The sequence below is a fragment of the Lactuca saligna genome, chromosome 8 (genome assembly GCF_052625555.1).
Source record: "Lactuca saligna cultivar CGN05327 chromosome 8, ASM5262555v1, whole genome shotgun sequence".
In the NCBI taxonomy this organism is placed as follows: Eukaryota; Viridiplantae; Streptophyta; class Magnoliopsida; order Asterales; family Asteraceae; genus Lactuca; species Lactuca saligna.
Genome location: NC_136424.1, coordinates 59,108,271 through 59,180,359, shown reverse-complemented (window position 1 = coordinate 59,180,359; position 72,089 = coordinate 59,108,271). Strand labels below are relative to the sequence as shown.

The 72,089-nt window shown below is 34.7% G+C and overlaps 1 protein-coding gene and 3 pseudogenes across 2 annotated transcripts; 1 reads left to right on the top strand and 3 right to left on the bottom strand.

Moving 5' to 3' along the window:
- Positions 1-24,829: 24,829 nt before the first annotated feature.
- Positions 24,830-25,486, bottom strand: LOC145009659 (cis-prenyltransferase 4, chloroplastic pseudogene; annotated as a pseudogene).
- A 7,449-nt stretch (positions 25,487-32,935) lies between these two features.
- On the top strand, positions 32,936-35,179 carry LOC145009658 (uncharacterized). Its single transcript, XM_078968306.1, has 6 exons — positions 32,936-33,022; positions 33,123-33,922; positions 34,037-34,279; positions 34,353-34,464; positions 34,561-34,675; positions 35,045-35,179. Exons 3-6 carry the CDS (start codon positions 34,225-34,227, stop codon positions 35,177-35,179), a joined length of 417 nt encoding a protein of 138 aa, XP_078824432.1. The 5' UTR covers positions 32,936-33,022; positions 33,123-33,922; positions 34,037-34,224.
- An 11,128-nt stretch (positions 35,180-46,307) lies between these two features.
- Positions 46,308-46,679, bottom strand: LOC145009657 (putative mitochondrial protein AtMg00820 pseudogene; annotated as a pseudogene).
- Positions 46,680-60,479: 13,800 nt separating this feature from the next.
- On the bottom strand, positions 60,480-62,386 carry LOC145009656 (hyoscyamine 6-dioxygenase-like; annotated as a pseudogene). Its single transcript, XR_013663846.1, has 4 exons — positions 62,190-62,386; positions 61,840-62,082; positions 61,429-61,739; positions 60,480-60,832 (listed from the first exon to the last, which is right to left on the bottom strand). The product of XR_013663846.1 is annotated as a hyoscyamine 6-dioxygenase-like (transcript).
- Between the last annotated feature and the right edge of the window lie 9,703 nt (positions 62,387-72,089).

Genomic DNA, 72,089 nt, shown 5'->3' with positions numbered 1-72,089 from the left:
GAAGCTATTTGAGGAAGTTTGGTAGGATTCTTTTGCAACTTTTGCACATCCGATTTTGGGGCAATTCTCTGGAGATTTTGAAGAACTTTGAAGGCCAAGAACCCTAAAAAACTTCATCATTTTTTATCTTAACCTTGTTCAATGTTTGGTACAATCTCTTATAACTTTGTTTTCTTGAGTTAGCCATGCTTGGCTAGACAAATCTTGGTTGACTTTGGTGAAATCCTTTGACTACTTTTTGAATGTTGAAGACTCCATGAACTTGTGTTTGAATCTTTATGAGAATGTTTTGTGTTTTAACATTTTATCACTACCTGTATGTTTTTATCCATGAGTTTAAATGTGTTTGTGGTGATTAGTTGGCTAATTTCTTGATTAATTAAAGGATCTTCAAATTAGCAAGCAATAAGTGATTTTTGTGTTAGTTTTACTTCACACAATCATAAAAACACTTTCTCCAACATGGTAGTGTATGCTTATGACTCCTCTTAGATTTGGTGACTTTTTAGCTCTTAATGCTAGTTGACTTTCACTAATTACATTCTTAATGGAAATTTTGATTTTGACTAAGAAAATTGTTATGAGCTTCCCTAAACATTTCAACAACTAAGAAAAGTCTAGGTAATCTCAAGCTTCTTGGATTACTATAGCCAAATTAATGATTTAAAACAAGTATTGCACCATTGTATTCTAATGATATGTTCATCAAAAGTCAAAGTGATGAAAGTTTAAGTCAACCATCTTTCCCTTATTGATTTTACATCAAATTCTAGTTTTTATTGAAATTGTCTATTTATATCTTAGTTTAGTTTTAGTTTATTTCAAGTATTTCAAAAGACCAAACCCCTATTTTTGTTTTTATTGTTATTTAATAAGTATTTTTACAAAGAGATTTTCATTGAGTAACAAATTAAGCCAGTCTCCGTGGATTCGACCCATTTACCGCTATACACTATTTTAGTGTAAAAGATTTAGGGTTATTAATTTGTTGGCCTCGACAACCACCAAATTTTTTGTGACGTTGTCAGGGATTGGTTTATTTTTAATCAATTTGTTTCTCTATGCCCAGATCTCAGCATACAGGTGACTTGATTTACAACCTGAAAATTGTAAAAGAAGCAAGGTGTTTGGTGAAGGTAAAGAGAATAGAACGTGGTTAAACTTCTACTCCTCAATAGGATCCGGAGTTTGAACCCGCTTCATCAAGTGATACAGAACCCGATTCTAGTCCGGACCCTCGCCAAGAAATTCCTGAAAGACCACCTTTACAACAAAATCCACCCATTATTGCGGACGGAGGAGAAGTTCCTGAGAGAACTTTGAGGCAAATGATGGAAACCGATGTTACACAAACTCCAACCGGTATCAATTACCTGGTTTTAGAAGGAGGTTCGGAATTGAAGTAAAGTTTAGTTCATCACCTTCCAAATTTTCATGGATTAGACAATAAAGATCCTCATAAACACTTGAAGATGTTCCACATTATTTGCACTATTATGAAGCCACAAGGGTCAACCGATGACCAAATCAAGCTAAGGGCATCCCCTTTTCATTGGCTGACATGGAAAGTGCTTTTCTTGACAAGTTCTATCCCGCTTCAAGAGTCTCAAGTCTTAGAAATGAGATTTGTGGAATCTGTTAAAGTCAAAATGAGACTTTTCATGATTATTGGGAGAGGTTCAACAACTTGTGCTATAGTTGCCCACAACACCAAATTACGGAACAACTCCTCATTCAACACTTCTATGAGGGATTGTTTTCAATGGAGAGAATACTTGTTGATGCCTCAAGTGGTGGAGATGTCTTTAGTAAAACTCCACAACAAACAAGACAACTTTTCAACACCATAGTTGCGAATTCCCAACATTTTGGCCCGCATCAAGATATGAAAAAAGACACACAACACAAAGTCAATGAAGTGGGAAGATTAAATCTCGAGTCTCAAATAAAAGATTTAACCTCCGTTGTCCAAAAGTTAGCCATAGGACAAACTCCAAAAGTGATGGTTTGTGGAATATGTGAAACAATGGGATATCCTACACGGATATGTGTCCCATTCTCCAAGAAGATGCGGAACATGTAAATGCCACGGGAGAGTTCCAAAATTACCACAAAAAAACATTCAGTTACCAAAATGCTTACAATTCAAGCGGGAAGCCAAATCCCAACATAAGCTACAACCCAAGACCATTGCCTCAAAATGCATTGGTTATACCTTCCTTTCCACCACCACAACCTCATTACCAACATCCACACTATTAAACCCAAACAATAACCTCCACATCATCATCAACAACCTCCTCAATCCCAACCAAGTAGTTCCGGAATGTCTCATGAAGACATTGTCAAATCCTTAGCCACGAGTACCCAACAATTCAAAAAAGAGACAAGAACTAGTATCTCCAACCTTGAAGCACAAATAGGAGATATAGTTACATATATAAGTAAGTTGGATTCCCATGGGAAATTGCCTTCTTAAAGCGAAAAGAACCCAAATGTTAATGTGGTGACCTTGATAAGTGACAAACAAACCGAAGAGAGTATTTCAAAGAAGAGCCAAGGGATGAAGAGGAAGAAATAGAAGTCATTCCCATTGAATAACATATAGTCAAGAACGATGCACAAGTCGAAGTTCCAAAGAAGACTATTCCTCTCGTAACACCCATAGCCACTCAACCGCCATTCCCCTCCCGACTTGCGATTTCAAAGAAGAATATAGAGGAGAAAAATATTTTGGACACCTTCCGAAAGGTGGAAGTAAACATTCCTTTACTTGATGCAATCAAGCAAATCCTTACATATGCAAAGTTCTTGAAAGAGATTTGTACCAACAAGAGGAAGTTGAAGGGAAACGAGAAAATCCTAATGAACGAAAACGCATCCGCGGTTGTACAAAGGAAACTTCCACCCAAATGCAAAGATCCCAGAATGTTTACGGTTCCTTGCCAGATTGGAGATGTCACTTTTAGTAGTTTCATGCTTGACCTTGGTTCTTATATCAATGTCATTCCCTATTAGGTGTATGAAGCACTGAATGTGGGGTCTTTAAGTGAAACCGGTGTCATAATCTCTCTTGTGGATAAGTCAAGTGTCTTTCCTAGAGGTATTCTAGAAGATGTTTTGGTGCAAGTGAACAATTTGGTCTTTCCGGTGGATTTCTATGTGATTGATCTAGATGAGCAAGTGTACTCCAAATTGGCTCTAATCTTACTTGGGAGATTGTTTTTGAAGACGGCTAGGACAAAGATCGATGTGTATGCAGGAATTTTGACAATGGAGTTTGATGGTGAAACAATAAGTTTTAATATCTATGATGCTATGAGATATCCTAGTGATGTTTTACCTTTATACTTTGTTGATGTTGTTGGGCTACTAACCCAAGAAGTGTTTGAGTTGTCTAAAGGTGATATGTTGGAAATGATCTTAAGCAAAGGATTCGATTGTGGGAAGCTCACCGAGAAATTAAAGCTTTATTCTTTGGATTTGGAAGTTGAGAGGTTGGTCAATAATTTATAGGTGAAGAAATCTACAAGATTTGATGTCAAGCAAATTGAGTTTCCCCCAACCCACACGAACTTGTCGCCATCCCTTATTCAACCATCCGAATTGGAATTGGAAGTCCTACCTCAACACTTAAAGTATGCTTATTTAGGAAAGAATAAAACCCTTCCAGTTATTATTTCAACTCATTTAACTGAATTAGAAGAAGAGAAACTCCTCGAGGTGTTGAAGGAACATAAGGAAGCCATGGGTTGGACAATCAAGGATATCAAGGGATTGAGCCCCTCCACTTGTACGCACAAGATCTTAATTTAGGATGAATGCATGCCAATCCTGGACGCACAAAGGAGATTGAACCCGCTTATGATGGAAGTTGTGAAGAAAGAGATATTGAAGCTCCTTGATGCAGGACTGATCTATCCAATCTCGGATAGCAAGTGCGTAATCCCGGTGCAAGTCGTTCCATAGAAGACGGGAATCACGGTGGTCGAGAACAGCAAAGGTATGATGGTCCCCACCCTTATGAAAAACGGGTGGAAAGTATGTATTGACTACCGCAAACTCAATGCAAGCATAAGAAAATATCATTTTTCATTGTCTTTCATTGACCAAATGTTAGAAAGGTTGGTCGTAAAATCTCACTATTGTTGTCTCGAAGGGTACCGGTGGCACCGGAGGACCAAGAAAAGACAACATTTACATGTCCATTTGGCACTTCTGCATACCGGAGAATGTCATTCGGATTGTGTAACGCCCCATCCACTTTCTAACGCTCCATGGTTAGTATCTTTTTGGAATATGTTGAAAACAAAATTGAAGTTTTTATGGATGATTTTATGGTATACGGGAACTCGTTTCAAGAATGTTTGACCAATCTCACCAAAAATTTAAAAAGATGCACTGAAACGAATTTAGTTTTAAAGTTTGAGAAATGTCACTTCATGGTGATTCAAGGTCTCATTTTGGGTCACATTGTGTCTGAAAAAGGAATTGAGGTAGATAAGGCCAAAATTGATGTTATTCAAAGCTTACCTTACCCGACTTGTGTTCAGGAAGTTCGTTCCTTTTTGGGCCATGCAGGTTTCTACCGACGATTCATCAAGGACTTTTCAAAGATAACACGACCAGTGTGCCAACTCTTGGCAAAAGAGGTTGATTTTGAGTTCAATGAGGCGTGCAAAGAAGCTTTTGACAAGCTCAAAGAATTGCTTACATCTGCCACATCATACAAGCACCAAATTGGGATCTCCCCTTCGAGGTCATGTGTGATGCAAGCAATTATGCTATTGGCACCGTTTTGGTCCAAAAGAATGGAAGAGCCGCCCACGTGATCTACTACGCATCAAGGACACTAGAAAATTCTCAAAGAAACTACTCTACCACAGAGAATGAGCTATTGGCCATAATGTTCGCTTTGGAGAAGTTTCAGCAATATCTAGATGGCACCAAAGTTATAGTGTATTCGGAACATGCGGCTCTCAAGTACTTGATGCCAAAGAAAGATGCAAAGCGAAGAATCATCCGGTGGATCTTATTGTTACAAGAATTTGATTTGGAAATTCGGGACAAGAGTGGATGCGAGAACCATGTTGCTGACCACCTAAACCGGATCACTTCAAATGAAACTCCTCTCCCGTTGTGGGACGAGTTTCCGGAAGAGCATCCCTTTTCCCTTACTCAATATACTCCTTGGTATGCCGATATCATTAACTTTTTGGTCACAAAAAGGTATCTCGACACATTCTCACGTGATCAAAAAGACAAATTAAAAAGTGATGCAAAATACTATGTGTGGGATGAACCTTATTTGTGGAAACATTTTCCCATCAAATCATTAGGCGATGTCTGCCCCAACAAGAGAATCAATCAATTTTGCAATTTTGTCATGAATTTGCTTGTGGGGGACACTTCGGACCTAGCTGAACCTTTATAAAGCTCCTTGAGCGTGGACTATTTTGGCCAACCATGCCACACGAGTGTTACTTGTTTTGCAATAGTTGTGAACGGTGCCAAAGGACGGGGAACATTTCACAAAAGAACCAAATGCCACAAAATCCCATCCTTGTTTGTGAAGTTTTTGACGTATGGGAGATTAATTTCATGGGCCCATTTCCCGTTTCGTTTGGAAACATTTACATCTTGCTCGTGGTTAACTACGTTTCTAAGTGGGTTGAAGCCAAAGCCACACGATAAGATGATGCCAAAACAGTTATCGACTTTTTAAAATCTAATGTCTTTGTGAGGTTTGGTGTGCCTAGGTCATTGATCAGTGATCGAGGGACACATTTCTGCAACAACATGATGGAGGCTTTATTGAAGAAGTACAGCGTGACCCATCGTGTCTCAACCACCTATCACCCCCAAACGAACGGTCAAGCGAATGTCTCAAATCATAAGGTGAAGAGTATTTTATAGAAAACAGTGAATCTGATGAGGAAGGATTGGAGTTTGAGGCTTGATGATGCCTTATGGACCTATCGGACTGCTTACAAGACCGCGATAGGAATGTCGCCCTTTAGGTTGGTTTTCAGAAAACCATCTCAACTACCCGTAGAGTTAGAGCACCATGCATTTTTGGCGGTCAAACAATGTAATTACAATATTGATGAGGCGGGAAGATATAGGAAGCTTCAACTCCAAGAGCTAGAAGAATTGAGGAATGATTCCTATGAAAACTCGAGGATTTATAAGGAGAAGACGAAGCTCTTCTTTTCCCCTTTTTATTTTTGCATGGCATTTAGCTTAGGGCATAAACATTCATGCACTTTTGTTATCTGTTTATTCTCATCTCCGATCATTTTTACTTGAAAAACATGACGCGCCTTAAATACAATTCTTTTGGAAACTCACATAACAAATAAGAATCACTCTTACGGACTTTCTGTTGTTGCTTCTTCTCTTAATGTATATGTGGGGAGAGAGTGCAAGTAGTTATGCATATGAACTGACATATGTCAAGTGTGGCATAAGTAGGGGGACAACTTAGCCTCGTGCTGACTAGTCCCTCACTTGAATTTTCTACACAAGTTGCAATCAAACCCCAAAGAAAGGAATAAAAGCTAGATTTTGCTATTTTGAGATCTTTAGTTTCTAACTGCTATAATTCAAATCATACCTCGTTACTTTATGATTTAGACACATTTTTCCCACTTGATTCGAAATAGCCTTAGTGTAGTTGTGCTCATTTGGCCTCTTGTTTGGATTAGACTTGGATTCCGCTTATAATTGTATATAGTTATGTTTTGTATTTTTATTTTCAGACTATTCTTGTAAAACTCTTGTGGTAAACCAAAAAAGTGAACCCCCCCCCCCCCAAAAAAAAAAAAAAGAGAGACAACTGCCCCTTTTCTAGTTTTGTTTTCTAAATCAAAATTAAATTGTTTTAAAGTGTCGCTCGAAAATTTTTGCATCAAGTTACAAAAAAAATTCAATAAAGTCTAGTGTTTAGTTTGTGTGCGTGAAATTTCCTATATATCCAAGCTGTTTGGAGAAGTCAAATTTTGGATCTTTCGTGAAAGTTGAACCTTATGTTTGTTGGTTCTAGTCTTTAGAAGTCTAGTTAAAAATAAAAAAATTAAAAAAAAAAAAAAATAAAAAAAAAAAAAAAAAAAAAAGAGGTTTTGAAAGCCAGATATTATCGCAATCATAAGATGCGAATGTAGTTACATATTTTTAGTGTTTTCCTCATTGTGTCTTAAGTATTTGTTTTTGTAACAGTGTCCTTAGGGTTTTGTTGTTCAAAAAAAGAAGAAGAAGAAAAGGTCGGGCCATGGAGTTATATCCATTTGTTTGCTTTTGTAGATGTTTAGCCCTTGTCCGGGTTTTAGTTCATGTAATTTTTTTCTAGTTGGATTTCAACTTTTGTTGGCAACTACGATGGCGGCCTCTACTCACCGCGTGCTCAACTCTTCGCTCTACATGGATCTTATTTTGGTGGAAGCACTTACTCTTCTAGATGATTGTAGTTTGCCAACTTTTTTACATAGCTCGTTCCTTGCCATTTTTGTCCTGAGTTATCTTTTTCTAGGTTTTATTTCTTGGCGTGGGGTTGAAGTTGTGAGGAGTGAGGAACATTCTAACCGAGGGACACTTTCTTATGGCTAGTGGGCTAGATCGGACCACAAAACAATGTCACATAAACAATACTAGTGAAATATGCATGCTCGTTTTGCATCTTGATCAACATGTACCCCTTGATAGAAAGGTAACAAAGGCTCGTCCCTCAAAGTGATTCTTGCCCCTAAAAATGGATTATATGTTTTTATTTTGAGGGAGTGTTATGAATTTCCACCTAAGATGTTCATTCCTTTTTCTTTTTTAGGATAGTTCATCCCAATTTCATTTTAGTCTTGTCTTACTTGAGGACAAGTAAGGTTTAAGCTTGGGGTGATTTGATAGCGTCATTTTATTTACTTCTTTTTATAGTTATTTTTAGCACATTTCATTCGCATTTTAGTTAATTTTCATACATATTTCCCTTTTTGTTATTTTATGACCATTTTGGGTACTTTCTAGTTTCTTGAGCATTATTGCATTTTTTTTGGAGACTAGCAGTGCGGAATATTTTGGAGGCGATTGGACTTGAAGGGCAATGGAAATTTCGAGCTTGATGGATATGGAGGCGATTCATGGAGTGGGCTTGTCAATTGCTTGAAGGCTTGGAAGATTTGAACTTTAAATTACAAGGCGCGGGAGAATTTTCAAGTGTGCGGAGATCGATGACCGGGAGTTTGCAGAAGCTTTGGGTGATTTGGAGAGGCAAATTGGGTCCAAATTAAAGAGAACTTGAAGAAAAATGGCAAAAAAGTTGATTGGGCCAAAGCTGGGCAAATAGGCTAAGCTGTGAAAGCCCAAGATTTGAACAATGCCAAAATCCGTCACACTCACGCGACCCGCATAAGAAAAGCATGCGGCCCGCATGGATTCCTGAAGGGGCAAATTCATGATTTTACATTTGGCTGCTATTTGAGGAAGTTTGGTAGGATTCTTTTGCAACTTTTGCACATCTGATTTTGGAGCAATTCTCTGGAGATTTTGAAGCACTTTGAATGCCAATAACCCTCAAAAACTTCATCATTTTTGTTCTTAATCTTGTTCAATGTTTGGTACAATCTCTTCTAACTTTGTTTTCTTGTGCTAGCCATGCTTGGCTAGACAAATCTTGGTTGACTTTGGTGAAATATTTTGACTATTTTTTGAATGTTGAAGACTCCATGAACTTGTGTTTGAGTCTTTATCAGAATGTTTTGTGTTTTAACATTTTATCACTACTTGTATGTTTTTATTCATGAGTTTAAATGTGTTTGTGGTGATTAGTTGGCTAATTTCTTGAATAAGTAAAGGATCTTCAAATTAGCAAGCAACAAGTGATTTTTGTGTTAGTTTTAGTTCGCACAATCATAAAAACATTTTTAGTTCTTAATGCTAGTTGACTTTCACTAATTACATGCTTAACGGAAATTGTGACTTTGACTAAGAAAATTGTTATGAGCTTCCCTAACCATTTCAACAACTAAGAAAGGTCTAGGTAATCTCAAGCTTCTTGGATTACTATAGCCAAATTAATGATTTAAAACAAGTATTGCACTATTGTATTCTAATGATATGTTCATCAAAAGTCAAAGTGAGGAAAGTTTAAGTCAACCATCTTTCTCTTATTGATTTTACATCAAATTCTTGTTTTTATTGAAATTGTCTATTTAAATCTTAGTTTAGTTTTAGTTTATTTCAAGTATTTCAAAAGACCAAACCCCCCATTTTTATTTTTATTGTTATTTAACAAGTATTTTTACAAAAATATTTTCATCAAGTAACAAATTGAGCCAGTCTCCATAGATTCGACCCCTTTACCGATATACACTATTTTAGTGTAAAAGATTTAGGGTTATTAATTTGTAGGCCTCGACAATCACCACACTTCCTACCAATAAAAGAGACCGACAAGATGGAGAAGCTAACCAGGACGTACATTAAAGAGATCGTATGATTACATAATGTGCCAATATCCATTATCTCCGACAGAGATAGTAGATTTACCTCACAGTTTTGGCAATCACTACAAAAGTCCTCAGGAACCAAACTCGACATGAGTACAGCGTACCATCCCCAAACTGCCGGGAAAAGCGAGAGAAACATTCAAACACTGGAAGACATGTTGAGAGCTTGTGTGATAGACTTTGGTAAAGCTTGGGATACTCATTTACCACTCATCGAATTCTCATACAATAACAACTATCACACTAGCATCAAAGTCGCGCCATTCAAAGCCCTCTACGGACGCAAGTGCAAATCACCTCTGTCCTGGGCGGAGGTGGGTGACACACAACTAGCAAGGGGTAAAGTTCCTAACAACACTCTCACTAGCCCCGAAATCATACGAGAAACTATGGAGAAGTTTGTTCAGATCCGTGAACGATTAAAGGCATCCCGGGATCGGAAAAAGAGCTATGCAGATAAGCGACGTAAACACTTGGAATTCCAGGTTGGTGACCATGTTCTATTGAAGGTCTCACCCTAGAAGGGAATGATAAGTTTTGGAAAACGTGGGAAAATAAATCCAAGGCACGTTGGGCCATTCAAGATTCTTGCTAGAATCGGCCCGGTAGCTTACAAACTTCGATTACCCCAAGAACTTAGTAACGTAAACCCCACCTTCCACGTGTCTAATCTGAAGAAGTGTCTGTCTGACGAGACTCTTGCAATTCCACTCGGTGAAATCGAGGTAAATGAGAGTCTACACTTTGTAGAGGAACCTGTGGAAATCATGGACAGGGAGATCAAGAGAACGAAACAAAGTCGTATACCAATAGTGAAGGTCCACTGGAATGCCAAGCGAGGGTCTGACTTCACTTGGGAACGAGAAGACCAGATGAAAAAAAGTACCAACATATCTTCCCTAGCTCATGAGTTCGCACTCTAGAACTAATTTTGGGACAAAATTCCCTCTAACGGGGGATAATGTGACAACCGGCTATTTTGGGTCAACAAAAGTCAAACAAGTCAATAAAAGTCAAATAATTAGGACATAAAGCATGAATTTATGCCTTACTTTTAAGGTTCTTTGTTTTGGGATCCAAGAACCTTGAGATTTCAGTTGTGAAGAACCAAAATCACATGCCATGGCCGAAATCATCACTAGACCGAATTCATACCTAGACCGAAATCACATTTGATTTTGGTGGTGAACAAGGTAATTTCGGTGGTGCCTAAGACGAAATCACCAATTCGATTTCATGGTGTTGCATTTTGATTGGTAGATCCTTTTCCCAATGGGATATATTACACATATCAATGCAAACATCACATCACCTTCACACCTTATCTATATATTAGGCCGAAATCACCCTTCATAATCTTCATTTCCATCTTCAAACTCTTACATTTTCTCTCAAAGACACGAGTTCACCTTAATACATCTTCAAATCTTCATACACTTTCCCCACAATAATCTTCAAATATCCCCAGGAAACCATTTCTTCAAGGTTGATTCTAGGAATTGTTGTAAGTTTCCCTGTTAAATCTAGTATTTATACAGCACTTCCATGTTACTTCATATAATTTACACACACTATTATGTGTTAAAAACTATTAGATTACGACCATCTTCAAGTGTTCTAACTTGAAGATAATCACCAACACTTTGTTATCTAGCCAAGAACACACTCAAGGAGAGTCATACCCCTACAATTTTCAAGATTTTTCTATGTTTTAGGGGGGGGGGATACAAGTAAAACACAAGAAAACTTGTGTTAAAAATACAAAATGTTCAATATATTTTCTTATTGTTTATACAAAGGTGTTAAGTTCATAAATAGTTTTGCGTCAAAACTCGTGAACTTTTCATACAACGTTTTGCTAAAAACACAAAGCCACGAAAAACGATCACAAATACGCTAGTTTATTCTTACACACACACACACACACACACATATATATATATATGTATATATATATATACACACACACACACACACACAAAGGGTTCATCATTTCGGCGAATCAATTTTTATAAACTATAATAGGTATAGTTTACGAGGCATTCTCACTATTTTTACCCTTTAGGGACAAAAAAATTATTATTTAAAAGTATAATTATTTTTACGCTATGTAAACACTATGGAAGTGTAATACATACATTTACAAGAAAAAAAGGTTTTTCATTACACTAGACGTAAACCAGTTAATACAATTTTGTGAGACATTTGGCTTCATCGTACCCACCAGAGCACACACTAAAGTCCTATATTATAACTAGAGTCTCTTGTAGAAAGAGTGTGACACTTGTGTATAGATCTATACGGGACTGACAATCCCGCACCTAAATTGTTAGCTACAGTTAGACCGGTAGGTATGGGGTGACAAATGTCGTAACATTCTGACACCTGAAGAACGTCGTAGCAGACCAACTAGTCGTTAGCATGGTTATAATAACTCACATGGGGTATTAACTAATACATTTGGTTTACGGGGCTAACTTACATTCAACCAGTTTTATTTAATAATAAAACTACACTACACAATTTTACAGTATAACTGATAGTTCCAGAAACACACTTTCAAAGGGTTTTACATAGATACAACTACAGTACATTATTTTCCAATGTACAACTTACATTTCTGGAAACATACATTCAAATAGTTTTATATAATGATAAAACTACATTATAGTATTCTCCAGTGCATCACTACTTATCATTTTGGTCTTAGGATTAAGACCTACAGTTCATTTTACAATATTATATTGGGTTTTCTGGAATCACACTCTTTCATTTTACAAGGAAAAATGGAAGATTTTCTCATACAAACTCTTATGAACTCACCAACTTAATTGTTTACATTTTTCAAAACTACTTGTATTGTCAGGAAATCAGAAAATAGGTACTCATAAGGGTTTGATTCTGAAGATGAGGCATAGCAGCGTAACATCATATATTTTGGTCACATGTATTTGGCAATCAAACAAAGATCGATTCGAATACAATGTAAAAACTTATACTTTTATCAATATGATGGTTATAATGCTTTGATCTCTATTACTCAAATGTTATGATACTGTACATGACGTCATCGACCCCCAGACGTTTCCGCAGTTCCGGTTCGAAGGTATGACAATATGTTTTTTTTAAATATAATAATTACTTTGTTGTTAAATTTGATATAATAATTTTATACTAAATTGATAGAATATATTGATTATTTTGAATTATATGATAATATATATATATATATATATATATATATATATATATATATATATATATATATATTACAACTGCATAATCTTAATCGTTTGAATGACTTCTACCTACGAGTTACTCATGAATAAAATTAAATATAATATATGGTTTAATGTTATTTATAGTTGTTGTTGTTATTGTTAATTATTTTTTTTTTTAATTTATTTGCTTAACATTTTAATTTCTATCATTATAATTATTTAAAACATCAAACATTGTTTTTTGATTTTAAAGGTAACAATATAATCATTTATATAGAGTTATTTTTAACTATTGTTATTATAAGTTTTTTAAGCTACTTATTTGAAAATTTTTAACATTTATAAAAATATCTTTTGGAAATATTTTAGTTAAATTGAGATTACAAATTAGTTTTTCCATTTAGCACAACAATTTATCACTTTTAATTATTCACAAAATATTCATTGTGTTTTTAAGTGGAATTGAAAATTATATTTAAATTGGCACTGTAATGTTATATTTACGTTAACAATTTAAGTATTTTGTCCAAACTGTTCAAAAGTTGTAGCTTTAAACTGATAATGGTTTATATACAACAACATATTAAATTTAATAAAATAAGTATAATATGTTAAAAGTTAAAGTCATAGTTTTATAAGTAGAAGTATATATATTATTTTAATATTAAAATTTATCTTATTTATGGTTACACTTTAGGTTAGATATTTATTTAAGCTTATTAACCAAATCATAATCATTATTAGAAAGACACTACAACTTATCACTTTTAACTATTTACAAAATATTTTTTGGGTTGTTTAAGTTAAACTAAATTTTATATTTAAGTTGACCCTGTAATATTATATTTAAATTTATAATTTAAGTATTTTATACAAATTGTTCAAAAGTTATAGCTTTAAAATGATAATGATTAATCCAACAATATATTAAAATTAATAAATTAAGTATAATATGTTAAAAGTTAAAAAACATAACTTTATATGTAAAAGTAAATGTATTTTTTAATATTGAATTTTAGTTTATATATGATTACACTTTAGGTTTGATATTTATTTAATATTATTAACCAACCTATAATCATTATTATAAAGAAATTGAAAAGTCATTGGAGTTTCAAATGAATGTAGTGAAAGGAAAAATGAATGGCAGATTCAAATTAATGTGGTGAAAGGAAAAATGTTTCCTTTATAAGTATACTAGACGAATTATCGCGTGTTGCGCAACGCTTGTTAAAAATATATTGTTAAAATATTGAAAAATATATGTTTAAAATGGTTTTGTTATTAACATTAACTTTTAGATAATATTTGTACACTAATATATATATATATATATATATATATATATATATATATATATATATATATATATATTCTGTTAATGTATATTAGTGATCAAAATAATTGAGTTTATATATATATATATATATATATATATATATATATATATATATATATATATATATATATATATATATATATATACTCAATTATTTTGATCACTAATATACATTAACATCAACCCACCTTCCTCATTAATAGAATTAAATATAATTATCTATTTAATGTTATTTTTAACAATTATTATGATTGATTAATTATATTTTTACTTATACGATCATTTTCTAATTTTAATAATAATGTTCATTTAAAATACAATTTATTTGTAGCTAAATGTAATTTATAATTTGATGTTATTATCATTTAAAATTATTATTCATTAATTTTAAACCACTTATAATTAACAATAAGTTAAAGAAGACGTTTTAGCAACACTTAATATTATTATTTAAGTGTGAAACACACACTAAATAATAAAGTGATAAGATAGACAATTTGCATTTCAAAAGAGACTTGCATGGATAATACGACATATCCATGATTTTTATAATTTGATTTTATTATTTATAATTATTGTTCATTAATTTTAAAATCACTTATTATTATTAATAAGTTAAAGAAATTTTTAAAAAGCCCTTATTATTATAATAAAAATGTTAAACATATACTAAAATATAAAGTGATAAGATATATAATTTGCATTTTAAAAGAGACTTACATGGATAATATTGATAATATGACATATCCATGATTTTTAATTAATTATTGCTTTAAAGCAACACGAACATACAAACATGTATACAATAGTTAATTAAATACTATATATATATATATATATATATATATATATATATATATATATATATATATATATATATATATATATATATATATATAGCACCTTCCATAAGATCAATAACATGAATTTAATATAATTTATATTAAAACTTCAACCACAACATACTATGATATTCTTAAAAGAATACTTAAACCAAGAAAATATAAAAAAGAATTAGTATATAACAAACTTACAAATTAAGAACTTCAACATAATAACATGGTCTGAAAAAGTTACAAAGCCCTCAAAAAAAAAAAAAAAAAAAAAAAAAAAAAAAAAAAAAAAAACCTTTAAACTTGTTTTCTTTGTGAAAAGTTTAAGTGATTTGTATTTGTGGGTCTACTAAAAGAGATTGACCTTTCTATAGTAGACTATCCATTAATTGTTTATTAAATATATTATATAACTTATAAAACCTTTGAATTGCTAATCATTATTAAGAGATTTTTGAGTGGTATTCATTAAAATATGTGGTTTCAAAAACATAAGGTGTTTGCAAATTTTTGTGGGGGTTTCAAATGCATGAGTTTCAAACAAAAATATCTCCTTTATAAGTATAATATGACTAGACGAATGCATGTACATTGCACAGAAACACCTATATAGTTGAAATTTTTACAAATATGTTCCTTTTTTTAAATATAACAATAATTTTGTTGTTAAATTTGATATAATAATTCGTATACTAAATTAATATAATATATTGATTATTCTGAATTATATGATTATACATATATATATATATTATAATAATAATAATAATAATAATAATAATAATAATAATAATAATAATAATAATTGTATAATAATAATAATAATAATAATAATAATAATAATAATAATAATAACTGTATAATTTCAATCGTTTGAATGACTTCTACTCGCGAGTTATTCATGAATTAACAATAACCTTGTTGTTAAATTTGATATAATAATTTGTATACTAAATTGATATAATATATTTATTCATCTGAACTATATGATAATATATACATCTAGTATAATTGCATAATCTCAATCGTTTGAATGATTCTACATGTGAGTTACTCATGAATAAAATTAAATATAATATAAGGTTTAATGTTACTTATAGTTGTTGGTATTGTTAATTAATTTTTTTAAAATTTATTTGCTTAATGTTTTAATTTCAACCATTATATTTATTTAAAACATCAAACATTGTTTTTTGATTTTAAAGGTAACAATCTAATCATTTATATAGAGTTATTTTTAACTATTGTTATTGTAAGTTATTTTAAGCTACTTATTGAAAACTTTTAATCAATATAAAAATATCTGTAGGATATATTTTAGTTAAATTGAGATTAAAATTTTGTTTTTGCATTTAGCACTACAATTTATCACTTTTAACTATTCACAAACCATTCTTTGGCTTTTTTAAGTGGAATTGAAATTTACATTTAAGTTGACATTGTAATGTTATATTTAAATTAACAATTTAAGTATTTTGTCCAAACTTTTCAAAAGTTGTAGTTTTAAAATGATAATGGTTTATACACAACAATATATTAAATTTAATAAATTAAGTATAATATATTAAAATTTAGAAACATAACTTTGTAAGTAAAAGTAAAATATATTATTTTAATATTGAATTTTAGTTTATTTACGATTACACTTTAGGTTTGATATTTATTCAACCTTATTAATCAACTTATAATTATTATTAAAAACACACTACAATTTATCACTATTAACTATTTACAAAATATTATTTGTATTGTTTAAGTTAAACTAAAATTTATATTTTGTTTGACCATTTAATGTTATATTTAAATTAATAATTTAATTATTTTATACAAATTGTTCGAAAGTTGTAGTTTTAAAATGATAATGGTTTACATCAAACAATATATTAAAACTAATAAATTGAGTATAGTATGTTGAAAGTTAAAAAAACATAATTTTATAAATATAAGTAAATATATATTTTTAATATTAAAATTTACTTTTTATATGATTACACTTTAGATTGATATTTATTTAACTTTTTTTTTGAAACAGCAAATCTAGCTCACTTCTAAATCACACCTTAAATCCACCTATGTCCACAACATGACTTGAACCCTTAACCTCAAGAAGGGAGGGCAGCACTGGATATTGCTAGGCTATAAGCCATTTGGTTATTTAACCTTATTAAGTAATTTATAATCATTATTAGAAAGAAATTGAAAAGCCATGTGAGTTTCAAATGAATGTAGTGAAAGAAAAAAAATGCATGTGAGTTTCAAATGAATGTGGTGAAAGGAAAAATGCTTCCTTTATAAGTATACTAGACGAATTCTAGCACGTTGCGGCGCATGTTAAAAATATATTGTTAGAATATTGAAATATATATATATATATATATATATATATATATATATATATATATATATATATATGTAACAGCTCAAATTTTCAAATAAATTTTTCATTTAAAATAAAACATCATTATTCGACAAAAGAGTTTATTCCAAGTTTATTGCAAAAATATAAATAATAAATCCTCAAGATCTTCAACAATGGCAGTGTGTACGTGTCACGCCGGCGCCTTCCCACGGTCATCGCTAGTGCCTGAAAAACATAAACACAACTAGTAAGCATAAATGCTTAGTGAGTTCCCCAGTATACAACTTACCCACATACGCCTTCCGGCCCGGACCTTTCGGTCCACATAACATTGCCTTCCGGCCCGTAACATAATCGCCTTCCGGCCCATAACATATCGCCTTCCGGCCCGTATTACATTGCCTTCCGGCCCATAGTATTTTGCCTTCCGGCCCATAATAGTATAAAACAAAACACATATAACATATCACACATAACACATAAGTCATACATCATACCGTTCTTTCTATCACATAAAGTCACGCCTTCCGGCCCGTATAAGCATACATCACATATAAGCATACATCACATATAAAGCATCTACCTCTCTAGACATAGCATAAATATAACATGTACAACCTTCCGGTCACGCAGTCAAACCCTTACGGTTGAAGTATAGTGAGGAGACTCACCTCGTAGTATGCAAGCTATAAACCCTTCGAGCTACTCGCACTCGATCCGCTAATCTGCAGGCTCCCTATAATACCACATACCTTTATTAATGATCTTATCAAACAAGACAACCGACCCTACTAAATTACATACAGGTCAACGGTCAACTTGACCGGACTCGTCGAGTGCAAAGGCAACTCGGCGAGTCTAGACACCCCGACTCCACTCGCCGAGTCTGAAGAACAACTCGGCAAGTCCTAGTGAATCTTCAAGCTACTCGCCGAGTCTGATCATTGGACTCGGCGAGTCCTCGCCATGCAGTCAATTCGCTGCCTCCTGTAACTCGCATGATTCCGTAATATATAGATATGGGGCTTCCTGGACCTTCACATATACTATTACAGGGGTTTAACCACTTGTAACAACACTATAATCTATCAATTCCTTAAATGGGTTTCCTAAACCCTAAATTCGCATACAACGTAAAAGCTACAGATATGATCCGAAGATTACCTGGAAACGTGTTCCCTGTGTCCCCAACCTTTAGAACTCGACCCCTTGAACCTCCTTTGATCACCACCTTGCCTCTCCTTGTCTAACAACCTCTTCAAGCTTCCACTAGCCCTCACCCTTGCTCCAGATGCCCACAGACTCCTAAGATATCTTCAATCGGCCAAAAGACGAGACATGACGGCCCTAAAGACATTATATACGATTCAGAATCAAAACGGCTAGGGTTTCAGCTGAACAGCGTCGACTCGCCGAGTCCCTATTGGACTCGTCGAGTCCAGTCGCGTATCTGTGACCAAGACCGTGGTCCTACTCGGCGAGTCAGGCACTAACTCGCCGAGTCCCCTCCTAAATGTGCCCCAAAAATAATTTAAAGAAATACCTGAAATTCCGGGCTGTTACAATATATATATATATATATATATATATATATATATATATATATAATCTCTACTATTTTGAACAATAATATTTATTGACATCAACCCACCTTTCTTATTAATAGAATTAAATATAATTATCTATTTAGTATTATTTTTAACAATTGTTATGATTTATTAATTTAAATTTTTACTTATGCAATTATTTTCCAATTTCATTAATGATGTTTATTTAAAATACAATTTATTTGTAGCTAACGTTTTTGTAATTTATAATTTGATGTTATCACAATTTAAAATAATTATTCATTATTTTAAACAATTATTATTATTATTATTATTATTATTATTAAATGTTATAATATTTCGTCGCCTAAAGAACGATGTAACATGCCATCTATGTCGTTTAGCACGGTTATAATAACTCACATAGGGAAACGACGATACATATAGTTTACGGGGATACTTTCATAGTTTTTACATAACTTAAAATTGCATATACTATAGTATGGATTATACTTGAACATTTCAGTCTTTGAGTCTTAAGACTATCACTCATTTTAAAAGGAAAATATTAGATTTTCTAGAACAAACTCTACTTATACAAACAAAGGATTTCAACACTACATTTAAAAGCTTATGAACTCACCAACTTAATTGTTGACACTTTTTAAAACTACTTGTATTCTTAGGTAATAACTAATACAGTAAATCACAAGCTATTGAGGATGGGACGCTAAGGCATCAGACAAACCATTTTTGACATCATGTTATAATTAAATGTTGAAAACATGTAACACCCGAACAACGTAACCTTTTCAATTATGTATATGACGGTTTCCGCCATCATATACATAAAATCATCCTACCCCCGAACGTTTATGCCATCCTAGGTTTGGGGGTGTGACACTTTAACCCCCAGTTTCCATAATTTATAACATTTAAGTCCCGATAGTGAACACTATGCCAAATTAATATGACTTTAGGGATAAATTAAAAATAGAATAAATACATAGGGTTTACTCAGAAATAGGATGTTAAAATACAAAAAAAGGGGGGGGGAGGGGGGTAGAGAAGGTGGGGTGTGTTGAGAACTCAATTGGTTACTAGTAACCATCAATTGGTTACTAGTAACCGACAATGGAGGGCTACTAATGACAAACAACCAGATTGGTTGAGAGATGGATAATGGTTTTTTCATTGAAGTAGTTTTTAGGATCCATTGGTTTGATCACTTGCTCTTTGAGATAAAATTGTGGTTTCATCTTTAGTTGTAGGTTCATCATGTTGGGTGGAGATAAGAATGGTATGGACACATAGAAAGACCATGGCTCCAATAGGTGCTTTTGCCCACCACCTCCACCGACCACTGCTAATTCTCTCTTTTATATTCTTTCTACTTGGCGTAGGTAAAAAAATAAAAATAAATTAGGTTCATTGAGAAAACCCTATATTGGTAGTGGTGGGTTTAACTTTAAGAGACGACGGGCATAAGCTAGGGTCCATTATGGTGATGGATGTTCAATATTGCCAACCATAGAATAAACATCAAAGATGGGGTTTGATTTTCAGTGAGTGAGTGAGCGGTGAATGATAATGGTCTATAGTTGGGGGTAGGGCAGTGATGTTTCAAGTGATAGATTATCTCTTTCTCTCTCTCTCTCTCTCTCTATATATATATATATATATATATATATATATATATATATATATATATATATATATATATATATATATACACACACACACACACACACAAACACAAAGAGAGAGAGAGAGAGAGAGAGAGAGAGAAAGAGTATATATGTATGTATGTATGTGTATGTGTATTTTGAGGGGGTGGTTTTTCTCATATAAAATTTAACAGAAAAATAAATGGTCCATACAAAAGTTTTTAAACTTAAGAACCATCATATAAGAGTGCATGTATGTATGAGAAATATCCTTTACTTTTTGAGTGTTACATCAGTTTTTTATCATTCACCTTTCCCTCACTAAAAGCCAAGAAAAAGAAACTAATGAACTTTAATTTTGGAAATTTTAAAATTAAAAGGTAAGTTTATTAGTGAAATTAATATCTATTTATTAGTACATTTATTGTAATTATTACATTAAAATATTATGTGAAATTTAATAAAATAGAAAAAACTATTAAAATAACATGTCGAAAAAAAAAAATTCAAAATAATCATAAAATGACATTTGACAAATTGAATGAGAGTGTAGCAAATGACAAAAAAAAAAAAAAAAAAAACCATTTATTTATTAAAGAGAACAAATTGGCATACTTTTCATACTGTTTTAAACCATGTTTTGAAAAACTGAAAATCGGTCAAAACCAGTCTTGTTAAATAGGTATTTTAAAAAATGTTCATATTTTTCATTTTTTGCATTTTTATTTAATTAAAACTAATAAAGTAATTTTGATATCATCTCGTTTTTATGATCGATCGGACCAATTGAATTATTAAATCAGTAAGACAGTGGATTCGGTTTCCGATTCGTCCAGTTTTCAAAACGCGTAGATGTTACTCGTTTAACCCATATTGACATTTTATAATCCAAACCCTAGATGAAGATCCGAAGTTTTGTTCATTTCTTAATTATCAGTTACTTATGAATAATGCGACTTGATAGTTGATACATGACTAAAATCCCAATAATTATCCATAAAATTGAATAATATATATAGAAAAGTGTAACTTACATATGTGTCCCCCTATGCTTTACCAAAAACTACAAGTTCATTCCAAATTTAAAATTGTCCCAGTGTTATCCTTAACTTTGTATTTTGTTGTGAATATTCCAAATGTTCGTACCAAATTTAAAATTTTAGACTGAATTTGCAATTCTATGTAAAGAATATGAACGATATCTTTAATGAAATTCAAACTTAAGATTATATTGAGATAAAATTTAAATTTTGGACTAAACTTGTAAAAATAAAACATTAAGACCAAGTTTATAATTTAATTGATAAAAGTATAACAATAAACATAAATGACAAGATATGATATGTTATGCACAAAAGGATGCAAACAAAACAAATGCTTCCAACATTATGCTTTTCCAAAAATAGAAACTAACATGACATGAATTTTGAGACTTATATTTTTATACACAAATAGAAATGCTTTAGTGTTGTCTTCACTCTTATACTTGTATAAATTGTATTAAAGTTATCAATTATTAGTCTCAATTAAAATACTTAAAAATAATTATAATTGGTAAGAAATAAAACACGTTCAGTGCAACTCTATCGATTCATAAGTAGAAAAAAGAATATATAAAATTAATTTAACTTTTTTTTAGAATCAGGATATAAAAGGACAGTTCAGCAACATCATGATTTGTAAAAGGACCAATTATGATATTTTCATAAACTGGGTGGACCGTTAATATTAAAAGTCCGTACAAAGGTAGGACCACACTTAATTCTTGTGATCCGCCTGTCAAAATCTCCGGTCCATGTATCTCGGCGGGTTTTTATTAAAGCGACTTTTACGATCAAACCCCTGAATTTGTAATGAAATTACAAAAATGCCATTCTTGTTTACCCAATTAAATTGTCTTGTGGGCCCAACACAAACATCACGTAATCGCACGCTATCCCTTGTGGGACCCGTCCCATTGGATATTGCACAACTCCCTGTTCATCTAACAAAGTGGCATCTTTCTTGAAAATAACGTTACAAAATTTGTTTAGAATAATAATATAATATATTTTTGTTAATTTATGGAAAATCTATAAAAAAAAAAATTAATGAATTTTTGAATTTTAATTATTGAAACCGATAAGATAACACTAATTAACATTTGAAAACGGTTAGTATCAATTTTAAGGGTTAAATTACATATACAAAATCATAAATGATTTGTTTGTTAATAAATTTAAAGTTTAAGAACTTTTCTTGTGATTTTCTTTTTTATATAATATATATACTAGATTTATTTGAAAAAAACTTATATTTATTTATTAAAAAACTCAAATTACAGATAACTTATTTAATTAAAAAACATAGTAATTATAATATATGTCATTTTTAGATTTTTTTTATTCTTTTTAATATATATAATTACTACAATCTTAAAGATATTATTTATATCCTATATAACTAAAGGGGACATTGTTCAATAAGTGCATTTCTAAGCCAAATGCTATTTTATATAGAATTTTTAGTTTTCAGATATAAAACTTTTCCATAAAACTACTGGTGTTTTATAGTGAATATGGTATTATTGATGACAACTGGTGGTGGTGTGGACAAAGTGTGGTAGTGATGATTTGTAAATATGAGGTCTTTTATGGCAATGGTGACCGGCTAAGAGGGTGCAAAATCTGATAAAATGTTAAAATAGAAAAAAATGACAAATATGAGACGTTAGTAAACACAAAAACAGACTTTTATTGATTTATCGTAAAAATGTGTTTTATACCACATAGTGTGTATAATGAAGCTTTATTTAGGAATAACATCTCATAAACCTTTATTGTATGAGGTTTCGTTCGATTGTGTAAGAATCTTCGGTAAGTGATAGTTTTATGGTAAACGTTTTATACATTTATACACAAAGTCTAAAAATTCAACAATGAAGTAGTATTTAGCCTAGAAATACATTTCTTACGACAAATCAACAAGATCCTCTTAAGTTATATAGGATATAAATGGTACCTATAATTGTAGTAATGATATTTATTAAAAAAAATCACAAAAATTCCAAAAATGACATATAAATTATCATTATTGTGTTTTTTTTTTAAATCATCTTTATTTTGAGTTTTTTAATAAATATATAAGTTTTCTTCAAATAAATTTAATATATATAAAAAATACAAAAATCTCCAGAAATGTTCTTAAACTTTAATCTTATTAACGAAAAAGGCATCCATATTTTTGTGTTTGCAATTTAACCCTTAAAATAGGTACGAACCGCTTACAAGGGTTATTTTGCAAGTATTTACCGATTTTCAATAGTTAAATTGCAAATAATAATAATAATAATAATAATAATAATAATAATAATAATAATAATAAATTAAAATAAAAAACAAATGTGATTTTTTTGTCAATAGAGCCAAAATATAAAGATTTTTTTACAGATTTTCCTAACTTAAATAAAAAATTAAAAAAATCATTATTATACATATCAAATTATAACTTCTAATGAATAATATTGTCTTTAGATTTCACACTTTGGTCACCAAAGGTTTTTTTTTTTTTTTTAAATTTAATTTTTTTATGTTGATAGGCTTGATTCTTTTAAAGAAAATAAATTATAAAAATTTTCTTTACAGAAAAAATTAACGTGCACATTTTTTTTACATAAAATGGTAGTCAATATGTTTAAACAAATTCATATACAGATTTTTTTTACATAAATGGGAGTTAATATGTTTAAATTGATACAATTCGCCTCTAAATGTTAATATTTAAATTTCAACCCTTTTTCTACTTTTGTTACAATGTTGATCTCTCCAAAAAATTTATGTATTCATTAAATATTATTTACAAAATTTCCCTAATTTTTTATAACTTGTTTTTTAATTTTCTTTAAAATTAATTAGCTTTTTTTAATTTTAGACAAAACTTCAAAAATAATCCTTGTGGTTTCACAAAATCTGAAGTTTAATCCCTAATTTACAAAAACTTCACGGATGGTCTCTGTGGTTTCAAAACTTTTAACATTTAATCATTCCGGCTCACTCCGTTATCATTTAGCCGTTAAGTAAGGGGTATTTTTGTCATTTCACTACCCAAGGACCATTTATGAGGTTTTCTATTACTTTTTTTAAATAAATTAAATTTAATATGCAATGGTCTCTCTCTCTCTCTCTCTCTTTCTCTCTCTCTCTCTCTCTCTCTCTCTCTCTCTCTCTCTCTCTCTCTCTCTCTCTCTCTCTCTCTCTCGTTTCAGCTTATGTATAAGCTTTAATGAATTCACCCTCTACCCCTGCTGGCATAGAACACCACTACAAACACCTACCAACATTTATCCTTTACCCTTGGACCGTGACTAGCAGCCACCAAGAACCACCCATCATGACTTGTAAGTTACAAGAATAGGGTTCTCACAATGTGTAATGAAATCTCGTAAGGATTGTGGAATCTTAGATACGTCTCCAATGATAGAAACTTGAATTTCATCCCTGTTATTAGAATTCCATTTTGAAAGTGGATTGAAATTGAACGAAAACTTATTCAAAGCGGTGGAAATTAGTCAATTACCTCGACATGGAAGCAACTTCATCTTTTAATGTGTTTTCAAGCAGTCTCATTAAGAAATCGACTTCGACCTACATAAACACAACTAATCAATCGACTGAACCCACAAAGTTCTAATGAAATTGGAATCCAATTTTGAAATTACACATACTTTAGGTCTTAACCAATTGTCCGATGAGAAGGCGAAGAATGTAAGAACTTGGATTCCCCACTTACGACACATATCCACCACAAACTTCAATGCTCCGACACTGGTCAAGTAGCCTGCCTGAGGCATCAATCCTCTTGACTGAGCTCATCTTCTATTTCCGTCAATGATGACTTCAACATGCTTTGGCATTAACTCGCGATGGAGTCCCACTGGAGTAACAATCGGTTCCTCTGGCCAAGTGATTCTAGCTCCGACATATTGGTCGTTGGTGATTACATGATGATGGGGGGTATTGGTTGATAAAGAAAAGGGGTTTGAAAGGCAAGAGCGATGAAAGGGAAAGAGATAGAATTATGAAAGAGGGTTTTCAGTTTTAGAAACACAGATTGGAGGGAGATGAAGGAACAACCCCACAATCGTTTTCACAAGATGTGTGCAGGAATCCGAAGGGAGAGAGAGAGAGAGAGAGAGAGAGAGGGGGGGAGAGAGAGAGAGAGAGAGTGTGTGTGTGGGGGGGGGACCCCTTGCATATTTAATTTTATTTATTTAAAAAATAATAATAGAAAACCTCATAAATGGTCACTAGGCAGTGAAATGACAAAAATGTCCATTACTTAACGGCTAAATGGTAACAGAGTGAGCCGGAAGGACCAAATATTAAAAGTTTTGAAATCATAGGGATAATCCGTGAGGTTTTTGTAAATTAGGGACCAAACTTCAGATTTTGTGAAACCATCGGGAACATTTTTGACGTTTTGTCTTAATTTTATAACTTCTTTTACATTTTTTATAATGTGTTTAGAAAAGATTTTTACAGCAACGTACGGAGGGTACCATCCCCAGTTATGATTAAATTTGAAGCTATTTTATATTATGTTCTTGTTTAAGTTAATATTTGAAGCTACTTTATAGTAAAAAGTAACGAGAAATCAAATATCTTTTTACCTTTTGTTTCTAATTATTTTCTATTTGTTATAGCAAAGCAAATGCCAAAATTAAAAGAAGAGATTAAAAGAGATTAATCGATTTCATGTCATCTTTTTATATGATTCAAAAGATGGATATAAACAAAAGATATGAAGATATTTAATTTCTTCAAAAGAATAAATAAAATGATACAGGTCAAAAAATTTAAACTTTAAAATTATCAAACAACAACAAACAAACACAAATATAGATCTAGTATAGACAAATCTAGTAGAGACAAAGCGTTACCGGATCCATACAATTTGAAATAACACTTTTACTTCATGACGTTATTTCGAAAACTTTTCTTGACAAAGGATATTGTCGCGAAAAATCTACCTAGGTTATTACTTATTACTTAGAATCAGCTTTAGAAACATCATCATTTTTTTCGATACAAACTGTCGCGAAATTATGCAGAAGTGTTGCAACATGATGTGTCAAAAATCATACTTTTTTTTGGAACAACCGAAAAATCATATTTTTTAACAATGTTTTTGATTAATATCAATTGCATACACTTTGTCACTTCAAATTAATAATATTTGTTTACATATCACAATTAAAAAATAATTTAACAAGATAAACATGCAAACACATAGGTGGATTTAAGGTGTAGTTTAAGAGTAGGTTAGATTTGCCGTTTCAAAAAAAAAAAAAAAAAAAAAAAAAAAAAAAAATTTAATTAAAATTGTCCCTTTTTTTTTGTTCAAATCGATGAAACTAAATTTGCGTACATCATACACAATTTTACTTTTTATGTATAGGAACTATATACCACATCAATTTCTCCAAACAAAAAAATATATTTTACATGTGCTAATAAACCTAGAACGGAATTCCATTGTTGATATGTGATGGATTTTCAAACACACACTCAACAGAAGCAACATAAAATTTACCTGTAACACCATGTTTCCGGACATTTTGTGATTTAGGGTCTTGGGCCGAAAATCGATTACGTAAAATCTTTGAGGCCTTAAGGAGGTGAAGTTAGTGCTTGAGAAGGAGGTAATGATGGTTGGGATATCAAACCTTTGAATTGTGTTTTGGATCGAATAGTGAAAAAGGAAAAGTAAAAGGCCAGGGCTTCGCATGAAATATGGATTTTTGTTCGAGGAATTTGTAGTCCAAGATATCTAGATAATATCTTGGGGATTTTCATCACCTTTCAGTGGATATAAAGAACATCGAAATCGAAGTTAGAACGAAGAAGTTATGGTCATTTGAAGTTATGAGGGTGTTTAGGTTGAGCCTAGTACGTTGGGCGTACTAGGTAAGAGGTGATCGCGAAGACTAGCCTAATACATTGGGCGTACTAGGAGTATGCTGGGCATACGCAAGCTGATGTCAACCCCTAATTTTTAAGGTTTCATCCCTATTTAAACACATTATCTCACCCTTGGACCTCCCATTATCAGCCTCCACTCCCTTTAAGCCCTAATATCGAACCCTAGCCTTAAGGGTGAAGATCTTGGCATCTTTTGGTGATTTTGTGCATTCTTGTTAAGGAAGAAGGTCTTTGAAGAATGTGGTTTTGCTTGCAAGCTTGTAGATCCAAAAACTCCTTCATCTTATGCATTTTTGAAGGTATAAATTTCATACCTTGCTGATGTTCTTTCTAGATCTTTTTAGATGGGTATTTATGAGCTTTTGTCCCAAAAGCTTGGACCTTTGTGAGTATGAGGTACTCCAGAGCTTCTTGGCTATCTTTTTAGATGTTTTTGAGTGCCTTGATCCATAAAAATGGGTGTTTGATCATTTTCTTTGGCCCATGCATGAGTTAAGTGACCTTAAGTGTTGTGGAAATTAGATATTTGAGGTTTGAGCCCTCTTTGTCATGCAAAGACTTAAAGTCAGAGACTTTATGGGTTAAGACATTATTTGGGATTAGATCTGAGAAGTGGACTTCATTGTTTAACTGATTAAGCACTTAATGGTGATTTGGGGTTGGCTAGGCATAGCCAGCTCGTACGCTTTGCGTACTGACCAAAGAAAGTGTACGTTAGTCGTAAGTCTGAGTATGCCAAGCGTATTCAGCTGCCATTGACATTTGTTGACTTTTGGGTTTTGGGCTATATTTGGACTACTAGGGTTTTGGGCCATGTTGGGCCACTAGCCTTTTTGACTTCGGGACATTGTTAGGATTTGGGCCTATAGTGGGCTTTAGGCATCATTTAGGAATTTGGGCCATTGTAGACTTTTGGGTGTCTTTAGGCATGGCCCAGGTATGGTTTATGACCTGATAATTAATTAGGATATTATCTGATGTTATTTGGTGTGGAGGTTTCCCGGATCAGTAGTTTGAGCATTTATCTGGTTGTTTCAACAGCTTGAGTTGAGTCTCCTCCATGTACTTGTGATTCGATGGCACCAATGTCGGCTCACTAAATTATGTATGTAGGATGCTAGTTGTCTTTGTGATTGTTGCATGTTTGTATGAGTCTAAGTGGTAGAATAGTTGTATATGTGATGACCATTTGGGTCTAGCTATTATTATTATGTTATGTTGTTTATATGTGATTGACACTACTGATAGTCTCCAGGGTTGCTGATAACCCATCGGGCGTGCTGTTAGCCTAATGGGACTGCTGATAGTCCCCAGGCTTCCTGATAACACATAACTATTTATTTATGATGTGATGTGTGTGGTATTTTGGGGAACTCACTAAGTTGTGTGCTTATGATTTGTGGTTTACATGTTTCGGGTTTTCTTATTAGAAAGGAGGGTCACAGCTCGATTGCATCGCATCAATTTGGGGACTTGTGTACTTGATAACTTTTAGTAATACTCTGATAAATGTTTTAAGATCTTGTAGTTGTGATTTAAATAAATACTTAAAGTTTTAATTGAAAATTTTGGGTTGAAATTCGGGGCGTTACAAGTTGGTATCAGAGCCTTGGTTTGAGGGATTCAAACATACTCTTGGGTATGCTTGAACTCAAACTAAGGATTTGGTAAAAACTTTCTAAAAGGAATTGATTTTCTAATTTTTTTTTTTAAAAAAATGAGTGCAATGCGTGCAATCAACCGAGTTCAAGTAAGTATTTCCCAAAATACCCATGCGTGTTATATGATTGATGTTTGATGTGAATATATGAGAATCGCATGATAGATTATGGTTGAGGATCTGCTCAGTGTTGCATGGTAGGATGCCTGATTAGGAGATATTCCTTTACACATGTTGTGTAAGATGGTAATGATGCACGCTAGTGATTAGAGATCTTTAGGAGCTTCTGAGGTAGGACTATTTGTTTATGTGATGTTATTAGTTCTTGATGCCCAAATGATGCTTGCTTTGTTCTTTGTATGACTCATATTAATGTGAGTTAGTTATCACATGAATATGTTAAGTTACATGTAGTAAGGGTTAAATAATCTTAGAGTGGTTGAATGGGCCTTATTGCGCATCTCTTTTTTGAGTATAATTGTTTTAGGGTTGAGTCTTTTAGTCTAAGGATTATATAAGATTTATTGCATGTAATTGTATTCATGAAGTATTTAACTGAAATTAGTAGAGGTCCTTTAGCATCTGATGGCATGGTGAGGTGGGAATCCTAGGAGAGCCTAGGAAAAGCTTTAGTGAAAAAGGTGCGATGTTTAGCATATTTTGGATGGTATCACTATAAGGAAGTAACTTAGAGGATTCATGATTATTTTGAGGAAAGTACGGATAGGTGTGGAAGGTAGTATTGGGCCTGTACTACTCACTACTAGAAAACTTGCCTTTAATGACGCGCAAACAATGACACTCGCCGATAGAGGGCGCGCATTTGTGGGTGCCCTAAAAAATATTGTCAGTTTTGCAAAATTTGACGGATAGAAGACACGCATTTGTGCGTGCCCTAAAATTAGTGTTAGAAAAGAGAAAAAAGGAAATGCGGAGGGCGCCTTTTATAAAATGTGCGTCATGTAAGTATGTCGCTTTATAAATTTTTAATGAAACACGCCTTTTAGGCGGGAAATGATCGATCGACAAAAATCCCCAAATTTTGGAGGACCCGCTCATTCATTCCTCTCCACTTGCTCAAAATTTTGGAGGACCCGCTCATTCATTCCTCTCCACTTGCTGATGACCTTCATTTTCTCCCCCTCCTTCTCTCAATCAAGAAACCTTAACCTTTCTCTCTATTCACGAGCCAGTAATCACGGCAAAGAAGATCAACAACCAAGACCAACTAGTTCGATTTATCCCTAAAACTGGTACAAATTCTGCAAATTCCATGGCCGCTTTAATATCCATAGATACGCTTTGAACCAATCTAACCACACCGTTGCCCAAAATTCTTCAAATATGGTCCATCTTCATCTTTTATCTTCGCATATGGCCCATCTTCACATAATCAATAAGTTACTAGGGATTTGAACCGGACCTCACATACTTCTTAGGGCTCACAACAGCTTCTCACATTTAGAAGCCCTTCCCGCTGGTAAAAAAAACCCTTCCGATGGACACCCTAACCCAATGCCTTAAGCAGTGCCTCCACTGCCCACCATGTTTGTCATCATCTTCATCTAGGAGTTGTTCTGTTGCTCATCGGTGCCACATGGCTTCCCAGAATAAGTCGTTGAGAACACGTATTGTTCTAGTGATAGTCTTCCATCTCCAAATGACCTACAAATCTGCAACCAAAAATGTTACAACATCAAAACACGTATTGCAGATCCTGCTTCTTTGGACCGCAATGATTGGGCGTCGTTGATCTCTTCCAGGAGTTTCTTTTTGACAACAATGGCATCAGTCAGGTACTTTACATGTTAATAGATTTCTAGGGCTTGTGTATGTTTCAATTTATATGCAACTTCCCCAAATTAATCTAGAGAAACTTCTAGGGTTTATGATTTTTTAGGTAATCTGTAGTGATTAGGTTAATTTACTCATAGTTTTGATTAAGTTTTTTTTATCATCATGTCCAAGTCCCTTCTCTACCGTGTTCATGTGAGTCTTATACTCGGTAAGAGGAAACCGAATGAAAAAAATTCTTTTGGTTTCTGCATATATTTCCGGTAGAGCTCAATTTATGAATTTTATTTGCACTTTCTGCCATAGGATCATTTGTTAGGACTATATTTGTTCTATGGTAAAAGCTATTTCATTTCAACTTTTACCCTCGTGAATGAAAATGAGAATGTTGATTGATTCTTCAATGGATTCAGCTACAAAGTTCATGTCTAAATAGATTCTTGGATCCTTAATGACAATCACAAAAACAATGCATTTCAGATGTTTTACGGAATTATTTAAAGAGTATTGATTACGACACAACCAATTATTTATGAAAATGACCATTATGCCCTTGTCTCTTTCGTCTTCTTCATGTCCTTCATCTTCCTCCACAAGAAACCTGAAACCAAACAAAATCCCCAAAAGTCAAATTAAAAAAAAAACATAACAAAAACAAAAAACAAATATTGGGATCTGTTAGTGAATAAGAAGTAGTACTCAAATGGATAAAATTCAAAAAAGAAGAAAAGAAGATGAATTCTCAAATGAACAGTTAAAAGACTATGTAGCTGGTATCTATTTTTAGTAGTGCAATTACCAGCTTGAACTGTCTAGTTTAACAGACTATTAATATGGAATGGATTATTATGTTACATTATATCCCAAAAGGCACTTTATGATCCACCTGCTTATTATAACTTAGGAAAAAAATCAGTGATTTCGTTAATATTTTCATTGTAGTTTCTTGAGAGCAATAATGTTTTGCATCTGACAGTTACTATTACCGATCCCTTACAATGTATTATCCATATAAAGGGTCCCACTTTTTTTTTTGGTTTCTACTTTAGGATTTCTAGATTTTAATATTACTGTTATGTTGACATCTTCTTGTAGGCTATTTCTACTCCTGTTTTATTTGTTGTTGGTGAACGCTATTACAAAGTTACTGCAGATGCATTAAGAGTATGCGGGGAACTTGTTCGAGCAAACATTGAGGTGTTATCCCTTTCTATTTCATGATCTATTCCAAAAATTTCTTGTATTTATCTATTTTTCAGCTTTGATATTACTTTATTGATTTGTTTAGGTTTCTAATTTTGATTTCAAACCTTATGTCCATCCAATATATAATGCCATCTTGTCACGATTGACAAACCGAGATCAAGACCAGGTTAGTACTTGTTTGTGAACTTGTATTGGGAATTTGGGATAACATAGTTGTCTTTCTCCAGGAAGTTAAGGAATGTGCTATCTCTTGTATGGGGCTTGTTGTTTCAACATTTGGTGATCATCTCACAGCAAAATTACTGGCTTGCCTTCCTGTTCTTGTAGATCGAATGGGAAATGAGATACCCCGACTTACAACTGTTAAGGTTTGTTTATATACTTTCTTTAGGTTTCATTATTGAATGTTGAAGCTTTTTCCAAGTCAAGTTAGGATGTGTTTAGTTTGTGGATTCCAGTTGAATTGGAATTCGAGATTCCATTCCATGGCGTGTTTGGTTCCAAATGGCCGTAATCAGTTCCATCAGATTAAGAAGAATTAGAAAATGGTCCCTGTGCTTTCTGATTTTCATCGTGTTTGATCCAAAATTGAAACTTTTTTAAATTTTGTCCTTATTTCAAGGTTCCATATCGATTTTGGTCCTTGGAACCTTGAAATGAGAACCAAAATCGATATGAAACTCTGAAATAAGTACCTGAATCAGAAAGTCTCGGGGAGCAAGCACCAAATCGACAGAAACCAGCTTCTTGCTAACAAATGGACTGCGTGTTGTTTTTATGTTATGTTAATAAATTTTGTTGAGATATTTAGTTGGAAATTGAAGCTTCATGAATTCCTGAATTCTCTATTTTCAAGGAATCAAACCAACAACAACAGTTTGATTGCAAAAGATGGCCAAGCATGTTAGTCAATACAAGAGTTCCAGTGTTTTCGATGATGGTAATTTTTTCTCTTTGATTTAATAATAATATTTGTTTCTAAAAAGATTGTGCAAGTATTAATTTGCTTATTGGATTTATTTATTTTTCTTGTGTTTCAGGTGTTGAGACCACACCTGATGATGTTAAGGAGAAATTAATGGCAATGGATTTTCTGAAGATGTGAAGTGCAAGTTGACTACTCAATTAGTTTGACATGGTTTATAAACTTTGTCATGCATATATTCAATGGCAGATTTGTCTCCTGCCTAGCCTTTGTCTACAATCAGGAATTTCCATAAGGGTATTTAGTCTCTGGAACAGAAAACAATCATTTTGCCTGGTAATTTGTGTCTGGTTATAAAATTACACAAATTACCATTTTACCCCTGCAAGATATGCTTATATTTACTTACTAATTGGATGTGATACTTTGTGTACGGTTGGAAGGAACTGGAACTGGCCTTGTCGTACCTGAGAAACCTCTTGGAAAGTGAGTTGAATTTGATCTTCATCTTCTCTTTGAACATTCTTTCTTATAAAATTTTGTTTTATAGAATCTTTAATAGGAGTATGTTTGCTTAAATTTTATACAATGACAGGGTTTTTCATGTTCAATGCTTGCATATTCCTTCTCATGATCGAACACCATTTGATGGTTATCATCTTCTCTTGTATTTATATTATGTTAAAACTTCTAGGAACCAAATGAGAGAGTAAATGACCATTTTACCACTATATTTGCATGAAGGGTTGATTAAAATTATGGAGGAAAGTGTAAAGATTGATCAAAATTTGTCCCCAAATAAGCCGATTGATTTTCTTGGAGAATCTTTTAATCATGTGCTCTACCGATATGACAGTGGTTTTGGTGTCTTGGGACTTCCCGTGGATCATATTCAACATTTCAGCTTGTTACCCGGTAATTAATTAACTGTCTCTATCTACATGCTCTTTCACTTCACCATTGTATTTATTTTTCTTTAGTAAAATAAATATTAGGTAAAAGCATGGTGTGTTGTTATGAAACAAACAGGGCTTGTGTAGCCACTAAATGAAGCTTGTATATGGCGCCAAACAAGAGGCACCGCCACTGAAACTTTAGGAGCCACGAACAAAGCTAAATCCACAGAGAAGGTTCAATTACAATTTACAAATTTGCCCTTACGTTTTCTTAAATATTTTATTAATCCAATATTATCATATCTGTCATATCATGTATGTATGTTTTGGGATCCATGTGATCAAAATTTCCCTGGTGCTCCAACATTTTTTCCAGGTAAACCCAAAGGCTATTTGGTCATTAAAAATGTTAAATTTTTATGGTGTCTAATCTGTTATTAAATTTGCAGTTGTGCAATTTGCGGGGCAACATCCTGGTGGGCTTGGAGTTCCTGCTGTTGGCATGGCGTTCCCTGGCTATGTTACTCAGCCCAATGGAATGGGGAATTCAGAAATGACATGGTACTTTAAATATATATATATATATATAAGTAAATAAATATTTAAGATAATAATAGTTAGGTGATTAAATGGTTAAAATTGTGAAATTTGTTGTAGGCTACTTATTTTGGCTGGTGCTGCTGGGGCTTTTGGTTGCTTCACCTTATATCACAATCGATGGTGCTTATCATGCTATGCCATCTGGCCAGACCTCTGCATTGCCTCCTACAAGGTCTGTTACTTGTTATTATGATTAATGATTCTGAGGGTATTTTGGTCATTTACTCAAAATTTTGCGTTTTCAAGTTTACTAGTAGATCACACTTGCTTGACTAAATGTTATTTTGTATGCTTTCAAACTTGTCTTCTTCCTGAATTCTTTTTCTTTATAAGTTTAGCCTTATTCTTTTCTTCAATTAAGTGTTGTCTGGAGAGTGTTATATGAACAACAATAAATCAACATTTTTTCCTTCTTTTTCTTGTATGAACAATACATAGTCATAGTTTGACTTAATTATTTGCTTATTTTGCTTATTAGTTGCTTGTTTTCTAGCTTATTATAGTCACTGATTGGTTTCTTGTTATGCTTAAATCTTAACAGCTATCATGGCAACCTTTAACAGTAGTTTTGGACAGGCACCTTCTTGCAAAAGATATCGTGTACATGTTCTTCTGCTGCTATTGTGGATTCAGGAACATCCATGCTTACTGTTCCAACTGTATGTATCTCACGTGAAGCTTCTGCTAGAATTATTAATCTTAGAGATTTCAAGTTTTTCATATTTCTTGTATCTAATTAGTTTGTAAATTTCCATTATAACTTTTATTGATTTGTTTTATCTTTCCATGGAACGATTATTTGCATGACATTATATTTTGTGCAATGAATTGTATTTTTATATATGATATTTTATTTATTAAGAGTCATTAAATGAAAATTTAATTCAAAAATTAGTAAATCTAGAAAAAACATTTTTTTTTAAAACATATAAAATTACGATACGCAAAAATGTGTGTCATCTTCATTTATGACATGGCCTTTCTTGACAGGGGCTTCCTTGATACGCAATGTGTGTCATAAACACACGCATCGTAAGGTTACGACATGCAAATGCGTATCGTCTTCCTTTATGACAGGGCCTTTCTTGATACGCATTACGCGTCGTAAATGAGCGTCGTAAATGCGCGTCGTCTCTCTTTATGACAGGGCCTTCCTTGACGCGCATTTGTGCGTCGTCTGAGCGTTTTACGACGCGCATGAGCGTCGTAAAAGCCTGTTTTTCTAGTAGTGACTGGAAGCCTAGGTTCCGTACTTGAATCAAGGAAAGTCCCAAAAAATTCTAAGGAACTAGTTGAGGGTAGGAACATGGTTTCACACCATGATTCTGTTGCAACATTTAAGTATTATTAGATTTTAGGTTATGGCGATCCGAGAAGAAGATGAGTCGGGTGACTGTTTGGGCTTTAGTGGCCATGTTAGTTAGGGTTGAATGGTGCAGACTTAGATGAGTAGTTGATTTTGAGGTCTTGGGGGCCCTACTTGAGGTAGGGTCAGTTTGAGTCATGGAACTCAATGAGGGAGTAGTTGGGATAAGCAACTTGAGGATTGCAGTCTCGAGATTGAGTGATCGACCACTGGATTATGATGCCATTTTCTTTGGCGAGGATTCTGTTCTTCCAATTTTTCATGTGTGAAAAGAGAGACATTTCCGTAGATACTATACAAGATGAGGACCAAGGGTATGCTTTCCTTGAGTTCAGTTAGAGCGTGTTCTGGTAGGTTGTTCTAGATGATCAAGAAAAGTGAATTGCGAACAACAACTTTTTTTTGTATCTTGACTATGAGGATGATGCCTCATGTTTTATGATTTTGTATCGCGATGAAGAGAAGGTCAGAGATTCAGAGGAGAAGTGTGTGGTAGTTCATTTGTTCTTAGATGGAGAATCTATGCTACGAATGGGCTATCAGAGTTATTGCTCGTGCATTTGCATGGGATTCTTCATGATAGAGGCGGTTACAACCGGGAAGTTTCTGACGTCTCCATCTGAGATTCAGAATGTCTTTGAGTTGTTTGGTCTTTACTTGGGAGATTATCTTGCGTTGTTATACATTCCAAGAGTTAGGGATGATATGTAAATGGCTGAGTTGGTTTGAGTGGGGTTTATCTGAACATCAGTTGGTGATAGTTCGGACCTAAGTGGGGGAGAACTAGGCATGTTATTTGAAAGATCATCGATCTGTTTGAGTTCGCGGTTTCAGAAGAATGGGTTATAGGGATTTGTGGTCCGGATATGTGAGGCTTTGGTTGAAGATGTGGTCAAGACAGGGTGTAAAGCAAGTTAACCTTTGTTTTATGAGCTCAGGAATGCATGAGTCATTTTTGCAGCAAGAAGGTGTTGGTCAGGGATCTCATTGTAATCAATGGTTCTTTTGGGTTCGCGGATGTCTAGGTCATGAGCCGTTTGGTTCGCTCGGGTTGAATATCGGTTTTTGAAGGATTCGTCAATAGGGTATAGATTGCTACCTATTGTCTAATATACGCAGTGGTTTATCACTCAATCAACTTCAGGGTTGGGTATATGTAGTCATACATGAGTTTAGTTCATTGGAAAACTTTGGATTATCGAGTTGTTGTTAGTGCATTTTCGATCGTTCGTTGTTCTCATTCATATTCAATGGGTGGGGATGCTTCAAACATTTTGATATGTATAATTGGAGGTCAATGATCGTGACAACCAATCGTCATGTTCTGTTATGATATATCATGGCTTTTGGGTACATTAATCTAAATTGTTGGATTGTGGAATTATGGTCTATAACAGACTTGGATTTGTTTTGTTAGTAGGAAGAACATTAAAGTTATTATCTATCAGTTCAAATTGTGTGTCTTTTGGGTTCCTTGTCATCAGTTGGGATTGTAGAAGGATGTGGAATTGTATCAAGGGAAGATACTTTGGGATACAACAATCCTGGTCAAGAGTAGTATAATGTTTCATCTGGTTTGGGGTGTGATCACTCGATATCATTTGATCATGGGATCTTATTAAAATAAGCTCAATGTGGTGGTGATTAGGTAGGAAGATGGTGGGATGGTTAGGTAATCTAGTGATTATGAAGTTATCAAAATGTAGATGAATCCAAGTGAGGGATGGTCACTTGGGGTTGTCGGGGATAGTTCCAAGTGTGAGCCACTTTAGAATTTGTGCCCATGTTATAGGTTTGGATCGGTATATCTGGATGGAGTGCTAGGGTTACTTGAGGTTGGGAAGAATCCAAGATAGGTCAGAATTATGAGCGTAGAGTAGGCTACTGTTTGGCCAGCGGGGCCTTAAACGGCATATAAGAAATTGTTTGATTAAGGAATAACTGGGAAGGCCAGTGATGAAACAATAAAATTATAGAACGATAGATTCAATAACAGTAAAGTGAATCAAATAACAAGAAGAATGATCAGCGTTTTGATGAATGATTAATAATCAATGTCTTAGAAGAGTTCAACGAGAACTGTTCTGTAAAGACATTGTAGGGAATCTCAAAGATGATTTACCCTAATACAATACATGTATGCAATATTTATAGTCTAACCCTAGCATCACAATAGTGGATGGACAGGCCCAATCCATTAATAAAGACTAATTACATACATATTAAATTTGACACAGCACAATAAATGACCCAACAATCTCCCCCTTTGTGTCTAATAAGGACTGGAGATCGTTCACTATTGTTGACGTTTCTGAACTTTGAACTGTTTTGACATTAGTCCAAGAAGAGTGTTCCGAACAACAATGTACCACTTCAGCATATCTGAGAAACATTTCTTATCCGAAGATTCATTCACTTTACATGCTTCGATTATCTCCAAGATATAGGTCAGATACGAAGTTGAATACAAATGTTTTTCCAACAGAAAGAACGAACATTTTTGAACTCTTTCACCTTTTCTTCTTTGAAATGCCACACTCCAGTTATCCTTTCAGATTCTTTCACTTTCGGATTTCAGAATAGGCTTCTTTCTCAAAACTGCTGCTATCTCCACATCCATTTTGCCAAACTCTTAAATGTAGTAGACTGACATTCTCTTTAGATGAGCCAAGATTGGTTCATATTTTTGTTCATCCTTAGATAAAAGCGAGAACAAGTAAATCCAATCATATGGATTTAAGCAAGGCAAGTCAGCAAGTGAAAACTCAAATACCAAATTTCTTGCCCCTCGGAATTCTTTGAACTGAATGTTAATGAAGTCTTCATTCTCAACAGGTCCAAAAACCTTTACTGCAACTATCTTATTTGAACTCCATGTCTGGTATTGTGGCCTTCCATACTTGAGATAAAATGAGAAAAGCATGTGATTGACATCATTATCCGAAAATGGAGCTTTCTCAATCTTTTCAAAACATCTGAACATGAATGCCTTTGGAGTAATTGGTAAATCAAGTTAAGATTCCGAAGTGTTCTCCAGCTCGAATGACATAGCTAGATCAAGCCAGTGAGTGCTCAGATTTTCAACAGCTTCATTCAGAATCCTTTCCATCGACCAAAGAGGGAAGAGAGTCTTTTGAGTTGCAAGAGTGATGTAACAACCCAACTTTCAAAAGAAAATTTTCATTTTTTGATTAACCAATATGTTGTCCATAAACCATGAAATCTCAATTACATTTGTTATCAAAATTCATATTAAGTACAACATTGTTTCAAATCATCAAAGTGTCCCATAGAAAATGACTAAGAGAGTACACGCCGCACCATCAAGCCTTGCTCATGCCCTTGGGCTCAAATGTACCTGAAACAAATCCACAAACTGTAAGCTAATGCTTAGTAAGTTCCCTAGAGCATACCGCACATACAATCCACAATCCACATATCATATTAGCCATAAAAGCTACACATATCACAAAGCCATGCATACTAACATATAAGGAAGCCCTAGAAACCCTCCTGGGTCTTACTATGGGTGCCATGGGAACCACTACATGGTCTTAGCCCAATGCCTCCCCCCCCCCCCCCCCGAGGTCTTGACCTCGGATGCCAGGGAAACTCTCCAAGGTCTTACACCTAAGTGCATCGGGAACCCCCCGAGGTCTTTACCTAGGATGTCGTGGAAACCCTCCATGGTCTTATACCTAAGTGCCTAGGTAAGCCCCAAGGACTTCCATACAAGTATCATAGATACAACTAGAATATATCACATAACCCAATAGCACATACGTAACAAATAATGTGCGGCCTTGGTGCCTTCGACCCATTGGTATGGTGAGGAGACTCACCTCTTAAATGTTGAACTGATAAGCTAAGATCAGGTATTTCTCCATGCATTGATCCTCCTCAAATACCTATAATCAACATGTGATTCACTTTTCATAATCCCAATAAATATCCATAAAGTCAACCCTGGTCCACCCTGGTCAAAGTCAAGGTCGACAGTCCATGTTGACCTAAACTCACCGAGTTCACCCAGCGACTCGTCGAGTTCTTCCCGAGTTCATTCCACTGAATCCCAATCCAACTCGCCGAGTCACCTTTGTGACTTGTCGAGTTCATCAAATGTCCAGGAAGCCTAAAATCCATTCAGACCAAACCTTAATCCTTCATTGTACTCAATCAGAACACAAAAACGGGCAAACCCCACCCCGAATCGTCGAGTCATCTAAGGGACTCGATGAGTTCCTTCAGTCCTTTTCATGTTCAGCCCTTTCTAGTGGGATCCAAGGTCCCAAACTTTAGATGTACGCTCCCATAGTGAAGATACCACGTAAAGTTGCAAACTTTACGCGCATACATGGCCCTTCAAAGCCATAACATCGAAACTAGGCTTCTTACAAGGTTTTTGTGCATGGAAAGGGGCTAGACTATATAAAGTGAAGAACTTTATGTCATTGGGGACATATAGAGGTCCAGATATGGAACCATATCCTTGTGATTGGCCCAGATCCAAGTTTGACTCCATTTTTCCCCAAAAATGGCCATTTACTTGCAAAAGAAGGGATCTAATCAACTAAAGATAAAAGTGACAGCCTTATACCTCAAGATGATGGCTAATGCAGAGTAGATGTCGATTCTTTGGCTCCTCGCCTTGCTCCTTCTTCTCCAAGATCTAAATTCTTTCACAAATACTCCAAAATTACTCACAACAACTCTTTTTCTCACTCAATGAGGTGCAAAGACGAACTAGGGCTTTCTCTGGATTATAGGGTGGTAAGGGAGGCCACAAGAGGTGGGTCATGTTCTTTAAATAGGATGAAACCCCTAAAAGTTAGGGTTTCTCTTTAAAGCTCCTACTCGTCGAGTTGGGGCCTTCTGACTCATCGAGTAGGTCCCGAATCCCACGTCCTCATATAGTCTCTACTCGACAAGTTGGAGCATCCAAACTCGCCGAGTCCATTCACAAAACCATACAAATCATATAAACTACTCAATACCTGGGACAGGTGTTACAAGTGACCTTTTCATAACGAGCTTCTTTTTCACAAGCTTCAACTTCTTGATTAACATGCATAATCTCATCAAGTTCTTTATTGCGTTTCTTTCTTTTGAGCTTTGCTCCTTCAGATAGATCTTCTTATTCTTCATCATCATCAATGATTTTTCCTTTGTATTTTGATCCGGAAGCTTCACTACCTTTCTAGTCAAATTTTGGTTTCTATTCATGTTGCTCATCAGAATTTTCCATCGGCTGGGGTGGATCCTTCTGAATCTTTTCTTAAGTAACCTGCTCCCCCCTTGTTTCGGAATAGCACTGCTTCCCGAAATACACTTTAACTGATTAAGCAATCTGAACATGGGTTTGATATTTTCTGAAAGATGATGTCTGACTGAAATGGTGAGAATTGAATCACGAGTTTCCTGCAATTTTTGTAAATACTCATTGATGTACGAAATGTAGCTTCGAAGGACATCCTTATTAGATTTGAGGGAATCCAAACGCATGGTTGCGGAGCTCAACTTGATAGAGAGAACCTTAACTTTTTCAGTTTTATGAGCTAGTTTGTCCATAAGTGCTTTTTCAGTAGCAAGTTCCTCCTATAGCTTCTCAATATTGGACACTATGGAAGCACTCATCATGGCATTATCAACCCTGAATTCCGAACGAACCTTAGATAGAGCATATTTTTCAAGTTGCAGGGTAGTTCCGAGACCTGTGATAACTTTGTTTGTATGAGGTCCGAAATTCTTCCATGAACTTTGTAACCTCAGAAATTAGTTTTTCGACTTTTTCGATCATATCCAAAACTGTTTTCTCAAAGTTTTCAACTGATTTTGAAGATGATGCAAGGATTTTAGCATGTTCCTTGGTGAGAGTCTCAATTAACGATTTGTGAGCCTCAAAGGAATACTCATTGTTGGACGAGGATTTGGAAGACTCGAGCAGAGTATCCAACTTTTCATTAATAGCCTTGAAATGCCCTTTCGTCATGAGGGCTTCTTCGTCATCACTAGATTGATGAACAGTGAAGGGACTAAAATTGAAAGACTGAAAGTCTTCTTGAGCATCCCCAAAAACAATATTTAGATCATCTTCTCTCAATGGTGAAGCGGTGGAGGTACTTGGACCGATTGTAACACTAAAACCGAATACCCCCATATCAGATACGTTGACAATCGATGTGGGAGTATTGATGGTGGTTGTGGTTCCCGTGGAGTCGATATACAACAGAGTAGAGAAAGGAACGAAAGCTTGAGGTTGAGAAACTCCAATAGAAACATTAGGGAATGGAGAAATAGTGATTGGTGTAGAAGTAGTAATTGGAGAAGGTAGAGGAGAAGGAAAGTGAAAGGAATCATATGTTAAAGGAACAAAAGTTGTGATTGGAGATGATGAGTTCGTAGTGGATTGAGTGCGGATGGGTTCCGAGACCAAAGGTTGTGAAGTCGCATACCTATCTTTTGTTTCATTCATAACATGTGCACTCCTCCAAACTTCTGAAACGGTTTGGGATTCTAAGTCCTCCTTGGCAACTAGAGAAGGAGACTTTAGTTTTCGAGCAACCTTCTTGATCTTCTTTTCGGAGTTTGAGCCGGCTCGGAAGGTCCAACTCTCCCTTTTTCTTTCCTCCGTTTTAGGGTGTATTTCCCTCCTCAAGTGCCTTTTGCAAATCTTCAGGAATAGGGAGAACACATTAAGCAAGCTTCTTTCGGTATGCATTAATAACCACATTTTCAGTAGAAGTGTTGAGGAGCATGGCTTCCGGAATGGAACCAATAAAATCGAACTTACTAGGATCATATATGATAAAGTTGGAAGTCTGCATAATAGGAATCACAGCAAGAACATAATCACTCTTAACATGAACTTGAAGACGAACAATGGCACATTTGACTATGATCGACCAGAATCGTGCACAAGATATCTCATAATGTCTTGTTGAAGAAAGGGTACTGTTAATAAGTTGTGCCTATAGGATTGAACCATAATCGAGGTTAATCCTTGTGTATAAACCATAGATGATTATGCAAAATAGCTTGATGGCACTGTTTGACCCTATAAGTCGTTCTGAGAAGCTTTTGAACAATAAAGTGAAAAGGAGATTCCACATAGGTGGAAGATTTGGCTTCCTGATTTTTGATAGTAGGGTTATATTCTCAAGATAACCCATATGATAGAACATCTCGATAATCGCTAATGCGGAAATCGATTCAGGATCAACGAGACTTTCTGTTGCATTAAACCCTATAAACCTACAAAATCGGCTCTTGGAGATGGAGGATGTGTTGGAATCTACTTCAAAGGTAATCACCCCTTCATTTGGGTTGTAGTTCGCTGATGAATATGTCGTAGATAGATGAACCAAAGGAACGCATTCAGCCATTGTTAGGGCTTGAGATAGAGGAGAGTAATGTAGGCACTAGATCATCGATTTTAGAGAATCAACATACTTTGATGAATCGAGATCGAGAGTTAAATTATGGTTTGGTTTGATGTTCAACATGACCGTGGAAGCTGGTTGTTCAACAACTGAAGGAGTTTCAGATGAAGCAACCATGAAAGCAATTGGAGAAGATGATGAACGGTGCAAAGAGAGAATATGCTTTTCGCTTGAGAGAAGTTGAAATCTTTTGAAAGTGGTGACGGAAATCAATCGCCAATTAATCTTTTATACATCAGGAGTGGTGAGAGAAATCTGGCAATTGACGATTCTATATCCCGATAAAGGTGCCTAGGATATTGTGACAGCTGTATGTGAGTCAAGCGGTGTGTAACTGACACGCGTGATGTCAGGGTTTTTCAAAATAAACGTGCTTAATTAAAATATTATCCCTTTATGATCGTCGTTTCAATTTTCCCCATTCATAATAAAGCATCATTCTCCATAACCTGTTCTTGGAATTGAAAGTAACCATTCGTAACTGTGAAACCAGACTTCGGAAAAATCACGTGGATTTTTGTGCAAGAGTGTGCCAAAGAAAAAGAAATAAAGCAAATTTTATATGGGAATCTAGGATGTCATTTATAAATCGACATAAAAATAGTTGGATCCAGGGCAATGATCCCTTCCTTCAGAGTCAAGAGAGACCCGGAAGTGTCTGTGTGGTATCCCGTTAAACTACAGTCATCTGTTTGTTGAAAATAGTGAAAGGTTTCTTCTCATCAGGCTGTAAAGGGTGGCTTTAGTTTCATCCATATTCTGAAACTCAACATACGTTTGAAAATCCGAATGATTTACTTGTTTGACCAGTATAGCCATAATAACAAGTATGGTTTGGATATATTTAGGGTAACAAGATAAGTCTTGAAAATCTCAAAAAAAAAACAAAAAAAAAGTTGGATCTTTTGGGAAGAAAAGTCTTGGGTCGAGAGCTTCTCATAAAGATCACTCAAAAATAAAAATGAGATTTCAAATAGGAAAGGTACAAACCATAAAGGTTTTACTCATTAATTCAGTGTTGAAAATCTTGATTAAATTAATTGTTCACCATCAACTTAGAAAGAGGTGTCGGATTTTGGTTTCACTAAAATCATGGTGATAACGATTTGAAGATCATAAACACAGAAGTTGTGTAACCATAAACCTCAGTGGTAATTTCTGAGATTCTCGAGGGTTGCATTTATGAAAGTAAGGTTGATGGAGAAATAATAAGATGGTTCCTAAGAAGGTGTACCTATACTATAAAGGAATGACTAAGTAGTCAACTCTTAACTCTTTGTGATAAGAGTAAGGTAGCTCAATGACTTATGTGACTTTCAACCTCATTGGGTAGACACAATCAGAATGAAAGTTTCATTAAGGCTTTAACATATAGTCTCAGAGGTTTGGGTCAACATGCAACATCATGCTTCTAGGGACACTTAACTAGTGCAAAGATTCGGAATTAAAAACCTTCCCCATCGTTCGGAATTGAGAGCATGATGAATATGTACCTACATCTAAAATGCATGTTGAAAATAACACACAAAATACATAAATATTTTTAAAATTTTGGATTTTTCTGAAAAAGATAAAACATAAATAAAGAAAATATTTTTGTTGTTTTGTATTTTTCTGAAGATAAAAAAGAAAAATAAACTCAAACATAAATGAACAGTAACCTACGAATCCGTCGGAAGATACTTAATATACAAACGACATAAAACTTCTGAACCTTCAGATGAGCAATGGACCCTGAGTCGTTCCAAGAGCTAGCAACCATTCGAAACATGAAGTATAGAATCCAATGCATTCCGAGGGCTCAGAGCAGTTCGGTGAAAGAACACTGCTTTACTTTACTATGCTGATTTTAGAATTGAATCTGCTTCTATCATACCTAAGCCTTGTAGAATCCGATTTAAGGTTAGTTCAGATTAGGATTTTGTAAAGATATCATCTAGTTGATCAGATGATCTTACAAAGTGAATTTCTACATTGCCATCCTCCATGTGTTCCATTATGAAATTATACCTCAGTGTTATATGTTTTGTCTTGGAATGTTGCACTGGGTTGTGGCAAATGCGAATAGCACTTTCAGAATCACAGGATAAGAGGATCATCTTCATATTTATTATGTAATATCTAAGTTGACTTTGAATCTATATCACCTGAAAAGTGCAAGAGGCAGCTGCGATATACTCAGCTTCAATGGTTGATAAGGAGATGCATGTTTTCTTCTTAGATTGCCAACTGATGATTTTGCCATCAAAAAACTAACATCCTCTAGTTGTACTTTTACGATCAAGACCGCATCCACCATGATCCACATCAAAGAATGTTTGCACAAAGAATCTGGAGTTTGAAGAATACCATATTTCGAGAGAGGATGTTCGTCTTAGGTATCAGAAGATGTTCTTTATAGCAATCATATGTGGTTCTTGTGGATTCTCCTGAAACCTGGAACAATAGAAAACAAAAAACATGATATCTGGATGACTAGTAGTTAGGTACATTAAGGAACCAATCATATGTCGATAAATAGTCATATCCGCTACTTGTTTGTCCAAAGATGGCATAAGCTTTGTTGCGAACGCCATGCGAACTTTTACTTTTGAATCTCCCATCATTCCGAATTTCACAAGTAAGGTCTTCGTGTAGGCTTCCTGGTTAATGAAAATGCCCTTCGAACTCTGTCTAATATTTAAGCCAAGGAAAAAGTTAATTGGACCCATTGAGCTCATCTTAAATTTAGTTTCCATCAATTTTCGAAATTCAACGGTTTATTTAGGTTTAGTAGATCCGAAAATGATGTCATCAACATAAATTTGGATGATCATCAAATGGTTACCATCTTTCTTGAGAAAGAATGTTGGTTTGACTGAGCCTTTCTTAAACTTATATTGCTTCAGGAATCGAGTTAGGGTTTCATACCGTACACAAGGTGCTTGTTTTAATCCATACACAACCTTACACAAAATGTAGCAATGATTTGGATATTTCTCATTTACAAAACGTGGTGTCTATTCCACATAGACCGTTTCTTCTAATTCACCATTCAGAAACGCACATTTGACGTCCATTTGATAGACTTCAAAAATTTTATGAGCTGCGTAGGCAAGGAAAATCCGAACAGATTCTAGCCTTACTAATGGTACTAATGTATCTTTATAGTCTATGCCTTCCTCTTGACAATACCCTTTTACGACCAATCGTGCTTTGTTCCGAATGATATCACCTTCTTTGTCAAGATTGTTTCGGAATATCCATTTTAATCCGACCACTGATGCATCTTTCAGAGTTGGAATGAATCTCCATACTTTGTTATGTTCGAACTCATTAAGCTCTTCTTGCATAGCCTGCACCCAATCGGAATGATTAAGAGCAATCTTCATAGTTTTAGGCTCAATTTTAGAGAAGAACGAATTAAACAATCAAAATTCAGTTTTTGAAAATAATGCAGTTTGATTCGCTTTTTGTTGAGCTCTAGTGAGAACTCCAGAAGTTGTTGCTCCTATAACTTGAGATTTCGAATAATCTTTGGTTCATTTCATCAGTGGAGAGTAGTTCAAATCATAGGTTGGATCTAATTATGCATTCACGTCTTTAAATTCCAATTGAACGTCTGAGTCATTATTTTCATTCTCATTCTCCCCCTAGATCCCTCCCCTAAACCGGATCACAAGTAGCTTCTGGAGTAGGTGGAATTTAAGAATCCTTCGGATTCTCCCCTTGGATTGGAATATCATTTTTGACTTTGGGATTAGAATCCTCCCCCTTAACAAGTGTGTTGGATGTAGAGGTTGATGTAGATCCCTCCCCCTGAACCGGATCACAAGTAGCTTCTGGAGTAGGTGGAGAGTAGTTCGGATCATAGGTTGGATCTAATTATGCATTCACATCTTCAAATTCCAATTGAACGTCTGAGCCATTATTTTCATTCTCATTCTCCCCCTAGAAATTTGCATGTAAATCTAAGTTCGGAATCGGATTCTCCCCTTGGATTGGAATATCATTTTTGACTTTGGGATTAGAATCCTCCCCCTGAACAAGTGTGTTGGATGTAGAGGTTGATGTAGATACCTCCCCCTAAACCGGATCACAAGTAGCTTCTGGAGTAGGTGGAATTTAAGAATCCTTCGAAAATGGGGGCTCATTTCCAAGATCTTTAGCAGCATCATCAATGATCTTTTTCAATTCATCTTCCTTATTGTTTGGGGCATTAGATTCCAAATAAATCGCCTTTTCAGCTTAATAAAATTTTTTCCTGAATTCCTCAAAAAGATTTTAAAGAGGAATCCTCATTGGATTTGTTGAAGGAAAGATTTCCTCTGCTTGACAATCAGTCTTCTAATACTTCTTGAGATAATTATCGTCAAATGAGACATAATAGGTTTCTTCTATCCTTTTGGATTTCTTGTCCAGAACCCTATATGCTTTAGAAGTAAGAGAATGCCCTAGAAAGATTCCTTCATTAGCCTTTACATCATTTGTTCCGTTGTTCTTTTGAATTAAAAATGAAACACTTGGAACCGAACACATGGAAAAACTTAACGCTAGGTTTACATTTATTTAGAATCTCATAAGGAGTGATAAGAAATCTATTATTGATTAGAAAGTGATTATGAGTGAAACAGGCAGTTCCGATTGCATCAGCCCAGAAATATAGTGGAAGGTTCGCAAAAGATAGCATAGTCCTTGAAGCTTCACAGAGAGATCGGTTTCATTTTCCAACGACACCATTCTGCTGAGGAGTGTAAGGATTAGAGAAATTGTGAGAGACTCCTCTTTCAGTTAAGAATTCTTCAAACACTTGGTTTTTGAATTCTAAACCATTATCACTGCGTACGTTCCGAACAGGCTTTTGCAATTTGTGTTCGGTCTTCTTGATGAAGTCCTTAAGTTTCAGAGTAGCATCTGATTTTTTGTCTAAGAAAATAAACCCAAGTAAATCTAGAAAAATCGTCAACTATAACTAGAATATACTTACCACCAATGCTCTCGATGGCAGATGGGCCACAAAGATCAATGTGTAAAAGTTCTAGCGGCTCGATTACTTTGGCGTTCACAATAGTCGAGTGGCTTTTGCGACTTTGCTTTCCTAGTTCGCATGTTGCACACAAATGTTCCTTCTCAAAATTCAGAAGAGGAAGTCCTCTGACAAGATCACTGAGTATGAGTTTGTTGATGTCCTTTAAATTCAAATGTGAGAACCTTCGGTGCCATAACCAACTGTCATCCAAAGATGCTTTCGTAAGTAGGAAATTTGAAGGCTTTCCAGTGATCGGTTTAATGTTCATAGGAAACATCTATCCCTTTCGTAGGTTTTCAGAAGAATTGACTTTGTTTTCTTCTCTATGATTTCTGATCCCTCATCATCAAATGATACTTTAATCCCTATACCTACAACCAGTTGAGAAATGCTTATCAGGTTATGTTGCAAGCCTTCCACATATGCTACCTTCCAAATGGAGAATTCCCCATTCGTAATCATGCCATATCCTTTGATCTATCCTATAGCATTATTTCTGAACTTTACTTTCCCACCGTCCTTTAGTGATTGGAATTCTCCCAGATCTTCTCTCCTTCCAGTCATGTGATGCAAACAGTCATTGTTAATGTACCATTCTGAATCATAATGTTCATCACTGATAACCTACAAAAATCGGAGAGATTTAAGAACCCAAAGATGGTTGGTTCCTCATGAAGTTTTCTTAAGAACAGGAAAAGTTATGGCTTCATCAACTAAATAAGATATTTTTATCAAAGTAGAATTCTCTCCTTTCGTGATTTTGAAAACAACAATTCTATTATCTTTGAGATTCTTTTCTTTAAAAGGAATTTGTCTTTGTTTAGATTCTATGTGTTTCCTGGCTAACTTTTTCATAAACTTCTTTTCCTCCTTTTTCAAATTTGCTTTGGATTCCTTGAAGGAAATTTATGGTTCTGAAACAACTTTTCATTTTCCCTTAACATCTTTTGATGTATAGACAGATTTTGAAACATTTGTTTTTAGAGAAAAATTAGGTTTAATATTTTCCAAAGGTTTCGTTTGTTTTGAAAATGATGGTTTTGATAAAACTTTGGATTTAGAAACTTGTGGAGTTGAAAACTGTGGCTTTGAAAACGATTTAGGTTTCGGATTTAGAGAGGATTTTGCATTTTGATTTACAGATCTTTCTAGGTTCACAGAAATGAAATATTTAGATTTCCAGAAATGCTTTCTTTCTTTTAGGTTTTTCTGATATCTAGCATTTAGCTGCCTTTTCTTAGCAATATGTTCCTCAACCGACTTATGAATGTTAGCTCTAGGTTTCTGTTCTCTAACGGGTGAGACTTGTTGCTTAAAGGAGGTTTCACTAGGGATATCCTTGGTGCCACTAGGTCCTGCCTGGTCGTAACGAAAGTCAACACAATTCATAGGTTCCGAAATGTATTTTCCTTTCATTTTCCAAGAGGCCATTTCGGAAAGACCTTTTGTTTCGTCGGTATTGTCTATTGGTCCAGAACAAAAATATTTGATACAACCATCATCATTATCATCATATACAGTGGATGTTAGTTCTGATGTGTCATTTTTTTCCAGTCCAGTTTTTACGAAGACTTGATCAGGGACGGTTTTTACTTTTGGAAAAACGGTAGCTTTTGTTTTTAAAACACCTAAACTCTTATTTTCAACAACACGAACATGTTCAATTGAGTTTGCAGAAGTCAACCTTTTCTTTTATTCATACTCATATTGTAAAAATGTTGAACAATCGATCTCATCCTCTACATAAATCTCACTAATGTCACTTTCGCCAAATTCATAAATGTTTTTAGCATCGAAAGTGTTTTCCGAACTCAATTTTGTGCATAAAGAGTCAAAATTTTGCACCGTATCAAATTATATATGTTCTTTATCATTTTCATCCAACATTTTCTTTAACATGTTTTTATGTTATTTGGACTGAATATATACTTCAATTTTGTCAAGTATAATTTTGTAAGATTTAGAAACATCATCCGAGGACACAATGGATTCACACTTATAGCAATTTGCATCGATTTCATCCTCTTTCAATTCGAGAAAAGGAAAATTAATTTTGTGAATCTTTTTACCTATTTTACAATCGAGATGCAATTGAGTAATACTAAAATATAACTACTTCGCTATCAAACATAAAATATTTCTTTTTTAAAAGTGCTAAATTGTCTTGCTTAAGGTAAATGACGTCATCCTTAGCCCTACTAAGCTCTAACTCCAACTTATCTATCCATATCCTCCTCTCTTCACTTTCATTTGTTATCCTGCTGATTTGATCACTTAGGTTAGAATTGCTTAGACGAGTTCTCTTTAAACTATCACTAAAATTAGAGAAAGTGTAATTTAAATCATCTAATTTAGATTCGTAACGTGAGACAGGAATATTAAGAGATTGGAGTATGGATTGTACCTTACTGATGACCTTCTCGCATTCACTCACATGTTTAGAAAATAACCCTCGCAACAAAACAATTGTTAGAGGGCTCTCCGTCATCAGTTGTGTATCCCCTTTGTTCTGAGACTCCACTCTGAATCATCAGACATCTACTTTTGTACTCTGGCACTCCAGACTTAGCTACAAAACATCCACCGTGAGTAGGCTTTTGAACCTCGTCGTCTTTGGAATCAGTGGACCAAACTTCGACACTCCTAAATTCATCACCACCTTCCTGCACGATCAAAGCAAGATTTCGCATTCCCAACATTGTTTTTCTTCAAATCCTCTATCTTCTGAAGATAGTAGGCTTCATATTTCTCATCCTCATTCTTCTCATTCAACTTTCTTAATGTACACTCCTTAGCAAAATAATTCTTTCCATTGCATTAATTGCAATTATAGCCAGAATCTCACAACAGCTTCTTCTTTTGTTTGTCTTCTTCCTTCCGAGAGTTCTTGAAGCTCTCTTCTCTTGACCTATCCGATCTGAAGTTTCCCTGCTTGTTTCTGTTCTTTTTGATGAAGTTTCTGGGATTAGCTACCATAAGAGCATGTTCCTATTTGGTAAGTTCACTATCTGAAAAATCAGATTTGGAATCTTCTTCAACAATCTTTTTGCCTTTAGCAACTAAGGCCAATAAACCCATGCTTGACACAATCTTCACATCCTTTATCACCTCGTCTTCATGAGATCATAGAATTCCTACAAGCTTCGCCAAGGTGTAACTCTTGAACTGTTCATGAACTTTAACTATGGATAAAACTGCTTTCCACTCAGGCCTTAATCCATTCATAAAAGTAACCTTTAGTTGAATATTTTCACGCTTAAGATTATTTTTAAGCATCCTCCTCAAAATATGGTTAAAACGATTAAAGGTATGATTAAGCTTTTCATCAGTCTTCTGAACAAAAGCACCAAACTTCGAAAAAAGTAACGTTTGAACTGAGTGTTCCAAATCTACATCACTTGAGTAAAGCGCTTTCAACCTGTCCCATATCTCCTTTGCTGTATCACATGAACTTACTAGAAGAAACGTGTTTGGTGGAAGAGAAAACCTGATTATTCTCATTGCCTTTACATTACTCAGCAACTTTTCCTTTTCATCTTGAGGAACGTTCGTGTGTTCAATAACAAGAGTGTTGTATTCAGCTTGAGTTTTGATGAATTTCCTTGTTGCAATGTGAGGAAAAGTATATTGGGTTATGGCTTCCCATATTAAGGTACCATGATCTTCAAGGCCAAGAACGTAGTCTTCGAAGCGCAGTGCCCAGACCTCATAATCCTGCGGGAAAAGGATTGGGATTCTAGTAGTCGGTCCGATGATGCTGGATAGACTGAAGGAAATAGTATGGAGATCTTATGTTACATGATGTTGATTCACAAAAACCTGTTTAGAATCAAATGTGTAAAACAATAATCGATTTTAGGGAAAAAAATACTCATATCTAATGTCTACAATCGATGAATAATGATGAAGACGACTAGAGCGGATCCAACAAAAACTCAAAACCCTAGCATAACTCTACAGAAGATTTACATATGTGTTACACAATCTCCTGCTCTGATACCAATTGATGAAACAATAAAATTACAGATCGACAGATCCAATAAATGTAAAGTGAATCAAATAACAAGAAGAATGATCGAAGTTGTGCTAAATGATAAATAATCAATGCCTTAGAAGATTTCAACGATAACTGTTCTATAAAGACAATATAGGGAATCACAAAGACAATTTACCCTAATACAATACATGCATGCAATATTTATAGTCTAACCGTAGCATCATATTAGCGGACGGACAGGCCCAATCCGTTAATAAAGACTAATTACATACATATTAACTTTGACACAACACAATAAATGACCCAACAGCCAGTCAATTAGAGCGCCAGTTCTGGTTGTGAGAGGGTTAAGAGTTAAGCAAGAAATAGTGTTCTTTGGTCAGTGATGAGCATAGGAGAAAATGATAGGGATTAATGGGTAGGTTTAGGTTGAGGGTTTCCTTAGGACCCCTCTGTCTGTTCTTAACAATGAAGGCTTTGGGGTCTCAAGCACCACCAGAACACCTGATAGATTCCAGTAGGCAGGGTTTTAACTCATAGTGTTTTTTAATAGTGTGTCGTTGTGGATGTGATGTAAGACTGTAGATCAGCTGTAGCATTCACCAGGTTAGTGTGTGGTTGTAGATGTAATGTAAGACTGCGGAGAAGGCCGTAGCATTCACCAGGTTAGTGTGTGGTTGTGGAACTGATGTAAGACTGAGGAGCGGTCATAGCATTCACCAGGTTAATGTGCAATTGTTGAAGTGTTATAAGACTATAAAGCAGCCGTAACATTCATTATGTTGGTAGGCGATGGCAACAGGTATACAAGTCTATGACTTGGCTCATGGTATTCTCTAGGATGATTTGGATCATCAAGGGGTTGCATGAAGGGTTGTGAGTGGGCCTCAACATTTGTAATACTTGGTAAATCGTAGTCTAGGTTGGGGCCAAATGTGATGTGAGTACTCAATTCTGTTTGTATCCATCACTAAGGTTAAGCGGACAGGTTGGTCGTTCGAGCATTGGTTGGTTGAATTATCCTTCATTGGTAATGAATGATGGATTCGTGTTGGTGGATAGACTAAGACCACCTGTACCTATTTAGTTTTTGAGTCTGGAGCTGATTTTGTTTTCAATGAGGATTTTTCGGTACCGGTAAGTGGTCGGGGCGAATATGTTTTGGGTATCCGTAAACTTGTTCAAGACATATAGGTTTCTGCGGTTCGGGTTATGAAGTTGAGACATTGTGGGAATATTTTGGAATGGTTCTGTCTTCCTAGGAGTCAGACATCGATCAGGGTTTTTAGTTTCAAGTGTAGCGGTTAGGCACTCGTTGGCTTAGGGCAAAGTTGAAGTTTATTATTCAATAGGGCTGATGATCTTCCACTATTTTTGGTCTAATGGTAGTAGGGTGGATGGTTAGCGGAGTGAAGTAACACTCCCAATCATCTTTGGGATTTAGGGAGTTTATTCAGGATCGTTGGATTCAGTTGATGAGATAGTAAGGAATGATATCAAGGACGAAATATAACTTAAGTGGAGGAGAGTTTTAACACCCTACTCCGGGTCATTCTATGATTCAGGGTTGTGGATTGAAAATCGATTACATAAAAGATTTGAGGTCGTAAGGAGGCGAAGTTAGTCCTTGAGAAGTAGGTAATGATGGTTGGGAGGTCAAACCTTTGAATTGTGTTTTGGGCCGAAGAGTGGAAAAGGGAAAGTTATAGGCCGAGGCCTTGCATAAAATATGGATTTTTGTTCGAGGAATTTTTTAGTACAAGATATCTAGATAATATCATGGGGCTTTTCATCGCCTTTCTATAGATATAAAGAACTTCGAAATCAAAGTTAGAATGAAGAAGTTATGGTCATTTGAAGTTAGGAGGGTTTTTAGGTTGAGCCTAGTATGTTGTGCGTACAGGATGTACGATGGCCGTACTAGGCGAGAGGTGATCGTGGGGACTAACCTAGTACGTTGGGTGTACGCAAGTTGATGCCAAACCCATATTTTTAGGGTTTCACCCCCATTTAAAAACATTATCTCACCCTTGGACCTCCCATAATCAACCTCCACTCCCTTTAAGCCCTAATATCGAACCCTAGCCTTGAGAGTGAAGATCTTGGCATCTTTTGGTGATTTTGTGCTTTCTTGTTGAGGAAGAATGTCTTTAAAGAAGGTGGTATTGCTTGCATGCTTGTAGATCCAGAAACTCCTTCATCTTTTGCATCTTTTGAAGGTTAGTACATACCTTGCTGATGTTCTTTCTCTCTTTAGAATGGTATTTATGAACTTTTGTTCCTAAATCTTGGACCTTTGTGAGTATGAGGTACTCAAGAGCTTCATCGTTGTCCTTTGAGATGTTTTTGAGTGTCTAGATCCATAAAAATGGTTACTTGATCGTTTCCTTTGGCACATGCATGGTTTAAGTGACCTTGAGTGTTGTGGAAGTTAGAGTTTTGAGGTTTGAGCCCTCTTTATTCATGCAAATACTTAAAGTCAGAGACTTTATGGGTTAAGACATTATTTGGGATCAGATATGAGAAGTAAACTTAATGGCTTAACAAATTAAGTACTTAATGGTGATTTGGGATTGGCTGCAGAGTATGTTGGGCTTACCCATATCGTACGTTGCGCGTACTGGCCAAAGAAGGTGTACATCGGGCGTAAGTCTGAGTATGCCAGGCGTATTCAGTTGTCATTGACTTTTGTTGACTTTTGGGCTATATTTGGACTACTAAGGTCTTGGGCCACTAGTCCTTTTGACTTTGGGTCATTGTTAGGCTTCATGCCTTCTTGGATTTGGGCCCATAGATAAAAGATATTACAATTGAAATGATCAAGAAATTGAACAGTAAATTTATATATTTAGATTTCATGATGGGTAATTGATACTACGACAACAAACAAGATAAATTTCTAATTTTGCATTCGTGCTTGATTGCAAGTTGCAACACAAGCTAACAAATTTATAACAAAATACACAACTAAACAAAAACAATGGAAATAATAATTCCAATAGAAGCGATCAAGAAATAAAACATATTGCATGATTGTTTGATTTGTCCTATGACAAGGAAACAAATAAAATTCAAATTTTGATGTGGATTAAGCATAAAACTTTTAATTGTCATTGCAACATAGCTATGAAAATTAACAGTTTCATGAACTAAATCGAACTAAGATCAATATAGTTACATTTAATCATAATTAGTGATTGCGATTCTTACCAACATGAGATCAATTGCCGATCTACTACAAACAAACAGTTCCATAACGCACGGGAGGCTAAACTAACCACAGAAACGTTTTCTGAAGGGAGATCGACAAAAAATGATCGAGGTTTCTAGTGGAACTAGATAAAGAATAAGGTAGAGGGAGGTTGCGTAGTCGTCGAGTCTTGGCGGTGGACAAAAACGACGACGACCAATATACGGCGTGGAGCACAAGAAAATATACAGCGTGGAGCACAAGAAAAATTAGGGGTTTTATAGAATCTCAAAATCGCGGAGGAAATAATTAACCCCCTACTTTATTCCTTTTTTGAGTAGCAAACGTACGAAAAAAATTCTAAAGATTATAAGTTTTTATTGGTTTATTTAAACATCAATTTTTTATCGATTATACTTTGAATTTATCAAATTTATTTTATTAAAAGAAAAAGACAAATAACAGGGTTTGGTCTTCATTCCTGGTTTGCCCAGTAACAAACTATATTATATATTTACTAAAATTCAAAATCCTTATTTCAACAATGGTGATTATTTTGTTAATTCTAAAAATAGATAATTATACGTTCATGTGGTCATGTTTTATGAATATTTCTAAATTATTTATTTGTTATAATAATAACACAGTTAACTTAGAATTATTTATATACAAATTGTTTATTTTGTTATACTCATGTAATAATAAAAAGATTGTGTGCAAAAAACCAATAAATAAAAGTGATTTTTTAAAATCTACATAGGTTTTAGAAAGAGATCGTATATGCTGTAAAAATGGTGTATGATTAATAATGAATCACTATTTTTAGAAATTTTAGAGTAAATTACAAGAATTATTGGTGCAGGTGCTAAAACACACGTTTTGTCCATATTTTAAAATTTTAACTCGAATCATCACTCGTTAGTTTAAAACTTACACGCCTCATCCCTGAAAGACGAATTTGTTGCAGGTTTAGTCCGTTCAAGATTTAAAATGATCATAATGTCCTTGTCTATTTATTTTTCAATTAATCCAATAACATTTATTATTATTTTTAATTTAAAAAAATGGATCCCACTTCCACCGCCCTCGTTCTCTACTTTCACCTCAACCACCCAAGTTTGTATCCCATATTCTCTCTAAACCTGAAGAACACTACACACTACCATCACCTCCAAAACTCCAGCAACCAGCACCTCCCCTATGATGTCAAAATCTAGCCATCGGAGGTTCATCTACCGTCGGAAACAAGAAGCTCATGAGATCTTTCAACGTTTCCCTCAATCCTGAGGTTGAAACCTACTTTTTCGATAATGAAAACCTAGCTCGCACATGTGCTCCTCGCAATCGATGGTGTTGTTGCAGTCATAGATTCGGTGAAGTCATCACCAATGGAGGTACATCCAGCCTCCAATCTGCCATCGTTTCCACAACTGGAATCGAAGCTCCATAGATGAATCTGCACCTTCGCTGCCTCCTTATTCACTTGTGCACCACGATCGATTCTTCTACAGTCTCCTTAAATCTCTAGTAAGCGGTAACCCTTACTCCGACGGCGAAATAGGGTTTGGATTTCGAACCTTTAGATGGTGATGACAATTTAGGGTTTGTTTTCGAACCTCCACTACACCTTTGGTTCCTATGGTGGTGTTAGTGTTGACCGATGGTGGTGGTGTTTATCCATATGTGGTGGTTGTCGGAACTATGGAGAGGAAGACGAACCTGGGATATAGATTAACGAGTTTTTAGATCTAGGGTATGGATTTGATTTTAGGGTTTATATTCAGGTTTCTTTTTTATTTTCGAGATGAATGGTGGTGCTTGTCAGAGGTATTTGGTGGCCGGAGGTCACATGTGGCCGTACGTCGCTAGTGGCCGGAGGTCACATGTGGCCGTACGTCGCTAGTGGCCGGAGGTCGATGGTGGCCAGAAGTGATTGTGGTCGGAGGTGGTTAAGAAGTTATCAAATGTATTGGCAATTTCTTTTTTTAAATGCAGTAATAATTATTTTTTATAATAAACAAAACAATAAATAATTAACAAATAACAAATAAATAGAAAATAAATCAAAAATAAATAAATAAGGGCAAAATGGTCTTTGTATATGCGGAGGGACTAATCGTGCAAGAAAAAACTAACCCAAGGACAATCCAAGTTAATTTTTAAAAATATGAACTAAACTTGCATTTTGACATATGCACCAGGGACGATTAGTGTAATTTTCCCTAAATTTTACATCAAATTTGATGCAAAAAATGGTGTTATGGATGTAGTTGATCTAAGGTCCGAATCACTTTCTTAAAAAACTTCTACTCTTCAATTGTAAAAAAAACTATTGAAATGCTTTTTTATCTGACTAGTAAAAAGATTTGTAAAAAATCACTCGTAAAATGGTGATGCTTTAATTTTGTCTATTGATAAAATAAGATATTTCAAAGATGTCTTTATATATATGAATATCGTTGAAAAACAGTGACTGAGTTATACCTAAATGTCTAGTTTTGTGTATTTGATTAAACAATTAATTCATTTTAAAGATGTCTTAACTTAGTACTCAGTTATCTTTGTAACTGAGTACCTAAATGCTTTAATAGAAAAACAATTCACGACTGCATACAAGCCGGATTGAATCTTGAAAACTACCCCACCAAAAGAAGAATAAGACTCGTGTATAGCATCGAAGGCCGGATTGTAGATTTTGAGGATACCCAAGTTGATTCTAGTTTGGATCTTTCTTTGAACAATGAAATGCAACCCAAGGGAGATTCAGGGATTTGTGATTTGAATATAAGGGAAGTAAGTAGCGTGGTATTGAAGAAGAAATGTTAGGGTGGAGAATGGAGTACTCAAATCATTTTTGCTAATAGATGTTCTTCGTGTAGTTAACTTATCAAATCATATTGAAAGATGGATTTGGAATATAGGTGATGATGGAGTTTATAAAGATACTGAAACATGGAAATGGGTTGATAAAAATACGTTGCCTTCTTCTCAAAGAAAGATTCGGTGGAATCGGTTCATTCCTCGTAATGTAAATAGTCATGTGTCCCGGACTATTTTGGATAGATTACCTACGTGAATGAATCTTGATCATAGAAAATTGATGTGCCTTCGTTGTTATGCCCCATTTGCAATTCGGAAGAGGAACAATTGGATCACTTGTTTATCCGTTGTGAGGTGGCAGCTAAAACAATGGATGCAATTTTTAAATGGACGGATGTTAGTATTGGTCAATTTATCTCCATTACGAACTTATCTGGCGGATGGGATTAAGTGTAACGCAAATAAAAAGAATGCTATGTATGCGATTGTGGCCACTTGGATTTGGTTTTTATAGAGGTTTCGGAATGATAAAGATTTTAGTGATTGCAAAATGAGAAAAGACGCCTTTTTTTTATTCTATACAGGAGTTTATTTTCTTTAGTTCAGCAATAGAAATAATAAACATAGTTTCAAATGGGTCAATTGATAGCTAATCCTTTTAAAGTTATGTAATTTTTGGTTTTCTCTAGATCCTTGCTAGAGTTTTCTTTTTATTTTTAATATATGGACGACTGTTTAAAAAATATCTTAACTGAACAAGTGTGATTCAGCTGTATCTGATATTTCATTAATTAATTGTGTTATGACACATGCTCCTCGATTGACCTGATCTTTTCGTATACCATGTAAACATTTGATACCACAAGTCAAACAAACTTTTGTTGAGAGTTCAGAAAAAGGACAAGTGCTATTACAAGCACTACTAGGAAACAAGGGTAATACCTACGGCACAATCCGTAGGTATTCAGTAGGTATAAGGCAATACCTACGGAATTGCTACAGAAAAATATATGTAGCATAATAGCCCGTGGGAAATTTATACCTACGGATTTGCTACGGACTAGCTACGAAATAGCTACGGTCTATTCCGTAGGTATAATACCTACACATACACATAAACATTCAAATACACACACACACACACACACACACATATATATATATATATATACTTACACACACATTCAAATACATACATGCATATATACATACATACATACATACATACATACATACATACATATACACATACACATATACTTGCAAATACACACATACACATACACACGCACACACATACACAATAATACGTGCATACACATACATAAACATACATATATACATATATACACATACATACATACATACATAAATACATACATACACATACAAATGTACATATTTCCCCTTATTATCATTCTTTTTCATTATTTATACATTAAACGTAGATTATTTCACTTTATTCATATGTTAAACGTAGTTTTTTCAGTTTAATTGTTTGTATGTTAAGCACATTCGTTACCATTATTATATATTATTATTATGTTTATAAATATTATTATTGGTATGACGGTGATGGTGACGATGATGGTAATGATGACGGTGATGGTGATGGTGATGGTGATGGTGGTGGTGGTGGTGGTGGTTTAACACTATAATGCTTATGAATACGTTCACATACATTTCACAAACACACGTACAAATATACCACAACTCATTCATGTATATAAATATACATATACAAACATAATTCGTTACAAGTTGGCGAAAAATATAGGCATTATAATGTTAAACTGTGAAACGAGTATTTGATCTCAAAGGGACACACGACTTGATGAACAATACTAATAGTTATAAGTTGGTAAAAATATAGATAATCATGTATAGTAGAGGTGTGAAAAAATCGAAGCGAAAAAAACGACGTTTGGTGCCCGAAAATTCGAAAATAAGAAAATCGGTAGCTAATTAGCTACGGAATTCTAACAGAAAGCATACTCCGTAGCTAATCCGTAGGTAATGAGTATCCGTGGGTATTCCGTAGCCATTCCGTAGCTAATTAGCTACGGAATAGCTACGGACTATCATCCCATTCTGTAGCTGATCCGTAGCGATTTCGTAGCTAATTAGCTACGAAAATTTTCCATCATGTTTTCTAGTAGTGAAAGTCCAACTTAATACATATGCTTGTAACTTCAAACAACTATTGATCAACTTTCCAAAATTGTAACATTTTGTATAGCGGGGGTGTAGTCACCAAATGCTTTGTTGCGTCGAACATATTCTTTATATTGAATGGTGTTGTAGCTTGATGGTTCAACTTCGTTTACCAAAACCTTTGCAGGTTCAAAGACACAATCGAGAGATGGGTTCATAAAAGTACCAAAACCTTTGCAGGTTCAACGACACAATCGAGAGATGGGTTCACAAAAGTCGCAATGCTGCTTCTAGTTTTGTGCATGCTAGTCACTACTCTGTGATCAATACTTCTCAGCTTTCCATTGCTTATAATCTAAACTCAAAAAAAAAAAAAAAAAAAAAAAAAAAAAAAAAAAAAAAACCCGCTTACCATCAATTGTTAATTAATTCTAAAAGTGCACCACGAGCTTTAGAGTAAATGCATCCGGAGCCCATTAGTTATCTATAAGGGTATGTTTTTTAAGACCGGATGAAAAAAAGATGAGACTCGAAACTGGATTGCACTTGACATGATGAGATGCCATTAAACTAGACTAGGCTAACTTTCTATAACTATATGTGATGATATCATATATATCTTGTGCAAATATATGGAGAACTATTTCATGTCTCATTTTATTCCATTTTTTTGGGTCGGACAAAATATTGCATTTTTTCTCCATGACACATGCCTATATTATAATTAGTATGTCAAGCCCAATTATTTCGTCTTTATTGTACATAACCATACAATTACAAAAGAGCCTCCAGATGCTGAAGCTTTCCAAGTTAGGTTGAAGCCTGTGGGATTCAAACTTGGGTCAACTTCATTTTGTAGTGTTTCATCCTAACGGATCGCCACGAGGCCACCTCGCTGTGCATTGATCCAAAGCTTTAAGCTAACTTAACTTAATGAACTAGCATATATACCTTAATCTGCTAACATATGTTGACAACAAAGGCATCAGAAATGGCTCTAACATTTATCCATTGACCATCCTTCAAAACCTGAAGACCAGTTGAATTACCTTGATACACCAACGTTATGAAGCTAGGATCTTGGTGCGCTAATATTCCCAAGACTCGGGTCTGGACATGGTGGGTAGAAATTTGACGATAATAACTGGACTTCACTTATATTATTAAAGTACCCCGCCTCCAGTCCTAACCCTTCACTGATCATCTCCAAAATCCTCAAACTCAGTTTCTGTATTTCTAGTATATAAGTTGCAATTACCTCCCTGTAGTAGTGTATATACATTTTTCACTTAATTAGGATAATATTATAAAGTCACGATTCTTTGAAATAATGAATATAGTTTTTAAAAGAGCAGAATTGACTGATATTTAGTTGGTTTGTCGGGCCATAGTCGAATGCATTTGTTCGATGGATGACAAAGATGCTTAAGATTTTCCCTCCATAAATACACGCCGTCTTTTGTGTGGTCGGTGTTGGTGTAAATCCAACCCTTTGCATGTGGAACGTACCCTATTGCTTCTTTATACGGCATGTTAAAGAATTCTTTAAGAACATTAATCATTGCATCAATCATCGTCTTCTTTGGAACTCCATGATTGATCACCGGTTTCATGATTTTATAACAAAAATGTATGTAATATTTAGAAACACTACAGAAATTAACCCACCTGATCAGAGATAACGAAAAAAAGAATAAACTTTTATATATACCTGAAAGAAACCAAATTCTTGATAAGCCTTCAAGATTGCTTCAATTGGCTGAAAAGGTATTCCAAGGTCTATATCAGGAAAGGAATCACAAACAGGAACATCGAGATTTCGTGGCCTATCTTCATGGGAGAATATGTACTCCTGAGGTACATAGTTAACGTTGAACCACCTTTAATCTTTATCTTCCTTGATCTCCATATGAACACAGATGTGTTACATGGATATACACACAGAGATGAATGTATAGATATACGAAATTTAGAATGCATAGCTCGATACGACCATTAAATTATTTTTTATAATTTTTAGGTCATCATCAGTTTATTGTTTAAAATGTACTGCTTGCCTCACCCATGATAGCTCTCAACTCGAAATATCAAAAGAAGAATGTAATATATATACAACCTAATATTAGTTATGGCCAGGTAGGTTGCATCGATGTCACCATAGATGTGATTGCTTGAAATATCAGCACTTACGCTGCATTTGTAATATTCTAAACACCACTAATGATTATATTAATAAAATTCCTATCTTGAAGAAAGCTTCCTTTCACTGGCCAATTATGTAATCTGCGAGGATCTAAGGTTTTTAAGTGAATAAGACAGCAATATTAAAAAATAGTAAATGATGGAGCTAGGGGAAGAAATATGAACGGTAGATTGTAGTCAAGAACTTATCTAAAGTATTAAAAAGCCCATGTAGAATATGCTGTCAAATTGTTTGACGGGAAACATTAGATTCAGGATCAACACATGCCGATCACAGTTTATGCTAATAAATCAAAGATTATAATTCTAAAAAAGAAATTCAATTAAAAGTGTGTTGATAATTAACTATAGAGTTTGGGATTTTGGTATAAAGGTGTTGATCATGAGAACAAAATAAAAAGTATTGGTTCATGAAAGAAAAGGTCATCTTTTTGGATTATTTAAACAATTTTTAGTGCAAATTTTCCGTCATACTTTACTGAATATTTAATTAAGTGTCATCATCAATTAACAAAGATATAATATTGTTTTATAATTAACAATTAGGTGTCAAATTATTAATTTTGTTCCTGTCAAGTTGTTTTGACTTTTTCTATTAACTTATGGGTAAGAAATTAGTAAAAAGAGTAAATTACATTTGTTATCCAGGTGTATAGTTGATCTTTTATGTTTTAGTCTCTTTTTTTTTTTCTTTTCTCTTTTTGGTTTTTATGAAAACAGCAATTTGGCCTCATATTTCTTTTCTTAATTCTTCTCTCCTTTGGTGATCCTTTTCTTAACCTTGGAAATAGAAACCAAAATTTATCCATTAGAGCGGTACGTACATTTACAAATTTAATAGGGTTAATTAAGTTCGTCATGTGCACCACATGCATCAGTTTTTTTTAAGCTTTTTTAATTTGTTATATTCAGAAAACCATAAAATAACTTATAAGTTATCATCAAGTCAATACCTCCTCACACACAAACATACAGAACATGAACAAACTTAATCCAAAAGATAACACAGTTACTAAGCTACAAGTCACATGGATCAAAACATTTACCCCGAAACATTATAGAACATAACAAACTTAAAGCTAGATAATCTGACTAGAATATCAAAACAAGCTCATAACATTAACACCATACTACCAATCTCAAAAGTCAATAAACCTACCTTCAAGTTTCCATTTTCCTCAGGTTATTCTTCCTCACAATCACAGTCGAATTTCTCTTTTCGTAGGTCCACGAAAACCCCTCCCACTTCTTATTATTCTCTGCCAAAATCCTCTTTTCTCATTCAAGAGGAAGATTGTCTTCCACATACTTTGCCTCTTGAATAACCAAGCTAAGTGTAGTAGCCTGCCTCAAAGGATCTTTGTACTCCTTAGGTAGGCCCTTTAAGAAATGTTTCATCTTTGCCCCTTCACCTGGTACCCTAACGATTTTAATTGGAATAACAAAACAGAAACTCAGGAAATTAACTTGTTATATTCAAAGAACTAACTCAAACTTTGATTGAAAGCCCTTCCTCCCTGCAATGTCATAACTTGACAGTCAGCTCTAACCATCTATATATATACCTCACATATAGATAGCTAATTAACCAAGGACTTTGAAACCTAGTCTAATACCGACTTGTATTCCATGACTTTCCTTAATCACCACATTGTGATAAGGACTTCAAAGATCCTTGGGCAATACGGAAATTACCAACATTCACCCCCTAATTTCTGAATGGAAATTGAGAGGTCCTCTACTCTAAGAAGCTTGCGCATTTCGATAAACTTGATCTCAGCAAGAGCGTTTGTTAGAATGTATGCACATTATTCCTTCGTACTGACATGTCCCACTAGAATTTCTTTCTCTTCAACATGTTCTGGAATGTAGTGATAACGAGACTTTATGTGTTTACTTCTGCAATGGAAAACCGAATTATTTACCGATGCAATTGTAGATGTGTTATCAATCTTAATTACCACCTCTTGTAACTTAGAGCCAGTTACTTCTTAAAGAAAATCACGTAACCAGATTGTTTGACAACTTGCTGCACTTGCAACCATGTATTATGCTTCACACAAGGATAATGCCACCGTTTCTTGTTTTTGTGAACACCAGGTGTGATAGGTTTTTGCCACCATTTCTTGTTTTTGTGAACACCAGGTGTGATAGGTTTTGAGCATAACTACATCTTCTGTGATCATGCAACCCTAATTGCTTTGGATCTAAGTTTTTCAACATGCAATTGAATACCAAAGTAATAAACCATAGGGTCTAGCATACAATTTTCGAAAATCATATAATAAAAGGGTTTCAATGATTACCTTGCTTGTTATGTAGTAATAACAAGAATTTCTTTGTAGATCCTTGACTCTTGAAAGCTTAGTGTCCCAGATGTTGCACCTCTAATGTGTAACACCCCGACTCTCAAATATAAACTTTATAGTATTATATTCATTTTGAAAGGTCTACTCGACGAGTCAGATGCCCTTACTCGTCGAGTAGGAACGGATTTGGCTGCGTGTCTTAAGTGACCAACTCGATGAGTTTGAGGACACAACTCGACGAGTTAGAGCTGGAGGATGAAACCCTAATTTTCAGTGATTTGCACCCTATTTAAAGGGTCATTAGCCTCCCTTACAGCCCCCCCCCCCCCCTGAGCTCAGAAACACTAAATCATATTTACTCTCTATATATGTGTGTTATTAAGCTTGGAGGGTGGATTTGGTGAGAAGAGCTTGAAGATCAAGGAGCTTGGAGAAAGGAAAAGTTGTGGATCCGAATTGTACTCCATCTTAGCATCACTTTGAAGGTAAAAAGTCGTTACCTTGACTTCCTTCTAGCTAGATCTCTCCATGCTTGAGATTAGGGCTATTTTAGCATGTTGGTGATTCATTTCGAGTGTTGGGCATGATTTGAAGTTGCAACTTTAGATCTAGGCTCATCTTGGTCCTTATAGTCATAAAGATTCAGCCTTTAGCAAGATAATGACTTTTTCCTCACCTAGAACCTCTTTTTTAGCTTGATTTTGGCCCTTATCACCTTGCATGTACGTAAAGTTTGCAACTTTATGTAGGAAGTATGTCTTAGGAACTTAGATCTGCAATATGGAGCTTTGGGGTGGATTATAAACATATGAATAGAGAAAGGACTGAAGGGACACAACAAATTGCATGAACAACTCGGTGAGTCCGATGAAGATTAGCCTTTGAGGGTTCTGCATGAACTTGGTGAGTCAGCAAGACAACTCAACGAGACAGTTAGGGTTTTCTCGACTTATGAACATGCATGTACTCAACGGGTTGTCTGAAAACTCGATGAGTCAACTGGGGGTTTCACGAATTCTCAAGTTCTGGAAGAACTCGACAAGTCAGTGAGCTACACTCGACGAGTTGGGTCAACATGGACTATTGACCTTGACTTTGACCAAGGATCGACCAGTTTGACTTCTGGGGGTATTTTAGTAAATTGGAAATTTATGGAAGTGGTCTTATGGAAAATATAGGTGATGGAATATGTGGTTGTGATTCGAGAGTTTGAGGTTATTACTTCAGTTCGACATTTGTGAGGTGATTTTTCCTCACTATACTCAAGGGTCGAAGGCACCAAGGCTGGCCCTTTTGGATTGTTATCCTGATATGTTATGCTAGTATGATCTATTAGATCAAGAAGTATCCTGGTAGATACGATGGTATTATGTTATTATGATCTGTTAGATCAGTATCCTGGTAGATAGGATGTTATTATGTTGTTATGATCCGTTAGATCGGTTTGTCTTTCTATAGGTTGTTATGTGATTATCTTTTATATGTGCACATGTTTGATTGGTGGTTGAGGCTTATCTGCTTTGTGCGAAAGCCAATAGACCTGGGCATTCCAACCCAATGGTTGTGAGCCGTGAGTATTCCATCCCAAGGATGATTGGACTCGTAGTATGTGGTCATTCCACCCTGATGGTTGTGGGCTTGGGGCATTCCATCCCAAAGATGATTGGACCTATAGTATGTTGGCATTCCAACCTGATGGTTGAGGGTCTGGGGTATTCTAACCCGATGGTTGAATGGACCCATAGTATGTTTTTTGTGATTATATGTATATTGCCATGTGTGTGGGTATTTTGCAGGAACTCACTAAGCTTCGGGCTTACAGTTTCAGTTTTGGTTTCAGGTACCTCGAATGATCACAGGAAGGCAAAGGTGTGATCATACAGCTCCTCATAATTATGAATGTGTTTCTGGGATACTCTGATATTATACTATTTTAAAAACAAGTTTTGTAATAATCTCTGGTTTTGAAATGTTTTAAAAGGTTTCAATTTGGCATGATTTTTATGGATGTTACATAATGCCTCACAAAAACCACTAGCAAAAGGATGAGAGGAGAGAGGAGTGAAGCACTTAGAATTTCGGCTAGGGTTCTTTTAGAAAGCATTGGGGCTAAAATTCATAAGCCATGGGTTCCTTATATAGTTGTGGATTACTAGGGTTTGCTGGAGGAAAGCTTAATTTCCTGCTTATGGCTTAAGCAACCCATGGACCTCCCATCTATAGGCCTTAGATGAAATCTATAGGGCCTCTCTATAGAATTTCGTCTCCTCCTAATTAGTCATATAATTGCAGATGGTGATACGTTTATCAGTGATAGTACACTGATAAATTTGGATGAGCCTGCTAACTACAAGGAAGCCATGGCGGGCCCTAAGTCTGCTAAATGGAAAGAGGCAATGGACACCGAGATCCATTCCATGTATGATAATCAAGTTTGGATCTTGTTTGATAATATACCAGGTCGTAATACATTTGGATGCAAATGGATCTTCAAGAAGAAGAGCGACATGGATGGAAAGGTACACACGTTCAAGGCACAACTCATTGCGAAGGCTTTACTCAAATCCCATGGGTTGACTATGATGAGACCTTCTCATCGCACTACTAGAAAAACAGCCTTTTACGACGCTCATTGCGCGTCGTAAAAGGCTCAGACGACGCGCAAATGCGCGTCAAGGAAGGCCCTGTCATAAAGAGAGACGACGCACATTTATGACGCTCATTTACGACGCGCAATTACGACGCACGTTTACGACACACAATGCGTATCAAGGAAGGCCTTGTCATAAAAGAAGACGACACGCATTCGTGTCTCGTAACCTTACGACGCACGTGTTAATGATACGCAATGCGTATCAAGAAAGTGTTGGATTAGTGTCTAAGTCCATAACTATTTTGGTATGTACTTGACCCGATGGTGCATGGTTCTTTTGGGTTGCCTTCACCAAAGCAACTTGATAGGATGAATTATGGAGAGAAAGGATTAAATATGATTTCTTAATATATTATGGGAATAATATATTAAAGGAAAAATCATATTGTTTAATTAATATTAGTCAAGAATTAACTGATAATTAATTTTGTGGCTAAAAGAGATTAATTAAACTTAAGGGACTGGAATTGTAATTATAAGATAATTGCAATTGGGCTGTGGATTACCTTATTATTATAAGGTTGGACGAATTCTATGGGGGAACCCATAAGAAATCGTCAAAGGCCGTTAAGAAAGGAATCCATGGGTTGCTTAGGGCTTAAGCATTCAAATTAGTGTTTCCTTGTTAGATAACCCTAATAGCCTCTCTATATATAGAACCCTTATGCCTCAAAAACGTGGACAAACTTTCTTCGAGGGTTTTGGACGGTTTTGGGCAGCCTCCTTCTCTTCTCCTCTTCATCCTCTTGCTCTTGGTGATTGTGAACCATTAGAGGAGTGACATTTGTGGCTCTAAGCTTTCTAAAGTCATTACAAGAAGGAATTGTGATTGTTATTGCTACATAACAACCAAGGTAATATCTTAAACCCATTATTATGTTAATATCGATTATCATATGCTAGAATTAGGGTTTATAGTCTTGGATAAATTGCATGTACAATAGAGAAACCTAGATCCAAGCATTAGGGTTTGTATGAGCACATAGGATGTTCTTATAACTAAAACCCATCAGTGGTATCAGAGCCTAGATTGGTTTCTATTGTATTGATGCATTATGTAACTGAAAATCATTTTTTGGCCTTCTGTTCGACCTGACTCGGCGAGTCACTACCTGGACTCGGCGATTCAGCCCTACTCGGCGAGTTCCAAAGTGTGACTCGGCGAGTCGGAGCATCAGACAGAGGGATTTTCGGATTTTGTTGCTGTTTTGCATAAGGATAATTACCATATTCGTTTTAAACCTATAAAATATGAATTTTATTGTTTCTTAATGAATATCCTTGCCAAAACACAAGATAATTACCAATTGATTAGATAATAACTTCCTTATAAGATAAAGATTGAATTATTTGTATTAATTGAGTAACTTATTTTGCAAGAAATTAAAATTAGGTCAAATATAGATAATGATGAAATTAATTGTTTAATTTATATTATTTGTTATTTGATCCTTGTGTTATGAAAAGTTTCAATTTTCCCCTTTAGGTTTTATAATTTAAATTTGAACTTAAAAGTTTTGTTTTTGAAATTTAAATAGTTAAAACCCTAATGTTTTGAAATGTTTCAAAACTTGCCCTCAAGTTTTGGAATTTAAAAGTTGATTAAAAGGTTTAATTTAGGAATGTTAAACTCTAAAACCCTAGTATTGTTTTGAAAAGTTCAAATCACACCCTTATGGTTTTATTAATTAATTAAGGTGTATAATTAAAAGAGGTTTAATAAATCCATAATAGTTTTGGTTTACAATTTAATTGAATTAAAAGTATAATTGTTAAATTTGACCACCTAGTATTTTAAAAGTGTAAAATACACCCTATACTATATATAACATTAAAAGTCTAACATTATATATATATATATATATATATATATATGTATGAGTAAAAGTCAGTCTTACCGTTAGTAGGCCTCATTCACGAAGCTGGTCTATAAGGAGTGTTTAAGGAAATTGCCTATAAAATGGCGATTGAATGGGTATCCATTCTTACCCACCGCACTCTTGACTAGTGGAGGGTCGTTAGCCGAACGGGTAGGATAGGACAAAACCTTCCATTATAAGTATAATGAAGTACAAAAGTAACTAAATGTTTTTAAAAATTCCCAATCTTAGTTACTTAGGCAAAAGTGAATTGATGCAATTACATGAAATTACGCTTTGTGCCCTTGCGAAGACGTTAGTGGAGCGTGTGTGGTTTACCGGTACACTAAATGGTTCTAAGCAAAGGTAGCAAAGGGTGACTCAATGTTTGTCATAGTTCGGTGGAGCGTGTGTGGTTTACCAGCACATCGAATAGGTGACCGTAACATGTGAGGGCACCATGTAAGTTTGCATGGTTATTCACACCCACTTTGTGATCCTCGGCATCCCAGTCACAAACAAGAGGGGCATATCGAGATTTAAACATGTCATTGAAGTGTTCAATGAATCTCAAAGGATCTAGGAGTTTTCATAGATTTTAAAACTTAAATTTCTTTTTCATTTTTTATGGTGGAAATTAGTGAATCGTCATTCACTTACCTTCAAATATTCTGCAACTAGATTACGGCATCCCTTTTCTAGGTTGTAGCGTATTGTGTTGGGTCCTATCCTCAGTATCTCATTTGGGTGATTTACTAAAGACTCAATCAATCAACTAACTTGAATTTTTTTTCTCCTGTTTTGTAGATGTCAAAGTACGACAACTATGGTCTTTCCAAATCCCGTGGAACAAGCTTTCCACAAGAAGATGATATTCCACGATTCGATCGACGAACAAGAAGATGATAACCCACAAGTTCGAAGGCTTGAAAATTTCAAGCTCACTCAAGCCCTTTTGGCAAGTAAACAGGAAGATGGAAAGTCGGTGTGTGCACACGTCCTAGGGATGAAATCACACATTGATAGGTTAAGAATGTTGGGATCCGTTGTCTGTGAGGAGATGGCTGTTGATTGGGTTCTTCAGTCACTTCCTAACTCGTATAGTGAGTTCGTAAGAGAGTACTATATGATGAACTGCGACGTGACCCTTATAGATCTCACCTATATGCTTATTGTTGCTGAATCAACAATGGTTTGGCGCAATAGAAAAGCAATTTTGATTGGTGAATCTACCTTCAAGACCTCTATGGATATAGACAATGGCAACGAAAGACATCCTATGATCGAAAAGTTTGATCATAAGAGAAAGGCAATGTCTGAAGTAGTTCCATGTTCTGTTCCAAAAGAGTCAATTTGCTTTTATTGCCAAGAGAATGGGCATTGGAGACGAAGCTGCCCTATTTACCTAAGAGATCTAAGAGATGGGAGAGTCAAAACGTATGGCTCTGCTTTAGGTAAAATCCATTGACTAACTCTTTTAAGCTCCTACTCTAGATTCTTAATACATAATGTGATAAGATTACAATTGATGTTTTGTAGGATCGAAAAAAAGAGAGGAAGCTTAAGGGAAGAAGTGAGCAAAATCTAACCGTGAAGAAATGGATTTCGATCGCATTACTTGAAGATTAGATTCTTGAGCTACTACTTAGAGTTAGATTGCTAAGAAATATGTATTAGCATAGTTTTTCAATGAATTGCATTGTAAGTACAAATTTTTTCCGCAATAAAATAAATTTTTATTTTATATTATTTATTTATCCTTGCAATGGCGTGTATGAAAAATTGATGTTTGAATGTTTCTATTATTAGCAATAATGGAATTGATTCTTAATTATGGAAATGTCGAAAATTTACCAAATAGGGAAAGTTTCTCATCGCCCAAGTTTCTATTGGATAGAGATTTGGAATCATACAACAAGAATTGTATAATGAATGAATAAACTTTCACGTTTGGAAATTAGACTAATTCGTTGACAAAGTGTCAAGTGAAGGACTAGGAGATCAAGTACATAAAGTTGCGTATTGATCAAGTCCACCATAAGAGTAACCAAGATATTTGTCATGATTTACTAAAGGTTTAGTAAATATGATTATACTTATAAGATTAAGTGTAATTATGAATTGATTGTAAAAGTTTAAGTCAATAAGCAGAACGAATAAGAAGAATCAAGTAGGCAGAAAGATAAAAGTTTCTCTATTCTAAGAAGAAGGGAGAGTACCTTTTATTATGTTTTATGATAAGTCTTAATGATTAAGAACCATATCTCAATTGATCCTCTAAGTGAGTCTTAGTACAATTGTATGTCTAAGAAGAGAAATCAAGAATTGAAGAAATGGTTAAATCAAGAAGTTAATCATACTTCGTTCCAAAACAAGTCTTAGAGTTAAGATTGTGACATTGAGTGACAAGTCTTAAGAAGGTTTATAACATTCACCAAATGTGGAAAGTTGTGATGTCTTGGATAAGACAAAGACCAACTAGGACCAATTTTGTGAAGTGTTTTATCTTGATAAAAGCTACACTAACTCTTGAATATTTGTTTGTCGAGAAATGTTTATTGACAAGAGAATCTTATATGTCAAGGAGTC

What these genes read in the sequence shown, in the direction of transcription:
- LOC145009658 (XM_078968306.1), top strand. Translation starts at nt 34,225, where the DNA reads ATGTTTTGGGATCCATGTGATCAAAATTTCCCTGGTGCTCCAACATTT. An exon ending in TGCTCCAACATTTTTTCCAG is followed by an intron (nt 34,280 to 34,352) that starts GTAAACCCAAAG and finishes TTAAATTTGCAG; the next exon opens with TTGTGCAATTTGCGGGGCAA. An exon ending in GGGAATTCAGAAATGACATG is followed by an intron (nt 34,465 to 34,560) that starts GTACTTTAAATA and finishes AATTTGTTGTAG; the next exon opens with GCTACTTATTTTGGCTGGTG.